At 42.8% G+C, this 72,089-nt stretch overlaps 4 protein-coding genes across 4 annotated transcripts in view; all 4 read right to left on the bottom strand.

Annotated features, from left to right (window-relative positions):
- Positions 1-8,030, bottom strand: part of LOC306699462 (uncharacterized protein) — an 8,463-nt gene extending 433 nt beyond the window's left edge. The window contains exons 1-4 of the mRNA XM_079164087.1: positions 7,684-8,030; positions 3,304-4,878; positions 1,552-1,617; positions 1-1,366 (exon numbers count right to left, since the gene is read on the bottom strand). The exon at positions 1-1,366 is cut by the window's left edge and continues 433 nt beyond it. Of these exons, the coding sequence (XP_079020213.1) occupies positions 1,556-1,617; positions 3,304-4,878; positions 7,684-7,771 (1,725 nt within the window). The 5' untranslated portion in view covers positions 7,772-8,030 and the 3' untranslated portion in view covers positions 1-1,366; positions 1,552-1,555. The remainder of the gene's footprint in view (positions 1,367-1,551; positions 1,618-3,303; positions 4,879-7,683) is intronic.
- Positions 8,031-11,165: 3,135 nt separating this feature from the next.
- On the bottom strand, positions 11,166-16,478 carry LOC306699314 (matrilin-2-like; the record flags this gene model as incomplete). The annotated part of the gene is made up of 12 exons (XM_079163893.1): positions 11,166-11,281; positions 11,547-11,629; positions 11,914-12,066; positions 12,153-12,563; positions 12,648-12,770; positions 13,409-13,531; positions 13,798-13,920; positions 14,048-14,170; positions 15,127-15,249; positions 15,398-15,520; positions 15,614-16,186; positions 16,352-16,478. The coding sequence occupies 12 exons, from the start codon at positions 16,476-16,478 to the stop codon at positions 11,267-11,269; spliced, it is 2,100 nt and encodes a 699-aa protein (XP_079020019.1). The 3' UTR covers positions 11,166-11,266.
- Positions 16,479-21,181: 4,703 nt separating this feature from the next.
- LOC306699427 (lysosomal-associated transmembrane protein 4B-like) lies at positions 21,182-31,169 on the bottom strand (the record flags this gene model as incomplete). Its single annotated transcript, XM_079164041.1, has 7 exons — positions 21,182-21,262; positions 24,044-24,139; positions 26,098-26,196; positions 26,331-26,453; positions 26,709-26,782; positions 30,144-30,255; positions 31,074-31,169. The coding sequence occupies 7 exons, from the start codon at positions 31,167-31,169 to the stop codon at positions 21,182-21,184; spliced, it is 681 nt and encodes a 226-aa protein (XP_079020167.1).
- A 2,551-nt stretch (positions 31,170-33,720) lies between these two features.
- cep162 (centrosomal protein 162) lies at positions 33,721-63,061 on the bottom strand. The gene is made up of 29 exons (XM_079164181.1): positions 62,998-63,061; positions 61,767-61,868; positions 59,902-60,019; positions 54,579-54,701; positions 53,883-54,054; positions 51,896-51,972; positions 51,726-51,787; positions 50,747-50,777; positions 50,243-50,317; positions 49,278-49,478; positions 48,320-48,401; positions 46,143-46,419; positions 45,775-46,000; positions 45,337-45,485; positions 44,648-44,782; positions 44,354-44,485; positions 43,417-43,529; positions 43,116-43,215; positions 42,704-42,830; positions 42,412-42,575; positions 40,522-40,626; positions 40,174-40,413; positions 38,822-39,028; positions 38,387-38,681; positions 37,107-37,239; positions 36,880-37,021; positions 36,710-36,808; positions 35,920-36,054; positions 33,721-34,246 (listed from the first exon to the last, which is right to left on the bottom strand). Exons 2-29 carry the CDS (start codon positions 61,824-61,826, stop codon positions 34,070-34,072), a joined length of 3,957 nt encoding a protein of 1,318 aa, XP_079020307.1. The 5' UTR covers positions 61,827-61,868; positions 62,998-63,061; the 3' UTR covers positions 33,721-34,069.
- Positions 63,062-72,089: the final 9,028 nt, after the last annotated feature.

Here is a 72,089-nt window from a genome sequence, read left to right as displayed (position 1 = left end):
ACAAATCACTCATTTTTGAGTTCCCCATAATCATTTTGTGATCTCAAGAAAAGGTTTTTCTCGTGATGAAGCGCCTCGTTATCTTGAGAAGTCTGCCTTTTGTTCTGAGAAAACGAGCTTTCTTATCTCAAGATAAGAAAAAGAATGAATTTGTGATTCATTGATAAAGACATTAAAAGCAAGCATGGCCTTTCTCGGCTTCTGTAGGTTTGATCAAATCAATCAGACACTCATTTTCGAGTTCTCCTCAATTATCACGTGATCTCGGGATAATTCATCTCATTATCATTGGAAATCGGCCTTTTCTTTTCTGAATCAACATAAATGAACCCCCACAATTACCTCTTGATCTCGAGATGAATAGCATTAAATGATAATTACAAGCACAAGAGAGAGATCTATGTAACGCACTCAAGCCAAAACCACTGTGCATATGACATCAGCGCTGCCAGGCCCCTTATGAGGCCTCTGAGCTTACAGTTGGAAACAACTTTATCTTCAGGAAGAGTTTTAATAACATGTGCAGCTGCACGAGATGGCTTCATGGAACAGCAAGATGACTTATCAGTACTTGATCATCTGCATCCTCAACCTCGCAGTGACTCCTGTTGTCATTACTAAACTTCTGCAAATGCATCTTATCATCTGCATACATTTTTTCATCCTTATGCAAAACAACATTTTTTCCAAGGTAATATCAAAAAATATTTTTGAAGGAAACATGGATTTGACTTACAGTATTGCACTGTACACACTCTGTTAGTCAACATCTAGTACGGTCACTCCTATTAATTAAATGAAGGCTGCAATTAAATAATGTGTAAAACACCAGACAAAAACCTGTATTTATGGCAGAATTTAGACTTCATAACACCTCAAAATTCAATCTGTGAAAATGTGATATAAAAAGTGAAGGTGGCAGTGTAAACATAGCCAGTGTGCCGTTCCTCCACACAGTTTGGTGTCATCACCTCAAACTCCTTGCATAATTGTATTCAGTCGGGTTTGGCTTGTATTCCTCAAAAGCAGCTGTAACAGACAAGAACTCACTTCCTTCCCCTAGTTCATCACGTTGTCATAAGAGTTCACAGAATATTACACCCATCAAGTGTTTGTAGAACATTTTCTTTGCACAGGTTTGCGTGTGTAGAGTATGTGGCCCAAAGCACTTAAGGTCTCCATCGAATAAGAAAGGTTTACAAATGTAGAAAAATGTTATTAAAGGCACAGCACATATTAATGCATGTATTGAACAGTGTGGTGAGCGCTGGTGACAATGCTGAAAAATGTAGCGTTTATTGCTTCGTCTTGTTCCCGAACAATGGTAGCTTTGGGGTTTTCTGTCATTTTGGTGCAACTCGTCTCTCTGGAAGAAGATAGTTTGATAGTTAGTGAACATTTTTTTTGTATAAGATTCACCCAGTTTACACCCCCCAAAAAGTTGTTTATGGGCACTGTACATTCAAAGGAGACTACACAGCGTACTAGGTACGGAGTTGATCCTGCAGTATGTGTATTGGGTTTCGGTGTGGATTGTGGTTGTGTTCTTACCAACTCAATCCTCCTTTTTGACTTTCTTGCTCTCCGTAACCTGAGAGGCCTCAGCTGCAGACGCCCCTGCACACATTGAGAAGAAATCAATGCCCGATACAATACGGTGCAGGTCGCATTGTAGTCTTTCATGCTGAGGGAACTTTAAGCTTGTTAAACACGTGATCTTACCATCACTCACTAAAAACACGACTACTGTAACATTGCACAACAAAGTGGAAGAGCTAGCATTCCTTTTTTTAGCCCTCTGGTTCTGCTGAACTGGTTTCCCAGTGATTCACCTGACACATAGCATAGCCTCCAGCGAGTCTCCTAAACATTATGCAATATGTCTTTCACACCAGACCAGTACTCTACATGTGCTGCCTGGAGGGGCGTCGCTGCCATAAAAGTACAGCGTGTTCTCAGAGTCAAGAGTGGGGTGCAGGAGGTGCTAAAAAAGCACAGACCACTGGAGGTACTGTGCATTTAATGAGTTTAGGATGCAGAATGCACACTTGGCGCACCGATTTTGAATTGTTTCTTTACTTTCCCAACAAAGTCTGTAACTGTTCACAGTGTATACGTTGGGTATCTCACAGGTTATAACCAGACAATCACTGTGCTTCAGTTCTGAGGGAACAAACAGCATCATTACAACATACTCTAAATGAAATCAAACCAAGAATGATGTGAAACTGAATGAGTGAGCAGAATCTGAGTAATCACAAACGCTGACTGACTAAGATTCTCTATAAAATCCGCCCTGTAAATGGTTTGAACTCATCACGTTGTGCGACGCCTGGAATGCAGTCAGGCTTGCGGAGCGTTCTTACATCGCCTTAAGTAATGGGAAGCAGCAGGCCATGATTACTCTGGAGTCAGTTCACAATGGAGGACAATGAGTGAGAGTTGCGTGACTGGATCCGTTGTGCTGACAACATGCTCCCTCCTGCTATAATCGACACGCTCGAGAAAGGAGAGCCTTCACTTCTCACTCTTGAGAGAGAGTGTGTGTGTGTCTGTGTGTGTGTGTGTGGCTGCTTTCTATTTGTCACACTGCGTCATCTGTTCGGCCCAACAATATCCTGTTCATCCTGCCAGCTCCAACCAATCACAGGAGGAGTACGGCAAGAACCTATGTGAAGGATCCTTTATTACAAGAACAGTTCACTGGGAGTTTGTTGTTGCAAACACCATGTGTGTGTTGGATACATGCTTAGTTACCAATGGCAGCCCCTTGGAGGGGGTGATGTTGTAAAACAATCTTACTGAAGACAGATTGGCCGGTGGGACTGATGAAGACCATTCATTGTTTACCTCTATGAAAACAAACTCTTATCTTAAGCCTCTCTCTCTCTCTCGGCTTGTTTGCACATGCTTAGTGCCTAACGCATGTTTGCATATAGATCTCCAAACTATTTCGCCCAGCCCTGCGATCTGTCAGTAATGGTGGATCATGCCTCATCAACAGGTACGTTAAAGCATGGCTTGACGTCTTAAAGTCAGAGCTAACACGACGGGTTTGTCAAGAAACGATTCTGTGTTTAATTCTGTAAAATCACTGAGCCAGAACTCATTCCTAACAAATGCAGCCACCTTACATTGGAATGCTGTTGTCAGGAAGGACGACACGAGTAGAATACAAATACAAATCTGATTTAAATCGCTAGCTACATAGAATCTATTCATCTCTCCATTATTGTTGTAAAAAGATGGGAGAGAAAACAGTAAAACGAGAGCCACATAGTGGTGTTAGTCAGAGCTTCATACCTTCGGGTGAGGGCTCAGGGGCTGGTGCTGAGGGTGCTGAGGGTGCTTCAGCCGGGGTGGACTCCACCACGGGAGCCTCTGTTGGGGCTGCGCTGTCTGCCGCAGACTCCGAGGTCGCAGTTGCCACTGGAGCTTCTGCCTTCTGGACCGGCTCAGCAGCAGCAGCAGCAGATTCAGCCCCTGGAGCTGGAGCAGGGGTGGCTTCTGTGGGGCAGGGTGCCGCTGCTGGTGGGGTGATCGCTGCGGGGGCGACAGGAAGTGCTGTTGGCTCCTCAGCAGCAACCTTGGGCTCAGCTTGGACCTCGACAGTGACTGGAGACAACTGAGGCATCTCTGGAATTGTTGCTGCAGCAATCTTTGCATCTATGAGAAGCTGTGCTGTCTCTACGGTGGCTGAGGACTCAGCCTCATCCGGTACTACATCTTCTCCTGCTGCTGCAGCCTCACTTGGTGCTGCAGCCTCACTTGGTGCTGGTGCCAAAGCTTCACCTGGTTCTGAGGATTCACATGGGGCTGTCAAGACAGTAGCTGGTGCAGCATTGTCAGTTGGAGCCTGTGCCTCCACAGGGGCGACAACTTCAGTGGGGGCCTCAGCCACCACAGCCGCTGCCTCTTCCACAATCGCTGGAGCCTCGACTGGCTCAGATACAACAGGTTCAGCAACAGGGGTGGCAACTTCAGGGGAGGCCTCTGCCAGCTCAGGGGTCACCTCCTCAACAACAGCAGGGGCCTCGGTCTGCACAACAGATTCAACAACAGGGGCCTCGGTCTGCACAACAGATTCAACAACAGGGGCCTCGGTCTGCACAACAGATTCAACAACAGGGGCCTCGGTCTGCACAACAGATTCAACAACAGGGGCCTCGGTCTGCACAACAGATTCAACAACAGGGGCCTCGGTCTGCACAACAGATTCAACAACAGGGGCCTCGGTCTGCACAACAGATTCAACAGCAGGGGTCTCGGTCTGCACAACAGATTCAACAACAGGGGCCTCAGTCTGCACAACAGATTCAACAACAGGGGCCTCAGTCTGCACAACAGATTCAACAGCAGGGGTCTCGGTCTGCACAACAGATTCAACAACAGGGGCCTCGGTCTGCACAACAGATTCAACAACAGGGGCCTCGGTCTGCACAACAGATTCAACAACAGGGGCCTCGGTCTGCACAACAGATTCAACAGCAGGGGCCTCGGTCTGCACAACAGATTCAACAGCAGGGGCCTCCTCTGTCGCCTCAACAAGGACTTCAACCTCAGCAGCGGCCACAACAGTTTCTACAGGGACAGCTTCCTCCACAGGCTGCAGGGCCTCCACCGCTTCAGTAGCGACTTCAGCTGGAGCGGCAGCCTCTGGAACCAGCTCTGCAGAGCTGACAGGTTCTGGCTGAGGCTCTGGAGCGGCCAGGAGGTCCTCCCCAGAGCCGAGATCCTCCTGGGCCTCCAGGGCTACCAACACGTCCTCCGCCTCATCATCGGCTCCCCGCTGGAGATCGTCCGGCAGGGCCGTCTGCACAGGCAACTGCATCTGGTCCTCAATGGTTTGTGCATCTTCCGCGATGAAGCCGTTTCTGGCTGCAGTCAACACAGGGACGACAAGAGAAGCTTGATTAGGATTTACAACTGGTGAGCAAGTGGCACTCATCTTTTGTGATGCCCTGTTAATCTGTACAATTTAAAGAACATCACTGATTTGATTGAGCTTGAAACTTCTTGGGGGGGTCCTTGAGATAATCTATGCATTGAACGGTTTCGTAAATAAATTACCAAATTTGTCATGACAACATTCTTCATCATCATTTGTAAAAATGTGTCCTGACTGCGTCATTCAACCAAAAGTCGTCTGCTATAATGCAAGGTTTTATGGATGTTCCCGTTTGTTCTCGTCTTGAATAAATAAAACGTGTTCATTTATAAACTGGTTTCAAAATGAGGATCTGCAAACACATCTAAACAATGGCTTAAGCCAACATGGAAGGCAGGGGAATCAGGAATAAAGGCAATGAGGCACACAGTCTGATCTAGAGAAAACATCCTTTCATTTCCGTAGTTGGAAATGTGATTTATTGAAGCCTGCCTTTGTCTAAAGCCCAGACGAGGGGCAAGTCTCTTTAGGAGGAAATGAAATACACGTGACGATGGCTTTGCTGCCTTTGAAGAGACACCCAACCCCAATACCCGTCAGCCCTGCATTTTAACTCAAATGTCAGGAACTGTAACGCACATCTCAGTTACAGGAAGAGCCGAACAGAAGTTTTACAGAGTGTCTCATGTAGGTTTCCCCTCAGCAGCTGTATCACAGTTAACTACTTTACAAAAACAACTGGCTGCACTTTGTTCACAAATGAGACCAAACCAGAATGGGTTGAGAGAGCGGAGTGGGTGGATAGTTTGGACGCAGCAGCTTCCTCACTTTATTTGTCTGTCATAGGTGGTAAAAGGAGCCGAGAGTGATGGGTGGAAGGGAATGCGACGGCCTGGCAAATCAAACGAGCCAGTGGGAGAACGCCGAACAAGTGTTTGTGTGAAGTGAACTATTTCTAATTAGACGGCGTTTTCAGACAGGTGGTTTTACAACATTTAAATCCTTTGACTTTCCTTTTTGAGAAACATGTTCTCCATCAGCGTGCTGTTCTTTAAGCAGAGATCCACCTCACACACCGACTCCCGCAGACAAAGCAACGCTGCTGTCTAGCACAGCGGGCCATATCCTGCTGTTGGAAAGTCTGTTTGGGTCGAGACGGGGGCGGCCTCTCCAGGCATGGATGACTCGCGTGTCAACATGATTTAGCAGCCACAGATGACAGAGATCCCAGTCAAAACAGTGCACAGAGGAAGGCGGGGGGGGGCTGGACAGGGGATGGGACCAGTGGTGTCTTTGGATGGCATACAGCTGGTTTTGTTAGACACACTGTACGCTGCATGGTTTAAAACCTCCACCCACATTTAGAGGAGTGTGTCTGGGCAAATAAGTGGTTCTCTTGTCTGGGTGATGTAAGAGCCTGGAGAGGGGCCCGAGCTTCTCCAGGTGACCGATGCTGGCCGGCTGGAGGGAGACAATGCCCCGACACAAACATCACGCGGTGACGTAGTGGGAGATGGAAAGGCTGGACACGGATACAGAGGAAGTACGCCAGGTGTAATGAGTATGTGACAGTTGAGTAGGCTTTGCTCACTTTCCTTCAAAAAAAAGGTGAAAGCTTCATCTTTTCTTCATTCAAATCAAAGTGAAAGGAACGCTTTCTGACAAGGAGAGGAACTGTCTTTTGTATGTGGGGAGATGGAGTGAGAACATACTGTGCATGCAGCTGTGCCAGGCATGACATAGCCATGTACCAGTGGGTTGAACCCATGAATTAACAATCACGGTCTGTGTCAGGCTGCTTGGTGGGCGTGTGCACAGTCTGAGAACCACAGAGTCCATGTGAGCAAAGCCACAGAGCACAACTGCACGTTTAGATGCAAAACTTCCCGTGCAGAGGAATCTCTGAGGAGCCTGGAGGCATTCAGGCATCTGCCAGCCCCTCCTCTTTCTCCTTTGCAACCAGGCATCCACTGTGTGTATGTGCGTATGTATGTAACCATGTGTATGTGAATGTAACTATGTATGTGTGTGTGTGTGTGTGTTTGTGGGAGTTGTAAATTCCTGGAGCGAATTTCAAACACTTCTTATCATGCATACCTTTGCATACAAACTTTGGAAATATGACTGAACGACATCAGATTTATCTATTTTTTTGATTGTGTGTCAAACGTATCTAGCCACAAATCAGACTACTGTACGTGGCAGAAAACAGGTTGGGTTGCAATTATTGCCTCAGGCTGCAGAAGGACCTCCAAAAACAAACATCCTCCCAGCTGGCTTTGGGAGTCTCATGCAATCCTAGATACCAGTCTAGGTTCACCTACATGCAAAATGCACTTATAGCTTTGAGGATATAAATATAGCTTTCATGTTGAATTAATTTAAACATGAACATAAAAAAACAACTCTCATTTCATCAATTAATCACGTGACGCGGTTTCTTTTTTGGTCCACACACTTTCTACGGACATCAAGCTAGAGGTGGACGATTAAAAATAAACTCCAACCATATTGTGAGCCCTGCTGAGTTAATGGGTTGACATACAGAAGTCCCTCCAGGAGGACTTCCTGTAGTACTACACAGTGGAGTGAGAAAGCACACAGTGTTCCAGAGCGGCCAGCAGACACACACACCCCCCTCTGCAAGACTCCACTGAGTGAAGGCATATTAAAAGCAACTACTGAGCATGTCTACAGTAGCGGTATAAATCATAATGCATGCACACCGGTTATAGAACTTGATATGTAAATGACAGATATACACTTTTAACCTCGACACGGGGATCACTACTCACCCAATGCATCGCCATTGCTCTCCTCTGGCTTCGTACCCGGTCTTTTCTCTTGGTCCACGGTCTGAGCGCTGGATGAGGAGCACCCCATGTTTGAAGACAAGAGTTGAGAGAAGTAAAAATTCTAAAAAACAAACAAACTTGGAACTTTTTACTCTGTAGAGCAAACAAACGTCCCGCCGCTCTCTGTTAGCAGAGACAGAACGCATAGACCGCTATTGCTCTTCGGTCTTCGGTCGCTAAGAGTAGCCGGGCACCATTATCTCCCCTGGTCTCTGTGTGTGTGTGTGTGTGTGTGTGTGCATCGCCGGCGTCCCCCCAAAAAGCAGCTATGCATGAATGTACACTGACTGTCTCATGCTCACAGGCAAACTATTCATACAGGAGGGGGGAGAGGCAAACGCGTGTGTGTCAAGTGTGTGTCCTCCCCCTTTGTGGGAGTGTCCCCTCTGGAAGAAATGCTCCACCTGGTGGTTTTTGCTGGTGCCCGATCCGTCCTGCGCATGTGCAGGAAGCGACTCGAGGGAAGACCCGCCTCTGATTGACTAAAGCAGTAATCCTCAACCGCTGTGCCGCGGCTCTCCAGTGTGCCGGTGAGAGATCACCAGGTGTGCCGTGGGAAAATGTCCAATTTCACTTAATGAGTAAAAAAAAAAAAAAAATTTAGTTGTTGCAAATACTTTGCCATTGTTGAGCGTCTGAGCTGCAATAATGGCTGGCTAAGTAATAATACTCTTCCATGCCAGTGGGTGGCAGTAGGTAGCGCAATAATGACGGTGTTAATTTAAGACAGTAGAATTAAATGACACGCGGGAGAGGTTGTGATGACAAGACGAACAGCGATGGAGAAATATTTGAAAAGGAAAAATGCAGACTCTGAACTGGGCCCTGAACAACATAACCCAGATGAAAAGCCTCGTAAGGATCAACGCATTGAGAGACTTGTCATTAAATTGTCAGCATATATCCGGCCCTCGGTACAACGGCCCGCCAGAAAATATCATTGTTCATCATAACTGGCCCGCCACACCACAGAGCTCCGGGACGAAACGTGGCGATGTGAGCTGGCTTTTTGTGCAACATAACGAAGCATCTCACTGAGCTAAACCTCCTGCTTCAGGGACGGGTGTGATGCAGTAAAAGTCTCCTCCACTGTGTTCCCGACTGCGCATTTTGCTGATAACTGGGCGCACTTGGCACGGAGTTCACTCCGCGATTTGCCGACTTTGCAGCTCAGAAATTTAAATTTGAACTGCTCAGCAATCCGTTTGCAGTTGAAGTGGAAAGAGCACCTGTGCACATCCACATGGAGCTGATAGACCTCCAGTGTAATGACACACTCAAGGCAAAGTGTGACTCTGTTGGCGCTGCAGTTTCCAAGCTTCATCCCCGAAACGATGCTTTAACTCCGCCTACTGTACATGCTGCTCAAATGCTCTGCATGTTTGGAAGCACATACCTGTGTGAGCAGCTTTTCTCTGTGATGAAGATGAACAAAAAACCCACACAGGACTCGTCTCACTGATGCACAACTTCACTCCACATTGAGGGTTTCCACAGAACCTAACCCCAGGTATTAATGAACTGGCAGCCAAGAAAAGATGCCAAACATCTGGCTCTGGTACGTATGCATAAAATAATGTAGCTACCTAAACATGTATTCTTTTTGCACTTTGTCCAATATCCCTTCTATCCTGTTTATTAAATGGTGACTCTATTTGGCCCTCAACGTAGTCCCAATTTTTTGTTTTGTCGCTCTCTGGGATTGAGTTTGACATCATGGCATATATGCTGTATTATGATAAAAGGTGTCATTTTCTAACGTTTTTGGTTGTTGGAGTGCTGCGGGATCTTTTTAATGTAAAAAGTGTGCCGCGGCTCAGAAAAGGTTGAAAAACACTGGCCTAAAGCCTGCTAAGCGCTGGCGTTAGCCTAGCTATGATGCTAACCGACCCAGACAGGCCCCGCCCCGGGGCTAGCGGCTACCCGGTCTGACCAACAGTAGGTTTTTATATTTGCAATTTTCGTATATTATCAATAAATTCACTTCTGATCATTTTCGAAGCAAGATATTATCTGTGTACATTTCAAATATTGGCATTTTTACGAAAATGTATATTATTTATAACATTATTTAAATGTTAGCCTCTCATGATTAAGAAAATGTTGGAATTTGTATTAATATTATTATTATTATTATTATTATTATTATTATTATTATTATTATTATTACTTTTACCATTCGGTCCATAAAAGCAGCCTACAGAGAATGCAACACTGGCACACCGCTATAGTTGTCAAATGGTGGTATTACAACTTCTGTCATGTGATTTATTTACACGTGAATATTGCTTATTTGAATGATTATGTCCTACATTTTTTCGGTTCGGAGGGGTAAAAGAAACGCTAGCTCAAGATCTGGGTATTTTCATATGAATTCTATACTAGGTACTCTGATGCCACTGATCATCATGGGGGGCACATGTAGAACCTACGCATTTCTTTAGAGTGGTTCTATTTTTATCGTGTCAGTGAAGGTATACTATTATACTGGTTTGCAGTAGTATTGCTGACTGAGCAGCTTTCATTTATTTTGTGAAAATTGTTAGACTTGTTAGACACAGTGATCACACAGCCTGATAAAAAAAAAAACATACACAAGAAATGTGAAGTGTAAAATGTTTACTGTACAAAGTTATTGATTTCATTTGGCATTACTTGACAAAGAACACTAAAGACAAAAATACATTGTGTTGTATACAAAGAAGTGTATAAATAGCTTCAGTAGAAAGCATCGCATTAGGCATGTTTCAGTGCGACTCGTAGAGCAGGATTAAAGGGGCCCTGTGAATGCCACGCTGCAGGTTTGGGGAGGTGAGTCTCCGCCTTTCATTTGCTTAAGACTTGATTCTCCAGTGTGTCCAGCTTCTTAGTCATGGCTTCAAGTAGGCAAGTTAAGGAAATATGCAGGAACAAAAGAAAACACAACCTACATACCAAGTGTTAGTGACTTTTCACTCTAGGTCGGCCTTATTTTAAAGATTAATTACATGTCCATAATCAAGTTTTTTTCCCCAAAAGTCATTTTCCAAACCCACAAAATGACTGTTTTATGTGTAAAGTCACATGTCCTTTCTTGCATATGTTGGGTATCACAGCGCATATTCAGGCATTTGGGACAGACTGGTGTTAGCATACTTTGGACGATAGTAATGTTTGCTAATTAAATGAATAGCTTAATCACAAAGTGTATGAACACAATGATTGGTGGAGGAATTGACTGCGATGCAAGAAGTCTGAATGTTCGTATCCTCCCTTCACTTTGGTATGATGTATAGAATGTTCCCTTGTCTCCGCTGTTGTGTTCACTGTCAATCCAGAAAGATATGTCTCCTCTCTTGTCTCTTTGTCAGTCATCTCAGTATGTTCATTGTTAATGCCCGGAGCTCCATTCATGAGCTGAACGTCAGTTAGGGAGCTATAAGAGCCTGTTGAATGTGTTCATGTTCAAAGTGAAAATGCAGGCAGATAGATTGACTCTGGTGTCCGACTTGGTCCCTCACAACATGTGTCAGAATGAAGACATTCATATACATTGTTTCTGAAATGAAAAAGAGACACATCATGGTATGTTTAACTGATCAGTTAAATACACCTGCTTGTAGTTGTCTATTTGTTTGCTGTTCGTACGTTTACATGTATACAATTTGTGATATTGGGCTATTTAAATACTATTGACACCATTCATTAGCACTTGAGGGATTGTTTGGCAGAGACACATCGACCCAAGACTACCAAAGATCCCTGTTGAATCCGAGTGTAACTGTTGAGTCCACAGTTATTTGGAAAAGGATATTATTCTGTACCAGCTTCTTCAGCTTCTCGGTGACCTGGTTTTGAAACACAATCACGTTCTCACACTGGCACATGTTGTCACCGGATGGTTTGTCTGCAGGGAAAGAATACGTGAGATGAGAATATCTCCCTGTGTGTGTGTGTGTGTGTGTGTGTGTGTGTGTGTGTGTGTGTGTGTGTGTGTGTGTGTGTGTGTGTGTGTGTGTGTGTGTGTGTGTGTGTGTGTGTGTGTGTGTGTGTGTGTGTGTGGCAAAAAAAATACTGATGAGATATGCGTTATGGTAATTGCACAGTGCTGCCTCAAATTGTATGGAGTTGCTTGATTCAGTGTGTCATCGCAGCAGCAGCAGGTGGCAGCGATGCACCACTGCTAAATACCTTTACATATCCTGGACTTGAGCTTCTTTGTAATTTCTCCCATTTTCTCAAAATCTTCAGCGTAGTAAAGGTGCTTCTCATCAGGCTCTGAAGCTATTGCTCTCAGCTCCTGTTCAATGGCCTTGCCAACACCCAGGGCGTATATCGTGACTCCTGGAAATGACAGAAAGCAGAATAATGAAAGGAAAGTCCTGCTACAAAGAGCTTGGTTAAGCACTGTGTAGTGCGTCTGAGTGTACCAGAGTTCTTTGCTTTATCAGCCCATTCGGACACGTCGTCCTGCGATCTCCCATCAGTAAACACAACACCGACACGGGGGACGTTCGGCCTGGCTCCCTCTTTGGCCGAGAAGCTGGACTCAAACATGTGGCGCAAGGCGGAGCCCGTCATGGAGCCTCTCCCCATGTACTGCATCCGGGACACGGCCTGCTTGACAGTGTGCACCGTGCTGTACTGGCCCAGGGTGAACTCCGTGCGCACCTTGGTGGAGTACTGGAGAAGGCCGACATGGGCGCCCGTCCTGGAAATGTCCAGCGAGTCCACGATGCCGTTCACAAACCGCTTCACCAGTTCAAAGTTGGCAGGGCCCAGACTCTTAGAGCCATCGATTACGAAAACCAGATCCATGATTCCATCGCCGCACTCCGGCTCTGTCAGGAACAAGGACATCGAGCACATGTTTTAGGTATGTTCACTAAGCAGAAGGTCGATATAAAAGAAAGCTGACATCATACTCTTGCAGCTCTTCCCATCTTCAGCCAACATAAATCCATCAAAACATCTGCAGATGTAGGAGTCAGCGGTGCTGACGCACTGGTGCTCACAGCCATGGCCCACTGTCTGACACACATCCAGACCTGCAACACAGCATTAGTACGATCTGGCTGTGGCACATTAAAGTGTCTAAATGATACCTTTTTATTTTATAATATATTGTGAAAGTCATTCAAATTATAATTTGTGATCACGCAAAATTGTATTCTTAATCGCATGTTCTTGTAACTGTAAGTTATCTGTCTTCTGTTAAGGAAGGAGGAGGCTATAAACACATAAACTAATAACTATCTGGGATATGAATGCTTCATGACGGGAATCATAAACACAGAATATCCCCTTAATCCGGATTAGGAGGGACCTCATGACTGGTTCCAAATTCATCCAAAAATGATGTAACATTTAAATACTGGAGGAAACGGACAAACAGTCCTGATGATGATGAGAGATTATGTTCTGCATTTTGTTCACTTTTACCTCACGCTATATCAATTCTGTCTCCTTCATACTGTCAAATGAGTCATAAAGAGAGTTAGTTAGGCTGTTAAGTGTTAACTACAGTTTGATACCAATTAAAATGAATTTATGAAAACGAATCAGAAGCCTCAAGACAGAAAATGACAGAAAAACACTTTGATGTGTGTCCCATCAAATCCCTGTTTAAATATCCTTTGGCTGCAGTTCACTTCATATTCATGACAGTGGACGAGCCTGGACTCACTCTGACATGTTTTCCCATCGGGTCGGAGTGAGAATCCGTTTCTGCATTTGCACACACATGAATCGTCAGTGCTCATGAACTCCTGTTCACAGCCGTGTTTCCCGTCAGCGCAGTGGTCCGTCTCTGCAGGGAACAGACGTGATTACTGAGAACATCTAATCGTGCTGCAGACCCATCCAAGCATTTATCAGCAGACAGTGAATGCATCACATCTGGGTTAGGTGTCCTCTTGTGCTACAGTTAATATGCTTGCAGTCCTGATGGACGGATGAAACAGTTTGGAGGACGTGTACAAAAGTTCTTAATGTCTGCAGCATTACACCGCATTGTGAAAGAAATACTTGTTGAAATAACAGCAATGACGGGAAATAAGCTATGCTCACACTTACTTTTGCATGTTTTCCCATCAGCTCTGAGTGTGTAGCCTTTCCTGCATTTACACACACAGGCGTCTTTTGTGTTGGTGAACTCCTGTTCACACCCGTGGGCGCCATCAGCACAGTGATCCACCTCTGCAGGAAACAGTCCGTTTATCAGGACCGGCAGGATTAAGGAATCCCTTCTTAGAGAACGTTGGCTACCTGTTGAGCTGCTACTTTTGAAATATCAAAATGTCAAACACAGAAAATGGACACTTACTCTTGCACGTTTTCCCATCAGCTCTGAGTGTGTAGCCTTTCCTGCATTTACACACACAGGCGTCTTCTGTGCTCATGAACTCCTGTTCACACCCGTGGGTGCCATCAGCACAGTGATCGATCTCTGGGTGACAAGAACAGAGGTTGAACAACAACAAATGACGGTACATAACCGTAGAAGACAGACAGCCTGATGTAGCCTGAAGTCGAGTCAGTATCAGCTGCAGCCATGAATCCCAAGGTCACAGTGGTCTATTCTGTTAATGCAAGAATACTTATTACTACAATACTAATACTTACAGCAATAATAAGCAGTAATTACTACTGTAGAATATTAAGTTTCTGTATGCATAAGGCCTTTCAGCTCCACACATGTATACATACAGGAACAGAAAACCATAATGCATTCATCAAAAATCCAAACCCACTCTCATAAAGGACTGGTAAAGGTGTAGACTTGTGAACCCCAGACGGGAAAGATCAAAGAACGGTTCTTGTTTTGACTCGGGGATACTATGACACCCTGGACACACCTCCACATTTCAGCTGCTGCTCGGATGATCGCAAAAGCACACTTCCTTCAGGAAATCTCCCCCACTTTGCTTTCTGTTAACGTCCCCCAGAGGACCAAAAAGGGATGCTTTCCAACAGTGGGCGGAGGGTCACTGGTGGGAAGAGAGCTGGCTCTCATTTGGATTGGAGGTCCATCTTTACACCAATGTTTTAGTTGCCAAACGTCTTCGGCTATCATGCCTTCCTCAAGGTGGTGCTTTCCCCATTAGGAGTAAATATTGTAGAAATATCGTAAAAAGATCATGCTGATTTTGGTTTGTATTCTTAGTAATATGGTGATTTAAGTCACATAACTGACTGATGGGCTGTGTGAAAAGAAACAACAGAACCCTCAGCCCATGTTATGTGTGCATTCTCAAAATGATTTATTTACATTTGAACTGGTTCAAGTGGTAAAATAACCACTCTGAAAAAGAATGGAGCTGATAAAGCTAGTGAAGGAAGAGGTTAAGGTCACTACTGATGCAGGAAGAGACGTCCCCGGTGAAGAAGGAAATGTATCATTACTGTCGCACGTCTTCAGGTCTACGTTGAGTTGATACCCTGGACGGCAGCGGCACTCGTAGCCATCTGGTAGGTTGGCACAGATGTGCTCACAGCCATGGTCCACCACAGCACACATATCCTCAGCTACAGGGTGACAGTGGAGGGAAAAACAAAGAGCTGAAAGACACCAAAACTCTGCAGAGATGACGGAGATTGTCTGTTCATAAAGAGCGAAAAAAAGACTGTTTTTAAAAGAGCAGATCAGAAGAGAGAAAAAAATGTCTTCCTCCACCTGTGCATGTCTTGCCGTCGGGGTTGAGGGTGAAGCCCCTCCTGCACTTGCACCTGTATGAGGCGGGGCTGCTCACACAGATGTGCTGGCACTGGTGGTCCACCACCTCACACATCTCTGACCCTATAACTCACCAACACCGACACTCAGATAAAAGGGATGCAAACACATGTGCATTCGTACATGAGGATGAAATAAATAAATGTGATTCGTCACCTCCGCACAGTTTGGACTGGAACACGGAGATGAGAGTTTCTATCTGGCTAAAGTTGGCCACCAGGTGCACATGCTCAGAGTGCGGCTCGCTCCCTATGGCCTTCAGCGTGTTCATGTCCACCCTGCCTACTCCGACAGCAAAGATCTGGATGCCAGCCTGCCTCGCCTGAGCCGCGATTTCCTCCACCGTGTCCTGAGGCCGTCCGTCAGTCACGACCATGGCGATCCGCGGGATGAGCAGGTCTGCCGGTCGTGCTCCCTCCTCCTCGGTGAAGGCCGTCTCCATGGTGTACTGGATGGCCAGGCCGGTCATCGTACCCGTGGCGAGGTGTTCCATGCTCCTCACCGCCTGCTCCACCTCGGCCTTGGTGGTGTAGGTGTTGAGGGAGAACTCGGGCTGGACCACGCTGCCGTACTGCAGCAGGCCGACCCGCGTGGCGTCTGGGCCGACCTTGAGGAACTGAAGCAGGTTGACGATGAAGGCCTTGACCTTCTCGTAGTCGTTGGGGCGGATGCTTCGGGAGCTGTCGATGACAAAGACGAAATCCAGCGGCATTGCTTTGCAGGGGTTCTCTGTGATCAAAGACATGGAGGTTTTTGATCAGGGAACCAAATGCTCCAAACTCAGCTCAGTTTGGGGAAATATCTAAACTCGATTCTAGAAAAATGATCAACTTTATATCTTAGATAGAAAATGCAGTTGGCAAAACACACATTGGTCACCAACTGATGACTTACCCACTGGTTTGGTTTGGACAGTGGTCTCATTGCGACCTCTGGCCGCGATGGGTCTGGGACGCCGTCTGTCCAGTCGGACTGCGTTACAGCACAACAGGCAGAAGAGGCAGAGAGCCAGGGACCTCATTCTGACAAGATGTGACAACTGCAGCGTTAAGAGAGAGCAAGAGAGAGAGAAGAGCAAGAACTGATAGAAACAATCCCACAATGCAGTGCAAGCAGAGAACAAGCCTGCATTGAACAGGAAAGACAGAAACAGAGGGAGGCAATAAGGCAAGAGGGAAAATAAGGAAATGTGTTATTTTCATCACATCATGTTCAATGTGCATCAACATAAACACAATAACACAACACTAATCAGATTAAATGGAACATTTGGCTTCTGAATCATCTACACAGTGACGGGAACAGAGACGGTTGTCATGACGTCTAAAGAACACCACAACCCTATTCGATTTTGAACAAGGATCCATTTTGCTAAATTTGATGCAAGTCATACTCATAATTGATGGCATTCAAATATATCACGTTGCTGGATCACCGCCAACATCTTACAACACATTAAAATGTGCAGGATTGTCTAAGGTTGTGCACCTGTCATCTTAATCTCATGATAATGTGAGGGCAGTCTATGCCAACTGGGCTGCACCCAGAGTTTGGCATCCAAAGGATATGGCACATCAGAAAAAGAAAATGAATAACTTCGGATGCAACTTATGGAGGAATGGCAAACAAAAATAAAATCTGTTTTGAAAAGATACAAATACAGAAATCTCTCATGTGAAATAACCCAAACTGTTCCAGCTTTGGCAGAACATGTTGCGTTAGTATAAGAAGCTGATTGAGATGCGTCTCCAGGGATCAGAAATCCATAAAAAGGTAATGGGCTTTACAAATGGCCACATGGCGGTGCTATTTACACCAAAAGTCCATAATTCCTCAATACACCAAATTTCCCTGAAATCTGTTAATTATTTCTGGAAATCTGCTTTTAACCAACAGACCAACAACCATGCAGGTCTTAAAACATAACCTCCTTGGTATAGCAAACAAATAATGCGACTTTGTATCAGTAAGGTAACTAGTGAAATGCTACATTTAAGTTAATGAGGAGGGATATAAATAGGGAGAACTTTCACCTCCTGCATGTTTGACCTCCTCAGCGTCAGATTTCACATTTTAGTGTGTATCGATGTAGCGCACACAGTATCGTTTTTCTAGAGCCACAGGAAAGAGCCCATTTCAAATGGCACAGTCTGATGAAATGCAACATATTGACATGTGTTTTGGGTTCATGTGGGCTCCACATGAGTTTTCCCATCTGCCGCCATATGAAGTCGTCAAAACGCTCCATGACTGAGCTTTTGGGTGTTTTGCTGCACATGTGGTTTAAAGGGATTTAAGAGCGGCTGAAAAGAACCACAGACTGTTTCCCTACCCGGTCCCCAGGAGAGCCGTTACCCGTCATGTTCACTGCTGTCTGAAACCTGTCTGTGATCAGTGTAGAAGGAGCCAATATGTCCACATTCAAAAGCAGAATGAGGTTGCATTGGTCATATAGGACACATCTTAATTCTAAGGCAACATGTAAGATTCAGGGTGATGACACTGAATCAGCGCTCAGTGTCTGTTTGCTCAGTGTCTGTTTGACAGTTTATGGTAGCAGCTGACCTGAGACCTGCAGGGGTCACATACCCATGTTGCATCCCACAGAGCTGTTGACACCTCTGACCTCACATCTGTTTGATATCTCTCTGCCACAGGCCTGACAGAGCTTTCTTCATCAAGTATCCATGAGTGTAACAAATGTACCATCTAATCTTTTTTGGTTCTGTTTGCATTCAGAGCCCCGAGGCTCTGGAACAAGCTGTCGGAGGAAATAAGGCTACTGGTCAGCGTCCTCCTCTATAAACATACTTTTATCTGGAAGCATATTCAAATGAGCTGAGCTGCCTGTTTATTTGATTGATTTTTTATTTCTTTTCTTACATTTTTAATTTAGCCTTTTAAACGTGTTTTTATCTGTAAAGCACTTTTTCTTTATAATAATAATAATAATTAAAGTTCCATAGACATCCATACTGTACCACAGTACCAAGCTTAAATGTGTTTCACTATCCATAAGTCAGTCCAGTATCTCTGTCATGTGTGGACAGATGATTGATTTAATATGTACATCATTTGGAAAAAGCGATTTCCAAACTTATGATTTAAAACTGATTATAAACAGATACATGAGTGGCATTGGAAACATGTAATTATCCTTTACGTTTTCTTTTAAATAGGATTTTTTTTTACAGAGATTTCACAAATTGTGTGATGAAATGTTGGGATTTCGTCACAGAGCAAACCCCTCTCATGAGTGAAAGCCAAGGCTGTGTGTTTACTACCGAACACGGAAACAGCGTGTCCCTAACAGGGTTTCATGGGACCTGGTCTCTGTTTTGCACATCCCCCGCCTTTGATGGCTTTTCACGATGCAGGTGATGGAAACTACGACGATGTGCAACCTTAAAGAGGTCCCAGCAGGTGATTCATCTTTTTGTTACCATGTGTTTTACAAAGAAAAGTTACAAGTTATCCTAAAAAATATATAAAATAACATTTTTTTCTAAGTATGCAAATAGAGCCTGCAGTGCTCAGGAAAAAAAATCAAAAACTACTTACCCTGTGATCAAATTTCTCCTCAACTCCTGCAGGTTTCTCAATAGATCCCCACAGTGAGTGAAGAGAGGAGTTCCAGCAGGAAGAATCAGTCACCAGAAGCTCCAGACAGTAAACGTGCACGCATCCCAGCCTGCACTCTGTTTCTATCTGTCCAGACACTTGCATTGCTCTGCCCCTCTGTTTCCCTGTTTACTCCCCCTCTCACTAAACCATGGAGACGCCTCTTGTTCGGCTCAGGAAAACTCTGGATACTTTCACTGACAGATAGCAGGGACTGAACCTCTTCATTCTACACATTGAAACATTTCATAATGAGATATAGGTGGGGCTAAACCTTGCTCATGCTCAGTTTGTTCTTACATTAAAGATTTAAAATGACTTGTGTGATTTAATTTGCCTTTCTCTTGTGCTTTCAGGTTAAAGAGATTTAATGGATCTTTTACATATTAAAGGTTGTGTGTGTTTAAATTCTGGTACGACTTGGGATCTTCTCTGGAGGTTTTTATATCCATTGGCTGTAGTTTGTTGTCCTCGTCAATTTCTGAGTTATTTGGTGTCAAGGCTTGAATAATTTTTTTAAAGCTAGACGTTGCACTTATTTTCCCGTGTTGTTTATTAAAAATAATCCAAATAAGCTGTCATAAAGTTGGAGTTTCAGTTTTAACATGTTTGAAGTCTCTCTAAGAGAAAATACATTTATATTCTCCTGCAGTCTAACAGGTTCACAGCGACTGTGAAAGAGGTGTTTCGTCACGTTTAATTGGTGCTTGGATGAACTCATCACATCCCCATTTGAGCAGCAGTTTATGGAAAGACCTGGTAAGTAGAGTCATCATTATTCTAACCACTCTGGGGGTACCTGCCCTCCACACAATGAGCACATTTACACTGCACACAGTCACCTCTTACCAATAGTTTCCAGGGGCACAGCTGCCCGTTAGGCAACAGAAACGTTTTTTTCTAACAAAACTTTGAGTTCACGCACAGCCTTGTACCTTGCACATTCAAAATGAAACACAACCATCTGTTGGTGAAATTAGACTTTTAATACACAAATAAATGTCACATCTTGTATTTTTCATACAGCAGCAGCGCTCGGGTTTGACTTGTGTGTCCTTGCACAACATGTTTGTGGCCAAGGAGCAGCCGGCCAATAGCTGCCTCTGGTGGAGCAGACTTTGTGTTTACACAGAACAGAAGCTCCCGTTGGTTTTAATTGAAAAAACACAACCAGGGCCCGTATTTACTGAGCTCCTGGACACAGAGAGGCCCCGATCCAGAGTCACTGCCCCGGGTTCCCTCGAGCGACTCATTCATAGCAACTTTATAGAGCAAACTGATTCCAGATCAGCGCTACTTCTGTGCTTTTAAAATAGATAAATAGCCGGGAATACATTTTCCTCGTCCATCAGTAGAAACACACGGTTACATTTAAACGTTATGAAGGTCAAGCAGCACAACTCAACACTCCTGATAACACAAGACTAATGGGTTTGTAGTTGAGTAAAACGGTAAAAGAAGGTGATATGTTCGATATACAGTCGGTTGCTTTGTGATCATGTCAGAATACAGGCAGATGCGTTTCTTTGGGACAACTTCCAGTCAAGGTGACACTTCACACATGGGTCATCCCCATAAAGGGCACCCCATCAGAGAGAAAGTTATGAATAAAGGCAATCCGACCCTGATCACGAGCAGAGACGAGTCGAACGGGAAACACGCGACCACTGTTCACTCATCACTCTGGGCAATAAGATCATTTGTGCATAAGTTAGATATGACTATCAAAGGTAGGACACAAAATACTATTACAGGTACACACAGCGTGACTAGAATTAATACAAATATATAGAATCTAACACTTTTTGCACCCAGGTTCAACTGCATTGAAATGCACATCACATCTGGAAACAGAAACAGAACGGACGCATGGAAGAGGTACGGAGAGAATACGAGCTCGCCAATAAAATAACGGAGGGATGAGAGGTCACGTGGTGGCAGGTGTGTGCATGTGCGTACGATGATTTTATATGCGTCGGTGCATGCATGGGTGTACTGGAATGTCTGTGTCGTCTGTGTACACTGGAGAGGCAGTGTGGTGCATACATCTTGCTGGGGGGGTTATATTAGCAGGGTCCAGTCAGCAGGATGCTGGGAATGTTTTCATGCTGTGGCGGTGGTGTAGGGGGGAGGAGCCTGCTTGGGAGGGACGCTGACGCTGTCATCATACGGAGGCAGCAGCACCTGGGGATGAAGGGCGAAGAGGAGGAACAAATGATTTTGGTTAGTATGAGTGAACTTTGCAAGAGAGGAAGTACAATTCAAAATGAATGGTGTTAAGTAGTGCTAAATGCTGATAACTCTGTCAATTGCTTTTTGTTAAAGCGACATGATATGACACCAGCTCTGGTGCAATACCGAACACAAGAATTAAACAGTAAAAAGGGTCCTTTGGATTAAAGGGGCACTGTGCTGGATTTGGCGACATCTAGCGGTGAGGATGCAGTTTGCAACCAACTGAAACTTCTCCCGTGAGGGAGAATGATGGTTGTCAACGCAAAAACGTGAATGTCCCCTATCCTATCTAGAGACAGTGTTTGGTTTGTCCCTTCTGGGCTACTGTAGAAACATGGCAATGATTGCCTATTAAATAGGCTAAACTACAGGATTTAAACCAAATTCCATGATATAACATGTGCAAAGTACAATACAGTATGTAAGGCAAGGCATCTATAATCATATGGCACATTTAACACGGAGAGAATTAAACTGGTGGACAGGAAGCACTTCGCCATGAAAACAACAGACTACATTACATGAATAGAATAAAATGGAAAACAACCTTTTTAATTAAGTACAATAAAAACCTTGCATGCTAGGGTGGTGTCACAAAAGATTATTATATACTTTTCTCTTTTGCCGAAGGTAGGGCTGTCCTGCTGTTGAGATAGCAGGGTCTTTGTTTCTTTGTATCTTATTTGCATTGTATATATTTTTTCTTTTATTCTTAAGATGCAACGGTTACATTTATAAAAAAGCCTTTATAAACGTCATAGATCATAAAAGGTGCATTTACCATATGCAGGGGACAACAATCATGCCTCGGTAATGGAGATTTGTTTTCCACTTCACAATAGAAACAGTAAAGAGACATTTATTTATTCTATGTCATAACGGAACACACAGCAGTGGATGTGTTCAGCTAGTGGATGAAGCATTAGTGTGCTCTTCTGTTTTGGAAATTGTCCATCAAATTCTCATGTGCTGTTTGGATTGTTCCATTAACATGGTAAGATTGAGATCTGGGCCAAAGCAAATATCAATAACCTCGGGGAGCTACAGGGCAGCGTGACTGTATATGTTTCATTCTTGGATGAGCAGACTACTGTTGATCGACTCGAGCCGAAACCATTCGTCAATACATTGATTCATTGATCCAAATAAGATCTATTGTGCAACTTTTTTTTTGATAATGATTAATAGTTTAGTTGTGTCGTAAGTAAAAGAAAACAGCCAAACGTACTGGTCTCTCAGCTCTACAGCTTCTCAAATGTAACTATTTGCTGGCTTTCTGTTAAATCTGCACCGTTTATCACTGTGAACTGCTTGTGTGCTGTGCGAGAACGGAAACATTGACTAACAGTCATTTTAGGGACGGTTGGGTGATAGTCCATACCAACCTCATGAAGAGAAATAACTCTCATTTTGTTCCATGAGGCGTTTCAAGGGTGACCTATTGCAAAATAAAGCACCTGACTGTGTGGGTGTGAGTGGCTGTTCTGTGTGTGTGAAGGAATGTGGCTCATATGGAACCCATTAGTGGACCTTTGACCTGACCGCTGCCTTACTGATGTATAGCCATACAAGCTGCCACGAACCTGCCTGTGGTCTGTGGGGAGCTCTAATTGAATATGTCAGGCTCTAATTGAAAAACCATATACCTGCTGAGGTGTTAGGAAATAAAGAGGCTGCTGTTTTTTTCTGGTTCTTTGAATCCTAAACATCACATAAAGCCACACGGTGTTTCAAGGTGTGGAATGTTACACTCAGAGCAGGCCAGGTATCGACAGCTCCTTAAGCATTCATGCTGGGAAACGCTTCTCCCGATAGTCAGAACGGGTCATTAGTGTTTCTTCAGCCTACTTTTTTTCTTCTCCTTTCTGTCAAAGTAGAAGTAGATATAATAAGTGTGTGGGCAGCGGGGTCACAGTGGTCAGGGGGCCTGAGCAACAGGACACCGACCCAGAGCTCATTTACTGTACAACCACTGTGCCTCCGCCACCGTTCTAATGGCTTTGCCAGCTTGGAGCCCGATCCGTCATTCCAAGTCTGTCCAATCAAATCACGCTAGCCTGTGAAAAACGGGCTCCTACTACAGCCCATCTTTATACTTCCTCCCTCCCCCGACATGATGACTTTACAGTCCACAGACTGGCCTGAGCAGAGGGTGAAAACGTGACGTGCGGTCTGGATTGTAACATATCGCACACGTGCACACAGTGGATGTACTTTTCACTTCTACATTTGATCAACGTGTGCTGACTTGTGAATCATTTGGTTTGATAGACAGACGTTTTAATCCATTGAGGTAATATTTCTTACAGTTAACGCTGACTAAAGTATTTGTTCAGCTGTACACTGCGTACGAGGAATGACTCATTATCTGTCCGTAGAACGCAACGCCTCATTAGAAAACACAATGAACACTCACACAGGTGGTGTGACGGGGGAAACGCTGATAGAAATGAATTAATAAATGAATCCGCCGCTGAAAACAGTCCCAGACTTCCTTTCTGTTTGATTTAAGTTGCAAAAAACTACAGGGCTCAGCAGTTTTAGGAAATGACTGAGCCTTAAAAAAAAGAAAATAAAAAGAGTTGGAGGCACACACTGTTGGTTTTGTTCTTTTAACAGGACCTGTTGACAATGACAACACTACTGGATATATCATCGCCACTCTTATCCGTCTATGAAGTCATCATGGTGATGTGGGTCTGATGGTATAAAGCAGCAGCGGTGACTTACCGCGGTGTCATTGGTCGTGACATAGAGCAGGATTTCTGAAGCACCGTGGCCGCTCACATATCTGTAGCAGTTCCACACACACGCCATCAGATAGGCCTGAAACCACACACAGAGAACACAATCGCAGATTAGAAGCTTCAACTGCATTACGGCAACACCTTATTGAGCAAAAATCTAAAATACTACTTAGGGTCATGGTACGTGATAAAGGAAAATCAATAACATTCCCATCAGCCTCAGCTTTATTCTGAGCTAATGCTAACACGCTAAGCTAAGTTGGAGAATGTGTCTTCGACTGTGAGCGTGCTATAGTTTTTAGTTTCAGGAAACCAGCTTTTCCACTTTCCTCTGTAAAATAATGAGGTCATCTCATCCCCAGAGAAGCTGTGGTGTAAGTGTAACGTTCCTGTCCTCTATATTCTGCACAGGAACACACACAGATGGCACCACGATAACATGCGCATCACGGAGGCTGTAATAAAAGTATGTTGTTCAGAGAACCTCTCAATGATAGAGATATCACAAACAACTTCCTGTTGTTCTCTGTCATCCAGGAATCTTCTGGCTCTCGGCAGAGAGCTCGCTACTGGAACTTCCCGGCCCAATCACAACACCATCTGCTGAATCCATCCGCTGGCACAAACCAAAGGCAGACAGAGCTCTCTAACTTCTATAGTAACCCAATTAAGAAGACACTTCAATGCTCACAGAGCAGCCTCCGCGGCAATCTGAGGAGGTCCATTTGCATAGAGGTCATTTAGCTCCCATTCCGCTGAGCAAACGGTGTCATAATGGTGCTGATTGTGCAAAGCAAGTTATTCCATCGGCCAGAACAGATTCTGGGGGTCACTAATGTGGAGGAGCGACATATAATCTAACAATGACTCCATCTATCACATTCCAAACCATAACTGCTGCTATGAAAATAAGCCTTTTGTCTTCTAATCTCAGGCTTGACGTTGGTTATTGCAGAATGCAAATGATGTTGGTTGTCAGCAGAGCTGCATCATAACCACAACAACATACCTGACGGCTCTACTGGATCGTCTGTAGCTACACAACACAAACCCCACACAAAGTCACAAGACACACAGTATATAGCCATGCCAGCAGCATGCTAACATGCTAATGTTTAATGCTTACTATGTTCACCATCTTAGTTTAGCGTGCTAGGCTGACGGGAATTAGTTTTGCAGGTATTTGGTCATACATCTAAGTATTGGACGAATTGAGACATTTTACCTGATGATAATGATAATAATATACATTTATTATAAAACATTTAATCATATAGCACTTTTTAAACCAGGTATTACAAAGTGCTTCACAAGACAATAAAAGCAATAAGGTAACTGTTAAGTGGAGGAAAAGTCAGAGGACCGACAAAGTCATTAGGGTTCATCCTATGGGTACCATGAGTGTCTGTACCAAATGTCATGGCAATCCATCCAGCAGCTGGTGAGATATTTCAGCCTCACCCGAGAGGTGGATCAACTGACATCCCTGGAGCCATGCCGCATGGCTGAAGAGATCCACGTGACTGACTAGTAGTCTGTCGCTGCGATATTAAATCCTTCCCCGAAGGTGGGAAACCCAACAGCGACAAAGTACGTAACAGTAGGTCCCATTCTACTTTCAGCGTATTTCACATTTGAACATGTCACAGTAGGAAATAATAACATTTATATGATGTCTGAATTCCATTTAGCCGCTTCAGGTTTGTTCAGTATTGTGTAAGCTGCTCGCTGTCATGGCTCCCTGGGACACTTGTCATCTCCATTAGTGCTTTTCTTTTTACTATTATAAGTAAAAAAAAATCTACTGTGAAAAAGGCCTACTGGACAGCCTCTGCTGTGAGATGCATGACTCTTTCCAAAAACTAAAAGAGAAAAACCTTGAAAAAAATACTTGTGTAAAGCCTCACCTGTACAAAAGGTTACATGAAATAACCAGGTGCATGTGTAACAATGTTGCATTATACATCTTTTCTGGCAGGCAATAAGTGCTGCAAATTGTATGAAGACGACGTGTAAAGGAAGGTATGAAGACTTTACCTTGAAGCCGAGAATAGAGCCGATGAAGAGCAGCACGATGAGGACCAAGCACACGTTACTGAGAGCAGCGATCTCCTCTTTGTAGGGGAAGTTATCAGGCTGCACGGGAGTCCGAAAAAACACAAGCAGCAGACCGTTCATTAGAGGTTAAAGGAGCACCAGTCGCTGGATAGTAGAGGCATCAGCAGCTGTATATCGAACTATTTCTGCCCTCAACACTTGAGGTTCCTCACCAGTTGCTGCAGGTAATCCTGTACGGTGTTCGGGTAAACCACGATGCTGACAGCCACCAGGGTGTTGAGAGCAAAGTCAAATATTTGGTAGCAGAAAAACGGGATGATCCAGGCGCCGCGCAGCTGAAACAGAGATATGTCTTTTCTTTAGGTATAGTTATGGTGATGTATTTATCTGAGAGCAGCAGAGAAACAAGCTGAGCTCTGTGGACATAAATCACAGCTTGAAGTGTGTTCACAAATAATACAAAAGGGTCGGGACGGAATTTGGATTAGTTCTATTTTCAAAGACTTCATAAATAGATGTAGTATAAGTGTTTAGAGCAGTAGCCTGGCAACATTAATATATTGTTTTAATCTTAGGAATCATTAGTTTACCTTGTATGCACCATATGTTGCCATCCCGCAGATCAGTATCATCAGCAGAGAGATGGCTGAGGCGATGCACATGTCTGAGGCAGAGAGAGCAGCGGTTACACGTCAGTGGGAGGTCACTCTGGCTCAGCCATGTGATTTGGATTTTAAAATCAAATTTGTGAAAATGTTCACAACGTCGTGTTCAGCTGAAAACTAATTCTGTGCAGAAGATAAAATGACGAGCTGCATCTGTCAACCAGACAAGGCATTAAGCTCTATGCGCCATGTCAGCCTGACCTCAGATCAAAACAACAGAACTAATCATCGTGTTGCATAAGGAGAGCGCCGGGCAAAAAACCCAAAACACAGTACATGTGGCGCTACATTTCTCCGTCCGGTGACCCGTTAGAAGGTCATGGACATCCGTTATAAACTGACAATGAACATTGTGGATGACTCACACTAGCTCATAAAAGTGTACAGAGAGGTAATATATGACATTTCTTTCTCAGAGTTTAAATGTAGCTGAGTGTCAACAGGGCAGACAGAATCAGACATCTGGAATATTCAATATCAATAGAATAAACTGTGGCCAGCTTCAGTTAGTCAGTCAAAAAGCTGAGATTGAATGAGATTTGTTTTTTTTGCCACTGACATACAGTCACGTCAGGTTGATATGGATGAGTCCAATATTCCCTCTCCTGTTGGCTGTTTGTGGTCTCCTGACAGTCTCTTCAGCTGCTAAATGCTCCGCTGGGTTCCAGTTCACTGAAAACAGTGGTCTGCTGCTGCTGAACACAACACTATGGCTACGTTCACACTGCAAGCTTCAATTTGGATTTATTCCTCAGATTGGATTTTTTGTTTTGTTTGTTCACATTATGTTTCAAATGTGTCCGTTATCATCTTCCAGTGTGAAGTGACCTGCAGCACACGGCTGTACGGAAGTAAAACATGGAGGCCAGCCACTGAAGTCAGCTTTTACGGTTAAATGATTAAGTTGATGTGCAGTGGAAGGCAGTGAGGAGATGATAATGGGAAAATGTTTAATCGTGTGTTTCTGTGGAGCAATGGCTGCTACTTCTGTACAGAGGTGTTTGTTGGGATCGTGATGTGAATGGCTTCCCGGCGCACAATTGAGTTGATCCAAATGTTGATCCAGCGTGACATAAAAGTCGCATGAATTCTGATACGATTGTTCAGATGTGATTCTGTCTGAACCCCAAAACCCGGCCGGCGGGATGTCATAACCGTCAGATTTTCCTCTTTCCAACGGCCCTTGAACACATCACGTGTGACGAACACTTCCATCACAAAAAGCAAACGAAACTAAGCTCAAAACTGTGACATTTCATCAAAATCATTTTATTCTACAAGTCTCATTTAAAGTCTCGCCACCGAATAAACCGTTTAAAGTAACCAAATATTGTAAAAAACATTAAATTCTGAGCTCCTCAGCGCAACTAGGAAGCCATGATTGATTTGAGACCAACAGTCACTTGACAAAGATTCCGTGAAACCTGGACTGAACTGCAGACTTCTGAACACAGTGCATTGAGGAGAAGCTGGAAGTAGAGGTTGTACAAATGTAAATAGTTCAACAGCACGTAGAGCCTCCATTTGTTCCAATATTGGTAATACTTGTAGCAACTCGGAAACAAGTTGTGTACATAGATTGTTTGATAATTTATTTACAAAAATTGTCAAAGAAATACAACTTGTGTTTTCTTTTTTATGATTTATGGTGATGTAACTGTGTTATACTGCACCAAATACATTTGTATCTCTAGTTCTAGCCATGGCTGTGTTTCCATAGAGGTGCAGGACTTCTATACTAATGTGAAAATCAAGGCCACAGACTTGGGGTCCAGAGGGTTAAGGACCACTAGTCTGAATTGAAAAGATCAGATTCCATATCATTTGAGATGTTCACACTGTTATGAAAAAAACAAACAAACATCTGAGTCACATATGCGAAAAGAAATGAGTGTGCCGTGGAGTGAGAAATCCTACATTTTGTCCCTTCAGTGTTCAACATCAACAACAAAATAGCAGAAGAATATGATAACACAGGAATAGCAGAGTCGTCCTGTTTATTGCCTGGTGGGCTTATCTCTCTCGTCTGTCTCACAGCTTTATGTCCTATTTTGAAATTGTGATGCTCTAACTGGCTGCTGCGTTGGCTTTGATGCTGTATTGAACTATATGTTTGAGCCAATGCCCCAAAAAGAATGACTGGGGACTCAAGAGAAGCACGGCATCAAACACACGCAGAGTTATTTTGGCTAAAAATGTGTTGACTATCCGATTTATTATTCCGCGGAATTAGTGGCATATTTCCAACCCGTATGGAGTGACAGAGGGTTCAGAGAAACATAAAAAAAAAAACAACTGTCACTACAGCTTGTTGGCTGTTAAATCTGAATATTCAACAACCCTAAAATATGTGAGCAGTATCATAGTGTTTGTCCCTACGGACGGGAGGACACTCTAATCCCTCAGAACTGGGACCGCACAGTCGTTCCCAATCAGAGGCTAACAGCAGCGTGTGCTGCGGCCCACCTCCAGTCAGACGCTCCAGTCAGACCGCTCCAGTCAGACCGCTCCAGTCAGACGCTCCAGTCAGACGCTCCAGTCAGACGCTCCAGTCAGACCGCTCCAGTCAGACGCTCCAGTCTGACCGCTCCAGTCAGACGCTCCAGTCTGACCGCTCCAGTCAGACGCTCCAGTCAGACGCTCCAGTCAGACCGCTCCAGTCAGACGCTCCAGTCAGACCGCTCCAGTCAGACGCTCCAGTCTGACCGCTCCAGTCAGACGCTCCAGTCAGACGCTCCAGTCAGACCGCTCCAGTCAGACCGCTCCAGTCAGACGCTCCAGTCAGACCGCTCCAGTCAGACGCTCCAGTCAGACCGCTCCAGTCAGACGCTCCAGTCAGACGCTCCAGTCAGACCGCTCCAGTCAGACGCTCCAGTCAGACGCTCCAGTCAGACGCTCCAGTCAGACCGCTCCAGTCAGACGCTCCAGTCAGACGCTCCAGTCAGACGCTCCAGTCAGACCGCTCCAGTCAGACCGCTCCAGTCAGACCGCTCCAGTCAGACCGCTCCAGTCTGACTGTTCAGGTGGGCCCCTGGTCCGTTAAGCATGGCTGTTCAAATGCTCTGCACAGATGGACATTGGACATGTCTGTGGCTTTGGGCGTTTGAATTAAAAAGGAGTGCTGACTGACGTGGAGATCAAGTCATCTGTCACGGTCAGGTGTAGGAGATTTAGTTTCAGGTAGAACACAAACACCGCACAGGTTTCTTACAGAATGCAAACAAGCCGCTTACCTGAGCAAATGTAATTATATGAAACGGAAACTGTTAAGATGTTAGAATGCAAAAAAAATAAGTACACAGCCGATAGTGGTATTCTGAGATACACATAGTACATTTACTGGCCCTCTGGGCTACTTACTGGCGTCATCCATGACATCCAGGTCATTAGCCAGCTCAGCGCTGGTCAGGTGGTACTGCTCAGGATCGCTGAGCGCTGTGAGCAGGATGAGCAACACCACGGCATTGATGAGCTTAGGGACAGAAGACATAGGGGTAGATTAAAGGCAACATGGACAGACACACACATATTGTTTGAAATATTTGTGTGTATTCTGACACGTAAATATTTCACAACACAGAGACTCTAAAAAACCCGAATAATGGTACCAAGACCTTCTCCTAGAGCTGTGTTAAATGACACGTCTGCAGCAACAGCTCTAAGTCCAGCCACATTCGTATGCCTTTGTATTGGTCTGGGTGGCGCAGCACATTATGCAGATGACTCACACATCCCCATTGATCAGGTGAATGCAATGGAAAATTCTCGGCAGTTAATAGGCCTGACACGAAACCTGCTACCTGAAGAGGCCAAATGCTGATTTATTCATAGGAGCGAGGCAGGATATTTCCACATGTGGTGTTTGGTTCAGGTAACATTCAGTTTAACAAAGGGATACAATGAAGAGAGGAAATACCACATTATGAGTTATTTCTAAAGGTTCCCAATCATAAGTTTAACATGTATAACATAAATAATGTAGAGAAGGATAAACCCACCTGAAATTCAGTGACTAATGCCAGTTTATATATCCAGAACCCTCCTGTATAGGCCTCTGTATACCTCTGTCACTTAAAGTATACCAGAATTATGCAGATTCGAGATTTGTTCAAAAAGAATAATAATTCAAACCTTTTCTGTGAGTAGAAATGTGTGCTTTATATTGGGAGAAGCCCGCATAATAATAATGCTGCACACATTATGAACGCTTTCTGATGAAGTCATGTCTCCTCAGGGTTTCTGGATGTCTCCGTAGCAGCACTGAGTGACATGACGACAGGCGGCGCTTACCATGTACCAGACCCCCAGGATGATGGTTCCTGTGCGGACATGGCAGCACAGACAGCAGCTTGTGGAGAACCAGCGGTCCCACGGGGAGATCATCATCTTGTCCACTTGTCTGCTCACAACCGCGCGAGCATGTAGCGACGACGTCGGCGTTTAAGGACGAAAAGAGCGCGCGCTGTCCTGTTAACGTCCGCTGAGCGTCGGTCCTCGTTAACGACGAACGGGATCTGACCGTCTCTGACCTGTCCGTTACTTATCACCGCGAGCAGCTTAACGGAACGGAGCGGCGTCAAGCCAACGGGAGGGGAAAATGCGACTTCCGCTTTCAAAATAAAACCCCGATGATAAATTTGTGTTGACATGGCTTAGTTAACGTGAAAATGTTTAGGCATCACCACATTCTATTCTCTCATTTATGATGTAAAACTAGCAATGCTATACATTCCATTATTAGCTACTTTAACTTAGATATTGAACAATGTGTGTATGTTATTTCCAATATATTGTATCACTGCAACGACTGATTTTCATTATCAATGAATCTGTAAATCATTTCCCAATTAATCGATTCATTGTTTACATCTCCAGAAATAGTTAGACATTGCCCATCAACATTTCTTAGAATCCAGGTGACATCTTCAAGTTGCTTGTTTTGTCAGATCATATGGTCCCAAGGCCAAAAATAAACTGCAGGACGGGATTATGAACATAGAAGAGTGGGCATATAAATGGGGATTTAAACTTTCAGTTGATAATTCACGAGGAAAATAAGCTAAAATGATATAATCAAGAATTTGTTAAGGCCGAAGCCACCACTGAGGCAAGGACTCAAAAGCACGACTCAAGACCTAGGGTCTCATTTCTAACCTCTGCGTATAAAAAGGGTTGGCTCTGGCTGGAACTGAACCGCACCGATGTTCTGTACAACCGTGTCATTGAACTCTGTAATCAAAGAAAGGAGGATGGACTTTGTCTTTAAGTGAACAGCAGCTTTGGTAAGTGAAGTGCTTTTGTGTTTTCACATCTGCAGTAGCGTTACTACTGTGTTCATTTGTCTATGGTGTTTTTATGATATGGTTAATATTGTTCCCTCTGATGTGAATAATATTTGAATGGCTCGTGCTCTTTAGTGTGCGGTGGAATACTGTTTTAGCGCTGCAGTGTTGCTGGATTGATGTGTCATGCTTTATTGTCATATAGATATATGTGACTGGTTCTTGTGAGTTTGTTCTTGTCATTGTGTTAATTATGTTGATTTTTGACTAAATGCATTGTCCGTTAATGACGAAGCATCCCGTCATCGCGGGGTTAGGGTCGGACATTTGATTCTCTGTGTGGGGTGTTGTTTTCTTTTACAAAGCAAGAATTATGGTCTGGAGAAGTGGTGATTGTGTGGCGATTGCTTTAGCCCTGTTTGAATTAGGAACAGCTGAACGCTGCGGGGAGAGTTTGTAGTGTGTGCTGCTGTTGGATTTCCTGCTAGGCTAGTTTAGCATAGCCTCCCAGAACACACGTGCCTCAGCATTGTACAATGTTTTTCTTCCGGGGTGGGCGTGTCAGACAGTTGCCAGGTTAAGCACAGTGGTTCCACTGAAAGAACATTATATTTCCCATAATTTAAGCTGATGATAAAAAGACTTGACATTAGCTAAAAACCTGAGCTGGAAAAGCTTTTACAACTGCAAAATTCTATTTGTCCAGTTTATTATCACCGTCCATTGTCTCACCCAGGTTTTCTGGGTCCTTTACATGTGGTTGGAGGCTACACAGGTACATGTGAGGGGCCTCGCAGGAACCACTCTGCTCAAATATCAGTACTTAAAAAAGTTTAAAGCCATCCAAGCTTTGATGTCCTTGATGAACTCTAACAATGGCTTTAAAGAGTTTCCATTGTGAAAACAGGATTGGCCCAAGAATAGAATTCTGAGGAACTCAACATGGGAGGTGTCCTGGGGGGGAGACAGAGTCCCCAAGGCTGACGGAAAAACTTCTGTCAAACAAATACGATTCAAACCACTCCAACGTGGTACCTTTATTGTCAACACAGTGCTCAAGGCGAGAGATGAGGATAGTGTGGTCAACTGCATCGAATGCAGCTGAAAGGTCTAGATACTACCAGTCAGTAGCTAATAAAAGATTGTTAAAAACCTTCATGTGCAGATTCAGTGCTGTGGTGGGCCATGTGTATCTGAGAGACGATTGCAATTTAATTTGTTCAGCTTTTTCGAAAATCTTTGTAAGAAACTGCAGTTTATGATTATAGTAGAAGAACTGACTCAAGGGCAGAGACGAGCGGACTTGAGCGCCGTGGCTCAGGGTGAGAGAGAGAGAAGGTGTTTCTGTAAGTTATTAATAACTCACTCTGAACGCTGCTCGGTCACTTTTTGAACCCGTGATATTTTACAGTAAGTTCACCCAAACCCGCCTGAGCTGTGGGTTGTGGGTCGACCCGCTCATCCCGAACGTTTAGCATCCAAAAGAATGCAAACCTGAGTCAAATAAATCCTGTGCATGAAGATTAGGATGAAGAGGATTAGATTACTTAAAAGGAGTATCACAGCTTAGACTTGAAAAAAACAAACATTTATTTTCACTTCATCATAAATAAGTTACAATAATTTAAATAAAAAATAGATAACAGCTACAAAATATACACACAAATAAGAAACAGGTACAGTATGAGTGTTCTTTTGTTTACACACTCATGGCTTTACATGTTTCTGTTTCTCACACTCTGAGTATATTGAAGCTTTATTTCTATTTGTATGTTTTAATAATAAGTAGCTGATGTGGAGCAGGACCTAGGTCTATCTCTGACTAATATTACCCTGGTTGTCAATAGAAGCTTCACGTGAACTCATTCCAACACTGAGACAGTGATTGTTGCTTATGTCGTCTATCTTTGGCTTCAATACACCATTATTAGCATTAGCTTTCACAAACTAGATGTCAGTCAAACCTTGCGTGTGCATCAACTCCTCTGGGTGAGGGGGGCTGGGTCAGGAGTGGGGGAGAACCACTCCCTGTCTTTGGAGATGTCTCAGGATGTCCAGGATGGAGTCTAGCTCCAGACGGAAAGCCTCCAGCTCTCTGCTCTTGTCCTGAGCCAGACGCTTCCAGCTCTCCACCTCTGACTGCTGACCGGCCTCTAACGTCTGTAACGAGCCCCCGATCACCTGCAGGGGGAGGGAGGGGGAGTAACTTTGTTCACTATATTCTCCAGAGTCTTCAAACGTGTTGGCTAGTGGGGGTGAAAATCATGAGCCACCTCACAATACATTGTCCATCTCTGACACTGTCTCTGTGTACGTCATCTATGTCACCGATGATGCATCAAACATACTTGTTGGGCCTTTCTCAGCACAGGAACTTTAGTGGAGCTTTTGTCTCCACTGAGCTTCTCATTTTGAACAGAGTTCATAAATATAATAAATCCAACTCTAGCTATTTTTGGGTTGGTGCAACAGCTGGTTTGCAATTAATAACGGAGGACAGAAGCGGGGCAGAACGACCAAACACTGCAAGATTCATATTCTCTTGATGAAAAAAAAAGCTCAGAAATGATTTCTTCACGGTCACTTCCTCGTCCTCTGAGTCAAGAGAGAATCAGCATGCTGCTGCTGATGATGATGATGATGATGATATGGAGCAACCTGTCCTGAAGGATTCACCCGGCTCTGGCTCCGATGGTCTAGAACTCTCTATCTGCTCTATTAATTGAATGATACTGACGTATACAGTGCCCGACAAAAGTCTTCACCTCGTTTGCTGTTTTTCCTATTTTGTTTCATTACAACCCTGAATAAAAAAAAAGATTGATATTTGGATTTTATGTAATGGACCTACACAAATTAGTCAACATCGGTGAAATGAAAATCTTTTTTTTCTTCTTCTTCTTCTTCTTCTTCTTCTTCTTCTTCTTCAAAAAAACAACAACTGAAAAGTGGTGCATACATACACTGCCTGGCCAAAAAAAAAGTCGCCACCTGGATTTAACTAAGCAAATAGGTACGAGCCTCCTATTGGATAATTACTGCATGGGCGATTATCTTTCAGCTGGCAACAAGTTATTTAACCCCAACTGGTGCAATGAGTTGCTTCTCATTTCTTAAACAACCATGTCGAAAGACACATATTCCAAGATGACAATGCCAGGATTCATCGGGCTCAAGTTGTGAAAGAGTGGTTCAGGGAGCATGAGACATCATTTTCACACATGGATTGGCCACCACAGAGTCCAGACCTGAACCCCATTGAGAATCTTTGGGATGTGCTGGAGAAGGCTTTGCGCAGCGGTCAGACTCTACCATCATCAATACAAGATCTTGGTGAGAAATTAATGCAACACTGGATGGAAATAAATCTTGTGACATTGCAGAAGCTTATTGAAACAATGCCACAGCGAATGCGTGCTGTAATCAAAGCTAAAGGCGGTCCAACGAAATATTAGTGTGACCTTTTTTTTTTGGTGGCGACTTTTTTTTGGGCCAGGCAGTGTATGTATTCACCCCCTTTGCTATGAAGCCCCTAAACAAGATCTGGCGACATCGACTACCTTCAGAAGTCTCATGATTAAATGGAAAGAATAATAAACCTGTAGAGGACCCATACTCATGGACCAGACAAGACAGTAATCAGGGAGGCACCGTAGAGACCAGAGAGAACTCCACAGAGGAGATGTTGGAGTATCTGTCCGTACGACATCATTAAGCTGTACACTCTACAGAGCTGAGGTGAACACATTTGGAGTTCACCAAGAGGCATGTGAGCGCCTTCTTATGAGTAAGCAGCTAGCCACAGTAAAAAGTCATTACAACATTCTACATAATCATTGTGCCATCATGTGTACCTGCTGCAGCTCTTTCTCTCTGTGTTGGTGTCTGAGCTCCATGTTGAGGATCTTCCTCTCCAGGCCACACAGGAGCTTCACCTCTGGGCTCTGAGCTTCTTTAGCTTCCTTCAGCTCCTTCAGAAGTCTGGTCAGCTACACACAAAACAGAGACTTTATGTTAACATGATGAGAAGAAACACGAAACAAAAGAATTCACTTTTTATCTTGGTTCTAATGAAATGTGATAATCAAGTAGGGAAACATCTTGAAATATATATTTACATATCAATGGAAGGGAGCTCTCAAAAGATATGCTGTTGGAATAAAGTCCAATCCAGAACACGTTTTGTGCCATTTCGCCATTCAATAGGGATGCCAAGCAGCAACTCAGTCACTCATTTCTGCATTTTAGAAGCCCTAAATTACTAATTGTCCCAAACTATGGATTCTCAATACTTACCAACCAGGACGAAAAGAATATTGCTAGCTAATGTTACAGCTGCTAAAAACATGCTGGTAAGCATTTCATTTTTCTTTGCCTTCATCTACTTCCTTGTAAGTATGTTGCATATAGTGGTTTCATTTTGTGAGAGCATTCCGATGAGTATCCGGCACCTTCATATATTTAAATGACGTATTTGTGCATTTAAGAGCTACTGCATGGTTTGGTCACGACTGGAGTCAAGGTGGGAAATCAAAAAGAAAAAAATCTCAAATAAAAAATAATCCAGAAGATAAACAATAAGCGAAATAGTCCTAACATTATATTCTGATAGATGAATAACAGATGACATGTTTCTAGCATCACCTGCTTCTGCAGAGCGTCCTCTCGGGTCCTGGATATTGCCAGAGCATCTTTAGCTCCCTGCACCTCTTTCAGCTGCTCTTGCAGATGTTTCACTGTTATCTGCAGGTAAAGGTGACGGTTAAAGCGACAGCGTCATTTCACGATGTTGTGACCAGTGAGTGAGCCCCTACCTCCTGAGTGTTGAGCTTATTGGCCAGCTCAGCGACCTTAGAGGACGAGTGTTCCAGGGCATGGGTGGCACGCAGCTGGTCCAGCACCCTGAGGTGCTCTGCTCTCATGGAGGACAGCTGCTCTGCAGAGTGCCCCTTCAGCCTAACGGATCACATTCACGTCAGCTGTCTGATCGCATCCGTGCTCTGCAGGAAACCTCAGCTGATGTGTTCGTACTGATACACACCTGCACAGCTCCTCCTTGGCTCGTTCAGCGTCCGACCTTAGCTCCTCCCTCTCCTGCTCGCTGTGCCACTGCAGCCGCTCCACGCGCTGCTTCAGAGCCTCGTTCTCCTGCAGAACCTCCGAGATGTGACTGCCTGTCAAAGACATGCAACCAAAATAAGATGGGAGTGTTGAAATGCTCAGCTAACTGTGAGCGTACCTGAGGCTCCCTCAGGCGTAGCATTAAACTCATGCAGCACCAGACGACTAACATTTAACTTCACATAGCATCAGAAGTAATGACTGTGATATAGCTAATAACGGTCATCTGCATTTAACATCCTATCTTTGAGAGTGCTGCTGTATGTTGTTGCACCATTATGACAAAGACAAGTCCACTTCTCGTATTACAACAACCCTCTCATGCACATACTGTACGTGCATGAGAGGGTTTCTGTTCCTTCTGTCCATACTGACCGTCTCCTAATATGATTCCAAAATCTATAGTCCTTGCTTTGTACACAAATGCATTCTTCAATTCATCTTAAATGAGTATTATTAGGCTTCAGCAGTCTTCCAGTGTTTACCCCGTGTGTTACTGCCCCTCCACCACGCCTCAGTGAGAGGGAAGACTTCAGTTCACCAACCCAGACTTCTGAAGCGTCTCAACTTTAGAGTGGATTTTGTATCTTATTTGTTTACATTGAACTCAGTGTAGGAAGGGATTTCTACATGACAGGAGGAAGCAATTCAGCTTTCAAAACATATGGGCATACATGTATTGTCTTAAGATGGACCCCAAGAAAGTGAATCTATCCTGAAGTGAAATGGTCACTTGTCAAAGACAAAAAATAAGACCATTTACTTCTATTCCCATGTGTTCTGCAACTAAAATCTGAACTCCCTGGTAGCACCAGAGGGTTTAATACCTGGAACAATCAGTACCATCCCCTAAGGTACTTATGGGATGAAAACGTTGTTCACTATTCCAGTAAATAGGACGCACCTCAGATACAACATAACATTATGCTAATAAGATTCAAAGTCAACAACACGGTACTGCTGACAGACAAACAGTAAATATAATTTGACAGTTCGACAACAAGACTAGCTCGCTATTGCTCCACACATCATTAGGTTCAGAGGTTACTCTTTGCAGCTTGTGTGTTGCAGTCGCCCCCCTGTGGTGTTCAGAGGATGAGGCACTGAAGGACTACACTCGTGACATTCAACTATGGTTTTTGTACTTCATTTAGTCAGCGCATTAATTCAGAACTGCCATCCAAACGACTACATCCATACCTGTGAAGACAGTGGGCTGGTAGGTCTTCTCACAATGAGCAGCTGGAAACGTTTCTTCTCCTCCTGCAGTGGTTTTGGCTGAGGCTGGCTGTCTCTTCGTCTCTGTAGGACGGGTTTCTGCTCGTGGGTTGGGGACAGACATCATGTTCCTCCTCTCCTTCTGCAGTCTCTCCACAGTGCGGCAGAGGTCTTGAATGGTCCGCGTCTTTGAGGCCAGGTCTTGGTTCAGACGCTCAATCCGGGCGCCAAACGCTGCCACGGCTTGGCGCTGGTGTCGGCCTGGACTGGGTTGGGCCTGTGGAAGGAAGTAAGACTAGGTTTTCATAATCATCACATTAAGACCAATATTTTACATAGTCAGCAAAGAATCTCCCATTTCTGTGAGTTGTGTTTAATCAGTGAAAGCTGAGGAAGGTGTTTTTGCGCGTTAATGACCTGGGATGCTCCTGTGCCAACCGTGTGTTTGAGCTGCTGCTGGAGACACTGGATCTGCTCCTGCAGAGACTTCTCTCTCTCCTGATGGCTTTCCTCCACACGCTGCAGCTCTTCCTCCAGTGTTCCAGCCCGAGACGTCCCGAGCTCCAGCTGCTGCTTCTGTTCCAGCCGCTGCTCCAGCTCGGAGATCTGCTGCTCGTAGCGGAGCTAAACGGTGCGCACGACATAAATCAGTTTGTAAAGTTGCTTTTGCGTGGCGTTTTGTTTATGACAATGTGTTTGTCCTTGGTGTACATCAATCTGATAACAAATAAAATCCTGTGATCCTGTCTCCTCTTACTACCTAAGAAAATCCTGGTGCTAGAGATCAACTTTAGCACTTGACTGTTAAAACCAAAGACATTTTTATTGATTAGATATATACCTTTGTATACAAGACACACTATTTATTTATACATGTTCTGAGGTAATATGTAACGTTTAGTTCAGAATAGTGTAGATTTCCAGTTTTTTGCATTTGAGCGTCTGATAGGATCCACCACTTTTCCTTTTTTATTCCTCAGACATGAAAACAAACAAAAATAAAGCTGGCATTGATTTAGATGGCAGTCTCTTCCCAGAGTATATTTAACAGGGACCATGCAGACAAACATTGTTATGTGTGGGGAGAAGCCACGAGACAGATGTAATGTATATAGGTGGTTCAGCTAAAGCTAATTGGCTGCCCATTCATCGTCTGCACTTGTCAATGTGGTTATAATGTGGTTATTATTCTATGGTATTCCTCATCTAACAGCAGCAGGAAAGTCTCAACCCTTTGTCTCCCCCCGCTGGCAGTGAGTGTACTTGCACTAAAACTGCCGACACCTTTAATCCTTCCTTTGATCGTCAAGTTTCTATATTTATCTGGAGCATCCACCCAGATACTTTTCTTGGATGCTTCTTAGGATTGTCAACCAGAGCTTGGGCCATATTCTGAGCTACTGCTCCGTCTCTAAAAGGGTCTCTCCCTCCTTCCTATCACCTTTCAAATACACGCTTCAGGTGCGCCAGCTCGGCAAAGTCGCCACAGACACCACAACTCCCTTATACTGCAAAACACAGAGAGCTTTCCTGCAGTCAATGGGCTTAATCAGCACTGTGTGGCCTTGTTCGACCTGAACATAACGGATGATTATTGTTACGTTAAAGTTCTGCTCTCCAGCTTTAGGTAGGAGTAACACAGACCTGGTGGTTAGATTGTAACTCATGGTTCCTACACCGTCACTGAGCATGTTTGCAGTGTACAATGTGCTGCTTTAACAATAATGTGACATTGAGAGGAGACTACATCATATTGCCTTTAGCAGTACCTTGATCCTGTGGAACTGTTGCTCCATGGCACGCAGGCCACGCTTGGCCTCCTCATCGTGACCCTCCAGCTCCGCCTCCAGACGCTGGATCCTGCGCTCCAGCAGGGCGCTGATCCTGTTGGGTGGAGGGGACGTCTCGGAGGCCACGTCCTCCTGACAGCCGGCCGCGGCTGCAGCGTAGATCAGAGCGGGCAGCGAGTTTGGGTTTCTGTGTTTTAGTATCTGCTCCAGCTCCTTCACCTGGTGAAGAGAGAAAGACTCTTCAGCAACAATGAAGGGACATAAACTGCAGAGGGAATGGGAAGAGGGTGTAACACGTGTGTTAGCTTCTTTGCTTGTGTGAGAGACCTGTCGCTCAAGGTCCTGCATCCTCTTAGTGTGCACTGTTTTCTCTTTGCTCTTTGTCTGCTGCTCACTGCTTCTTTTGCCCACATCCAGTTTCAGCCTCTCTACCTGAAACAGAGACGGAAAGCTGTCAGTTCCAGCCCAGTAAGCAGCATTAAACGGGCTTTCTGTCACACGTCATAGCGGATACTAGGGCTGAACCATTCAAAAATAAATACATCTAATTGCAATTATTTGACTGATGTGATAGGATTTTGGATATTTGAGGGAATCATTTTCATTAAAAACATGAAATACTCTTTACAAAATAAAGATGTTTTCTTAAGTCTGTAGAATATGATGCGTAGACCAGGAATCTCTGCTGCACCACGATATTTATGTGTCAACATGGTTGATAATAATTCAGATTCATTGTTCAGCCCTTGCTGATGCTGCAAGAACTCAAGTTGATGCCCACACAGCAGACACACTAACTATTAGTGTAGCAGGTGAGAAACACACATCGTTGTATTATATTTCCAACATACTATGATGCTGCCATCAGCTGTCAACTGATGATGAGATGAAACTCGTGGTTCTGCCTCCTCAGCTGTTTTTGGACCAACAAAAAGAAAACGCTCCCTTGCGTCTCATGAAAACTCCTGAGTTTGTGTTTAGTATTTGAATGTCTCTGCTGGATGACACTAAAATGCATCTCACCTCTTGTATAGTGTACAGCTACTACAACACGTTAATATCCAGCATTGTTACGGTTTAAAGACTCATTTCTGGTGCCGGTCGATGGTGTTCTTTAGGACAACAGTTCTTTGTCTTTTTCAAGAGATTTTTGTATTATTTTGCCCTACAGACGAAATATAATTTAAATCTGTGATGTTGCCTTACGCACCACATCCCAAAATAGAAAGCTCCACCACGCTCACTCCCCCTGGGCCATGTCCACCTATCAAGATATACACAGAGAGAAAGCCTCTCTCAGGGGTGATTAATAGAAGCGTAGGTACATACATAACTCTCGTCTGGACTAGAGAAGGAGAGTGATGGAAGGAGAAGAAATGACGGTAGGGCTGTCGTTATGTGAGAGAAACGCATGCTGTAGTGTTGCCGGTGCAGACAGCCGCATTGGTAAAAACTAAGACAGACGACACGGGGAAGTTGGAGCTGTGTTTGTGTTCTTTAAATCCATAATCTTTGTGATTAACATATCACTGTATTAATCTGTATGGAGGAGTGTGGTGAAACACCTAAACCTATGCATCTCCATACTGACAAATTATGACACAAACCAGCAAAAATCACAACTTGTCCTGAACATAATAGAACAATGATGATAAAACACCTCACAAAACAATAGAAGTCTTCTGTAGAAAAACGGCTTTTGACAAGTTTTAAAGAGGTTATTCTGCTTTTACTCTAACAAATATCAAAGATCTGAAGGAACACGTTTTAATGGCGCCCTTTGAGTCGGACTGATTAGTGGATTCTCAAGTCCCTACCTTGTTTTTAACCCTACACTGTCTTTACAAGGCCACCCAGTAACTGGGCTTCAGATGTGATCCAGACTAGCTGATGGTGGGAGGATTTGTTAAGGGCCTGGAACACTTCACAGATCATTATGTGACCAAATGAAGTGGCCTTTTGAAGTACATAAATGCTATGAATGAATGTGCTACTGTGAGGAACAGAACATAAGAGGACTTTGTATCGTCTTATCTACTATGAATAGATACGGAAGGTTAATGGGACTATAGTTTTCTAGTCTTCAGACCATTCAAAGCACTTTAACACTAAACACTGTTATTCACCCATTCACACCCATTCATACACTGAAGCAAAGCAGTTTGGAGTTAAGTGTCTTGCCCAAGGACACATGGATAAGAGGTACGTGAGCCTCGCCTGCTCTTGGAGCTGGTGTATCTCAGCTGTAGCAGCCTTCAGTCTGCCAGCATCTCTGTCCAGCAGCTCCTGGTTCTCAGCAAACCACTGCAGCTTCTTCTTCAGGGCCGCCACTTCTTCTCTGTGCTTGTCCTCCAATACGCGCATCTCCAAAGTCTTGTCACCTGACACATTCAGAATATGGAGACACGTCGTCAGTAAGACCAAAGACCACTTACGCTTTCTTAGTCTGGAAGAAACTTGGTCTTTGGATTTAAATTCTACCACTGGCTCTGTTCTGAATCCAGTTTACCTGAGGCAGACACGGCCCGAGCTTTAGCTAGGTCCCTCTCTTTCTTCATCAGCTGCAGGTCTACCTCCAGAGCCTGCTTTCCTTGCTTCAGCATGTGGAAGTCCTCAGACAGCTTGGCCTCATTCCTCTGCACACAGAAACACATTGAACTGAGGGGGCTGAACATAGGAGCTGGTTTACTGAATACTGCTCTTGAGCCCTCGGTGATGATGAATGAAGGAACCCTTGAAGGTGCTGGGTCTATGGATGTAATTGCAATCTCCACACATTGTCCGGTAAGCACAGGAAAGACAATGATGGGCCGTCTTCACTCATTTACTGTTGGCAGTTTAGAATATCTCAATGTGTATGTGTCGATGTAGTGAATTCTCAGTGTGGGCTGGAGAATAGAACAGGTGACTGTGGTACGTACCTGAAATGTATTCAGCTGAGCTAACAAGTCTGTAATGCGGTGAGTGTGATCCATTAAGCACACACTTCCCACAGTCCTTGAGGTTTTATTCAGCTGCTCCCTGGTGAAGAATACAAACATTTAACAAAACATTTTCTGAAAAAAGGAATACATACATATCAAAGGGAAATCATGTGCATTTTTAAAAGTAGGCCAAGATTTTGAACAATTCTAAATAGACATTCATACTGGGAAGACATTTACAAGCAAACACCTGTTCACAAATCAGCCCCTCTGATGGACACACCTTCACTGAACCCACCTTGTGAAAGCCAGCTCATTCAGCAGCCTCTGGTTCTCATTAAACATGGCCTCCTCGTTGGCCTTACTCGTAACCTGCTGAGCCTTCATCTGCAAACACAGCTTCTCATTCTCCTGCAAAAGAAACCTTAGTTTTACTGCACTCAAATAACAACAACTATTCAAACTACAAGAGGCAGAAAAGGAACAAAGAAAACTACACATCATGCAATTGAGACACGAGTGATGATTTTTGGTGGCAGCCTGCTTCATTTAAAGAATGAATGAAGTCAGACTACTGAGTTTTACCCCGATGGAATGTGACATTATCTCAGTTAGACTGTATGTGCAGGTGAGCATTCCAGGAGCCCAACAAGGTAACTTAGGCTGTGACCAAAATCCCTCCCTCACTCACAGATTCACTAGTCCCTGTACAACAGACATGTCATCGTTTACTCTGTAGTGAGCAGAAAATAGAACTTTCCCAGGAACCTTTGGAGGAGCTCATTGCGTTTTGAACCGCAAGGATCAGGGTCTAACTGAAGGTCCTGGGTCATTTACCCCAAACAGCCTGTGGTCAGGGATAGTACTTTCTGAAAGTACAGGAACTTTCAGGGATGACCGTCGCTGACTAGTCAGACACACACAGCGCCGCTGCTGCAACTCCTGTACCACCTCATCCATGAAACAAGGACGCACTCTATTGTCTATTTGGGACCATTTTAGAAGGAGGAGGGAGAATTTCTCTTTGTTTGATAGCATTAAATGTAGTTAGGGTGCCGGGATGCAGACAAATAGACATAACAAAGCAAGTACATTTCTGTAAACACAAATTTCAAACACAAAAGAACAACAGCATCGACAAGCTTGGAACTACAGTGTATCAGAAAAAGATTGATTAATTGCTGACAGGAATGAACAGTGAAGACGACCACGTCAAGAGATTCAGGGAGACAAACCTGCTGGTAACCTTTGATGAGCGTCTCCTGCTCTTTTATTTCTTTATCAATCTGCTGGAGCTTTCCCTCTGCAGCAGAGTCGGTGGCCTCGGTCCATCTCTTCTTCTGACTGGCTTCTTCTGCACTTCGCAGCTGAGGAGAAAAACAACATTATTTACTACTTACTGATGTATTGATGTGCAGACCCTTCTTTTTGCATGTAATCAAATAAAGGAGTGTCCAGCCATCAATAAGATTACAAGGCATGGTAGAAATGTTTGGAGCTGAAAGGCCCTGAGCTGAGTGTTTGAGCACCTTGCTTTGCAGAAGGTAGTTCTGCTGTCTGAGTGAGTGGAGCTCCTCTTCACCTTCCTTCATCATCTGCAGCTCCCTCTCTTTGTGAGCCAGCTGGACTCTCAGCTCCTCCACCAGAGAGCCGTCCTCCTCCCTCTGCAAGTCAGACATCAACACTGACATCTCATGCATCATGAACGTTATGTGCTGTTAACATGCACAGAGGTTCACACTTTGGCCAGCCATCCAGTAGGATTAACTAGCGCAGCCACACTGACATGATCCCTCACTGGCATCCCATCTGCACACACTGACAACTCGTGCTTCTCCAAACAGCGACCGCAGAGTTCCTTAGAAACAATCAATCAAGCGTTGGAATCTTCTCAGCATACCGCAGTGATACGCAAACAACTAAAAGTCTATTGTTACTCACATTTATCTGAGTAAAACAGCACTATAACAGTAACTAACTGTATCACTAACACTTCTCCTTCATTGACAGACCCTCTACATAGATCCCCGACTAGAAAGCATGCTGACTTGTTCTCTTTTCATCATTTCTATCATGTTTTCAATAGATCCAATTCTTCTGGATTGCATTCATAGTCCTGTGGATCATCAATAAGAGCTCAACTCTGTGCTGAGTTAGCATTATATGACGCATGTCATTTGAACACAAAAAGTCAGCTGGAGATGTAGTATTTCCCTACCTTATTTGGAAGACGATGTGTCAGTCTGGTGACGTCCTGTGCGTCGGTGGCGTCCTGGTGACCGCTGGTGGCGATCTGCTGTTGGAGGACAGCCACTAAGGACTGAACAGACGCCACCAGCTCACCGCTCACCCTCAGACCTGGCTCTGCTAATCAAACGAACATAGAAGGTATTCAGCTCCTTTATGTACAAACACACAACTCAAAGCACGACACATTGAGGCAAACAGCTCCACGCCATGCTCCTGCATTATGAAGACACGAAGGGACTCAGAAAGGTTCGAAAATCAATCCCAAAGACAATAAATAACATGAGGAAGATAGAAAGGTTTGAGTGGATTTATATAGACCTTTTGTAGCGAGAGACACAGCTCCTAATCCTAACTCATCTGAGCAGTTAAATGACTTGATATTTTGTGTGTGAGTGCCGTCATTAACCTGAGTCCTCTCTTTCTTGGCTCTTTGTGATTTGGGCTTTATCTCGTGGATGCTGCAGAGGACGGGAAACAGGAGGCTGGGTTTTGGCTGCAGCAGCTCTACTCAGCCCTGAGGACCTGGAAGTCCCTGCTGCTCTCCCCTCCACTCTCCTGCCTCTCACAGGGGCCACCGTGGGTTTCCTCACTGAGGATGTAGAGGAATGAGAAACGGTGGATCCGTGCGAAGCCTGGGGAAAACATTAGGCCCACTTTATTTCAGTAACAACAGACTGCTACAGCTTAGCCTTTACTCTATTGGATCTGATCTGTCCGACACTATTTCAAATCTAAGCGCTCCTGAGATGGAGAATAGTGTGAAGTGTTCCTCACCTGTTGTTTCTTAGCTTTGCCAGCTTGAGAGGATGTGGAAGAAGAGCATTTGTTCTGATCCTGCATCAGCTTCTCTACTTCCTGTCTGATGCTCCACGTCAGGTTGGCAGGGTCTGGGGAGCTGGGCGGGGGGCTGGTCAACCCCCTGGCAGCCTGTATCCCTGCTTCGGGGCTAGCCTCTTCTGCTCGCTCCAGGTGGGACTCTGGAGAGGTCACGTCTGGGAAAGTCCTTTCCAAGAAGCGGGGTGTCTTTTCTCGGTCCTCAAGTCCTACAGCACTGTAATCAGAAAATGTAAAGAGACAACCTCGCTAAACGTTTTCAAAAACAGTTTGTGTTCCTGTTTTGACTTGCTGAGAAATAAATTCAGGTTTGGAAGTCAAATAAAGAACGACGCAGATCTGTGTCTGATGTTTATGGTACAGTGTTGGATATTGCCTGGGTGAATCTCCGATTGAACAGGTGTCATCCTACAAATACCTCAGACTGTAGATGATAGATATTCTGGTTAATTGCATGTTGATTAACTCACAAATACACAGGCTTAGCCTTTGGGTGCAGAGAAAAAGCTGTTTGTTCACAGGTAGGCTTATTATTATTATTATTATTATTGTTGTTAGGTATTATTAGTATTTATCTAGGCTTATTATTATTATTATTATTATTAGTAGTAGTAGTAGTAGTAGTAGTATTTATCTAGGCTTATTATTATTGTTAGGTATTATTAGTATTTATCTAGGCTTATTATTATTAGTAGTAGTAGTATTTATCTAGGCTTATTATTATTGTTAGGTATTATTAGTATTTATCTAGGCTTATTATTATTATTATTATTATTAGTAGTAGTAGTATTTATCTAGGCTTATTATTATTATTAGGTATTATTAGTATTTATCTAGGCTTATTATTATTATTATTATTATTGTTAGGTATTATTAGTATTTATCCAGGCTTATTATTATTATTATTATTATTATTATTGTTAGGTATTATTAGTATTTATCTAGGCTTATTATTATTATTTTTATTATTATTAGTAGTAGTATTTATCTAGGCTTTTTATTATTATTATTATTATTATTGTTAGGTATTATTAGTATTTATCCAGGCTTATTATTATTATTATTATTAGGTATTATTAGTATTTATCTAGGCTTATTATTATTATTATGTATTATTAGTATTTATCTAGGCTTATTATTATTATTATTAGGTATTATTAGTATTTATCTAGGCTTATTATTATTATTATTATTATTATTATTATTATTATTAGGTATTATTAGTATTTATCTAGGCTTATTATTATTATTATTATTATTATTATTATTATTAGGTATTATTAGTATTTATCTAGGATTATTATTATTATTATTTATCATTAGGTATTTCGGTAAACTATCGACCAAAATAATCCCGTACAAATTTGGATTGGAACTTCTTCAGTCAAACAATAACAGTCATCGATCCTTTTTGTGTCCAGATCTATTAAAAAAGGACTATTTGTCAGAGCATGTGAGCGGAGTCGAGCCCGAGTGAGCAGGGAGCGTAAGGAGAGAATAAAGAGTTGGAGCGACGCCTTATCTCCCGCTTCCTGAGAATGTATCTGTGTGTTGTGCACAGCGCCTGCGTAGGATTGTTTCTCACTCTTGTTAGCCGGACATTTGCAATAACTCCAGAGTACAATCAATTCAAAAACTCACAACACGCTTTTATCTCAATAAATATTCTGCTTCATTCCATATTTGTTGGCGTTTGGCCTTTCAAAATCACTACTTTCACTTTGGTCAAACACAGTTTGCTCTCCCGATCGCCACACACAGGACGACCTGTATGAACGGGGCGGTCTTGCAGCAACGAAACGAAACTGACGACTTATATTAATTAAGAATAGTTGATTAAATAGAAAATAAAAAAAGCTCATTCAATCCGACAAATCACTTTATTCAAATTGAATCTAACTATTTGAGGATTCTTTTGTTAGGGTCTTAAAATATGACGACAGACATTCAAAGCTTCACTTGAAAGTGATGTTGGCTCAGTTGACAATCCGGTCTGAACTGGATTATATGCATGCTCTACTATCAATACTTCTGTTACTACATGCTCATAACATGTACAGAACAGTTTGGTGAAGTCTTTATTTTGATAATTGCTCGTAAGAGGTTACGGTCCTAACCTGACAGGCTGGAGGGTGAAGCCTCTGATATGGTCCTTCTCTGGCCTGATGGGTCTCAGCAACTCTTCTGCAGTGGGAAGCTCTAGATACACAAACACAACAAATATTCAACATACTTTAGTCCTGTAGTGAGCATACAGTATGGACTGCCTGAATCTTTAATTCAATACACTGGTTGTGTCTTAAAGGCAGGGTTGGCAATCTTCTACAGAAATATTTTTGATATTTTGTTAAAATTCTCACTACAAAAGAAATTATTGAATCAAATGATCTGACAAAAAAGAAAGAAAAGAAAAAACGGTATCTGTGGCTGTTGAAGGACTGTGAGAAGCTCGTCCGATCATTTCATTCAGCCAAAATGTAATGATCTTAACCGCTGTGAAAACTAACAACAGCCACGTTTATTGTTTACAATCATTATGATCATTTTGGAGGAGTGGCTTTGGAAGAACACCTGAAGGGACGGGCTGTCATTGTTGCCGACTCTGCGACTATTTTCCATTGCCCTCTCACGGTTTCACCGTCCCATAGTTCTCACCATTTCCCTCAGCCATTAGAGATGACGGGGTTCAGAGCACAATGCTTCTGTTGTCGTGTTGTGCCTTAAAGGGCCTTCAGTAAGTGAAGGACACAAGAGACAAATGGAGAGCATGTCTACGAAGAGAAAGAAATACTAAAGCAGGGGAAAATCAATGAATGAAAACTGAAGAATATTTGTTCATGCCAGAGTGACAAATTATTGGATTCTCTTTCCTGAGAATCAAAAGTAAAACTGAAAGTAATTAACATAACAATTCTGTTTCAGTGTACTTATTATTTTGTTATTTTCTTTAAAAATCACCAGAATGCAGGAAGCAAAGTCTCTGATAATGTCTTTTCTCTGGGAAAGAACCCCGAAACACCTGCTCTGGTTTTGAAATCCTCCTCATTTTCACGGTCTGGAGGTTGTTAGTCTGACCTGAGTCGTTGGTCGACGCAGGCTGAAGAGACTGTGTGGCATGTTGAGGAGGAGACGATGGAGACCTGTTGATCCTTCCCCTCTCTTCCAGAGAGGAATGATGGTGACGATGGTCATCTGAATCTTCCACCACATGGATCTGTCTGTAGGCCTCATGAAGAGCCTCCATGTCTGAGGCTCCACTCTGCACATACGACTGACCTGGAAGGAAACTCATTTAGAGAACTCTGTGACAAAAACATTACAAGAAAATATGGAATTTTCTGTCACTAGTGGTGTCTCAATCATAATAGTGGGATTATGAAAGTAAACAACACAACAAAATATACAACGCAGGTCAAGTCATTTTAGACATTTTAATAATGAAAAATGACATCTTCAAATGAACTTGTGGGGAAACGGCAAAAAATCGTGAGGTCTTGGATTTGACTAATAAGAAACAAAGGAAGCTCAATGATTTATTGTGAGAAAATATGTTTTGCCCAAACAACAGTTTGCTGTTTGTGGACCTCATCAGAACATAAGCTAAGACTACGGAATGATATTTATCTCAATATTTAATTAAAAAAATGTAAGACTTTTAGACGGGTCCTTTAAGTTATGTTTAGATATTACTCATGTGTAACAGCCAATATGTTTTGAGAAAAACTAAATGCAGCGTGGGTTATGTATCAATAAATGAAGGAAACTAGTCTGCTCATTACTACGTATCGTGTCTGGTTGCTCTAGATCTAGAATCTTCTAGAATGAGTGTGCTACATCTTTCAAAAGGATGAGATGGGCATAAATGGTCTATTGTGAACCAATCTTAATAATGTCTGGAGAAATGCATATAAAAATAAGCAAAGGGCAATAGTATTCCACCCGCTGCCTTTAAATAAAGCTGGCTCTTTGTAAATTTGGAATATTTATTGGTTGATTGCATTATATTATATAGTCTGGTACTTGTTTTGTGCTGGTGTTACCTCTGTCCAGAGACCCTGCTGTGTCCTTTCTTCCGTCCTCTCCACCTGTGTCATCCAGGGAATCATGGAGAGACACTGAGACAAAAGTTAAGTTAGGGTTTGTCTTCTATTTAAAGCTCAGATCATTATTCATGGCAACAACCTTTTCCCATTCACCCACCATAGCAGTACAGCACTGATATACTGCGTATATATTGAGTAGGCAGTCTGTCATTTCAAGTAGAACTAATGAGCACATTTAATGAGCACTGTTACAGGAAGCCCGAGATCTGAGATTTCCATTGCCAACGACTGCTTCTGTCATTGTTGAGTCACATAATAACAGAGAACTGGAAACTTGAGACATCTGAGTGAGATTACTCATCAGTATTAACATGGTTTCCACTGTAGTGCTTCTCTATTTAATGATAGAAGTGTTGTGTACGGCTTGTTTGTCTCAACATAGTCTGAACGACTGTATTCCTCCAAACACCCACCCATGACCACAGAGTCTTTTTCTCTTACCTTTGGCAAGGATTGTAGACATTTTAGACTTCTGAAAAAAAAAGAAAAAGATCATAGGATGAATTACTGAACCATGCAGCAAGATGTCAGTTTGTGATATTTCAGTATAAAGAGATAAATAGCGACTGTAATGACCCTGTTTGCAGCTCTGACACCCCTCAGCCAATATCAAGCACGTAAACAGCAGGTTAACTCTTTTGAGCTGGAGTCAGTATGGCAGCTCAGGTTTGCATAATTCCATAGCAACCTAATTATGACTTTATTATGATTATGGATTTTTCATTTAATTTGTGTGGCTTTTATTGTCGTGTATAGGATATAACCTTATCAGCCGCTCTCTGTCAGCTGTATTAGCTTCCTCTGCAATATAGTTAAGACGGATTTCTCAGTAGACTGGTCAGCCCTCCTCTGGTGGTCGGCATACTAGAACTGAGATTATTGGTGCGGTCCAAAACCCACACTATCATGTTAGTATGCCAAGAGCTCAGACAGATGAAGGTCTGATGACAGCTCATTGACAGCTATGGACTGCAGCAGACATATCGGAGAAAGGCTTAAAGTGCAATGCGCAATGTTGTGACCAAGTAGTATGTCCCAATTGAATGCATACTACATGCAATAGGTACTTTGTAAGGGCAGCTGAAGTACGTACTAAAAGTAAAATTTGAAAAAATCTTTTATACACAAGATAATTACTTATGCACACAATGTATTATCTTGTTTGCACAAGATCCATATAATTATATTAACTTTCGCGCAACGAGTTTTTATGCAGGGCTTACAAAATATATGGCCACTTGAGAAATGACTGAAGTTCCATACATAGGTCACATGATGACATCTGAGCCAATCGCTGTGTAGTCATGTAGTTGAAAGCTGAAAGGTTAGTGAGTGAACCTCAAGTTGAAATAGTTTTGTTTATTAATAAAGTCCAAATTTACCAAAGAACACATTCTGAGTTTAATCATAAACTACAAACCTCCTCCTGCAGCTCTTTTCCGCTCTCCTCTTCCTCAAAGTCCTCGCTGTAATGAGGAGATCCTGTAAAGGCCGAGAGAGAAAGGATGTGATTGAGACACTCAGATTACAGACAGAGATGAGGGACCAGAAAGAGAGGTTTAAAGGGGTTCAAAGGTGTACTAGTCCTACCTGGAGACTCTCTGACCGTCTCCGTGACTCTGGCCTTGCTTTCATCATCACTCTGCCCCACGACTTCCTCAGCTCTCCTGGAGGGACGACATTCATCCTCATTACGTTACATTCACCATGTTGATCTTCAAGGGCAGAGCAGCATCAAAGACGCGGTGTCCAAGACCCCGTAAGAACGCATGTGGTCTGTTAGTGTGCAATTCCACTGCTCAACATTAACTTTTGGCACATCTGTCATCTGCTGAGGAACCTCCAAGCCCCATTTACAGTTAATATCACAGCGGTAAGAGGGCAGTCAAATATTTAGCAGGAACCCCTGACTAAACTCATGATCCGTAACAGAATTTTATCTATCCTCAAAGTGCAGGAGTTATTTTGTACCAGAAAAGGGGATTTTCCAAAATAATATACGACCCATGTCACCAGTAAATTTAGAAGAAAATTATTTTACGACTTACTTTCACAAGCTACGTCTAGTTAACCCAAACTGCTGGTAGTGTACTGTGTACACAAAGCTGACCGGAGAAGTCAACGAGATTCCCCGGACTGGCAAAGCTGGCACACCAGTGTTTCTGGATATCCATAAATAACATGTATGAACCATATTTTCCTCTCTTTTCATTAAATATGATGACAGACATTAGAAAGATTCATTTGTCAACCTCAATCAAAGCTTCACATGTAAAAAAAAAGAAGTGACATTGGATACAGCCGTAGTGTTTTCAGCTGCTGGAGTGATTAGGACCAGGTTTAGGACCAGGTTTAGGACCAGGTTTAGGACCAGGTTTAGGACCAGGACTATGTCGACATGCTAAGTGAAGCTGACATATTTGGTAGGATCTTCTCTTGTGTTGCATCGTTACATTTAGTTGATTTTGAGCGTCTTTCTTTTAAAACTATACGTTAGCAGAGATTATTTTGACTCATGTAATCCATTATTCAATTCTACTGAATGCGTTTTATATGTCTAGGCCTCAACATCTATATAGTTTTCAGAGGCAATGCTGTCAGAGAATATGCAATACGTTGCTGTGGAAATATTATCCTATAATTTGGTATCAGCAAATTTTCTTTTTTTATATTACGATTACTCCATTGATTGACCGTTAATGTTACTAATCGTTGATACGATCTATGAAAAAGCGTGTTTACAATTTGCAACCCAACAACGTTTGCAATTCAGTAGTTGCCAAGAAACGTCTTAGACTCGTACAGCTTCCTCAGTCTTTCTACAGGTGAACGTCCCCTATCATGGAGTGTATTCTCTCATTAATCCCCATGACCACCTCACAGGTCATGAACTACTCGGATTTAAAGGGAAACCGGCTTTGTATCTTTGCACATACCACCCACTTTGCAACAATGTAACCGTTCTTTCTGTCTTAGTATGACTTTACAGTGACAAGGCGTTGACAGCTGCAGAGTTAAATATGATACATTTTTGACAAACACAGGACTTGAAGCTCCGTGGTTTGACATACCTCTTTGTATTCCTTCTGTTTCATGGCAGAACCGGTGGCCTTTTAAAGTCATTTAGAGGCGTTGATGCTAATGATCAGATTTCACAAACAACCCAAGTACATTGATTCAGTTGAAACGAGCCATTCACAGCAAGTTTGTGCCTTTTAAGAGGATTTGCTAAATCTGGTTTTGAACCCTTGAACGCAACCCTCACAGAAAAAGTAAAACGTTTATGAAAACATGAATATGAAAATGTTCTTGCATGAGGTCCAACTGTCTGCCAAAAGGAAGCCCAGTACTGTGCATTGTACAAGCAACAAGTGTAAGCAACTGGAGAACACTGATGGAGTGGAAAACAAACGTCACCTTCAAGAAGAGCAACAAGCAGGTTTAGTCTAGGAAACAAAAATGTTGTGTTGGCACCAACACATCTGGTGGTGGGACTCCTTCATGATTGATCTGTTCAGACTAATTCTGTCCTTCAGTGCTTACAGTGTGTAATATACCAGCACGGCTGCTTACATACCTGAGGTTAGTAGCAATGGCAGAACTTGTTAAGTCCAGCTCTCTGTTCAGAAAGGAGTAATCTATAGATGACAGAGCTCCTGCCTCTAGTTGGGCAAAGAACCTGGCTTTCTCCTCCTCTTCCTCTATCGTGTCCAAGCCGGTCGTGTTAGCAGCTGGTAACATCACTGAGTCTGCACACACAAAGACAGCACACACACAGAGCAGTGTGATATTTCTCAACTGAAATATTACGGGGAAGGTGGGGGGGGCGCAGATGTCCGTTTAGAATTTATTTTTAGAAAACCCCAACCATAGACAACTAGCGTTGTTCTAATTTCTATATGAAATGTGATCCAACTAACTACTAGCCAAAATGGACTTTCAAAAATAGATTGAGGTTGTATGCCTCCACCAACCATGTTGCAGTTTACAGACATCTGTCCAAAATGTCATCACTTTTGTGTGAAATTCTCATAATTAACATATGGATTCATGAGTTATGGCCAAGACACAATGACCTTTGATCCAAATTTAAGGAAATTCACTCAAGACGTTCCAGAGAAACCACGTTCAGGAGAATGGGACGGACATGAGGTCACAGTGAAAAACCTATCCGAAAACATACTGCTGCCCGCCACAGCTATCATTGACAGGGAGGCATTGAAGTATTTGTCCCCATGTCTTACCCTGCTCATCTCTATTGTCCTCGACTCACCTTCTAGCTCAATACTGTCTCTGCCGAGGTCAGCTGCTTTCAGCCCGTCTTCCTTCAAACCAGCATCTCCTGGATCCTCCTCTCGAACAGACTTCCTGAAAGTCTTCCCAGATCCCAGCAGTCCTGGAGGGAAGTGTCATAGAAAAGCACGAGTGAACCTTGTTCAGAGATTATGACTAATAGCTGTAAGTAGATAAGCTATTCATTATACTTCGAGGTATTTATTCTACAGCATTTATTCCTCTTGTGTCAACTGTATTTCAACACTGAGGACTATCAGCTGCAGGTGGGGACTGATTGAGAGTACCGGTTGATGGAACCTGGATGAACCTGTGTTTGACTCAAGCCTCGATGCTGACACAGGTCTATATAACCAAAACAGTGTGTGAATATTAAGGACATTTTCTTAGAATGAATATCCTTCCTCTCCTTTCTGTACCCACCTCTCCTCATCAGTCAGTGCAATCACAACTTACTAGACTTTTGTCTCTCTTTCCAGCTTGAGGCTTTTTTGGTCGTCCTCAATAAACCACATGCTAAATGGTGAAAAATATCACAATTTGATGTGTTCACATTTATGTTAAGATGGATGGAGGACACACACTGTGTACTACTACTATTAACCTGTACTGCCAACCACTCTCCACCACCTGTTCAGTTATTATAATCATCCAAAAATATCAATTTCTAAAGTTAAAATTGGAGACAATTTAAGTTTAAAGGAAGTTAAATGGAATTACCAGTTTATCAATATACTTTAATGAAGAACCTCCATCAGGCAGTGAACAACAATGACACAGCCAATTACATCCGATGTAACAGATATATCTAATGTATCAGTAAGCAAACTTACAAGACTATTAGTTTCATGTGGCAGGCAGAAGAACATCAACATCAAATCTAAAAACTCAAAGCTTAACAGAGACAAAGACAGAAACGTAACAGAACTAGTGGTACTACTCTACTACCAGAGGGTTTGAGGACTTGAGCTGAAGTTACCATCTTGGGAATGACTATCAGTGCTGGCTGGTGGAGCCTCATCAGAGAGGGTCTCATCAGGGCTCCTCTCTCCAGACACACACGGGACATTTTCACTGCTCACACTGTCAGCGCCATCGGACGGAGTTCTGTGTCTTTCCACGGTTCGGGAACCCCTCAAGACTGTATCTTTGTGGGTCGTGTCCAATTGAACCGGTTTATCAAAAGCTTTGCAGCGAGGTTTGGGGACCGGCCTATGAAAGGGCTCCGCGCTGACGACTTCGGATAGCAGGAAGAAACGTGTTGGTGAACTGCCAAATTAAATCTGGAATAGCTATCAGAATGAAACATGCAAACTACACCAGGCTTTGATTACATTCATCCACACACACTGGCCATCTTTTATTAAAATTCCCTGCTATGGATTGTGCTTTTGTGTTGCCCATTTTGTGTTGCCCATTTTGTGTTGCCCAAAAGCCAATTTTCAAAAGAAGATCAATCTCACTGTTGATTTCACTTCAAACAGCAAGAAGTAACTCGCTCTACCTCATGTATTGAGGGTGTAAACACAACAGGGGTAGCGATCAATTCTACATCTTCCACAGAGAACTCAGAGTTCTGGGTCAGAGAACGGCCTGCAAGACTCCAGGAGGACCCATCCATGGTAGGGCAGCACGGACCCGACACCGACCCCATTGTAAGTAAGGAGGATGGACGCTGAACGAACAGGAAGTGGTTACACATCCCTATGAGGTAAAGATGGCTGCTTGGTTTCATTTAGTAGATAAACATTAGGAGAATGGGCAAATGTACACCTTAAGCAAAAACTGAATCATAGCTTGTAAGAAGACAAGCTGAGAGGTCAATGCTGACTCAGTGAGTTTCTGTTCAGGGGGGGGGCTGCTTCCCCTCTCCTCTTTAGCACAGACCGCAGGATGGATTTGACTAATCTTATTTTACTTCAGTTTTCAGTCTTCCAACGTAATCCCAAAGAAGGTCTTTCTCTCTGTGCTTCGCTACAGAGCATGTGCGGCAGACAGTAGAACTTTCTTGCGATAGAGCGTACAGGTGCAGGAAGGCAGAGCAAGAGGGAGACTGTCTCCCTTTAACTTACATACGAGTTCCTCAGATCTTCCTCATACTGACAACTAACACAGAGGCCTACCTTCAACATAGGGCGGTCATTGTTTTTCAATGGTCTATTCCATCAGGTTCTATTCAGTGAGTGAAATCAGGTGTTTGGTATCATTCAGCAACTGAGGAAGCCCAACCATGAAATACGGGAAACTTCGATGTGACGCAAACAATATTAATGCTTTTGAAAGACAGTTTAACGGGAAATAATCAAACAGGAGAGTTGTATTAATGGTAGAGGGGGTAAGGACCGCGGGAAAGAAGACTATGAAACAAGAAGAGGGCTAAAGATCTCTCATTTTTTCTCTCCATTTCAGCACATTGAGCCGGCATCTTTCTCACCTAAAACAAACCGTCTCCACAGTGCTAGCTTGACGATTTTGTGTTAATGAAGAAGACTCAACTTTTATAAAACAACGATGTAAACCAGTCCAGTGAAGGGGGGGGGGGGGGGGGGTTAAGAAGACTTTAACTTCCTCTGTGATCATTTATTTTAACATTTATCATTTATCATTTATTTATTTTTTAATTTGAATTCAAACCCAGTGTTGGTGATCACAGAGCAGGGGACTGAACAGAGGTTTAAGCAGCTGCCTCTTGGATAACTGGCACAGAAACAACCTGAGAACACGACTGTGGATGCATGACGTTTCCACACGGACACAAACTAGCTGAATGTGGACGTGGTCTAAAAGAACTCTAAGCTCTCACCATTGTTGTTCTCATGATGAGACTTTTTGCCTTTGATAAATCTGCTTTTGGCCATCTCTGCTTGGGAAAGAGAGGAAACAGAAAGGGACAGCTTTTAAAACAGGATAGAAATATCAGACAAACACAAAGCTGTGAAATGAACACTCAGTTTCCTACAGAAGTGCATTCTGTGTTATATGTTACACAGTAGCAGTGAGGGAGATTTGCTGACTAGATGTTACTACATGTTGACTATGTTACAATGTCTCACAAAGGGCAACACTTCTCAAAGAATAATTTAGACTCTAAATGAGTCTATTATTGGTTTTATAAGAGCGTTACCGCTGATCAAAACTTTTTACAAAAATTGTATAGGTCACTGTCACAAGCCATAATCTGTTTGGCTCTATGGCTACAGTCAAATTAATAGTTTGAGCTTTTTCTCTTTAGTCTGGTTCGGTTTCACAGTGCATGAATTAAAGCAGCCCTAATTAAAAAATGATTTGCTAAGAGGCGTGTACAAAGGAGCAAATTCATCATTTTCAGCTTGAGAGCTTCTATGCAGGGTATCACGGACTTTGAAATATTGCTGTTGAATTAGTTTTTTCCACTTTGACCCTCCTCCTCCAGTTTATCTTGAATGTTCGCACCAGAGGTTGATTAAAACAGACTAAATGTTGGCTTGTGAAAGCGCCCCTAAAGATCAGCTTTAGTCTAACTCTACACACGAACATGCTGGAGATGTGCTTCACTGCTCAGTGAGCAGGACACAGGAAGAGCCAGGCAGGCAGGACAGTGTTATGAGAGGAGCAGAAAGAAAGGAAACAGTGAAACATCATGCTTGTCCTGTTGGAACTGAATAATGAGGAGGGACAAGAGTCGAGGAGAGATCAGTCAGACAGAGAGAGGAACTTCAATTTGACCAGTAGGATGGAGAGGCAAGCCTGTACAAATAAATACACTTTGCGTTCTGTTGGAAACTTCAACCTGAGCTAACGAGCCAGAATAACTTTAAACAGGACTAAGCACCCAGTGGCTATACGACGCTGTGTTCAATACCAACACATACAGTGCCTTGCATAAGTATTTACCCCCCCTTGGACTTTTCTACATTTTGTCATGGTACAACCACAGAGTAACATTTATTCCCCCCACTTCCAAATGATGGACTATTTTGTGTTGGTCCATTACATAAAATCCCAATGAAATACATGTGCAAGGCACTGTAGATATATTGAATATTCTGCAGATTATTTTCAGTTAAAAATGATCAGAAAATAGTGAAAAATGCATACAGTGATATTTTCTGTTTTGTTTTGTTCGACAAACAGTCCAAAACCCAAATATATTCAATTCACTATCAATAAAAAAAGGAAAAAGGAGAAAGCTGCAAATCCATCAATTGACTAATGTTTTCAGTTCTACGGATAACATCAACAAAAGCTTCTGGACAGTTGTCTGTAACTCTCATCCAACATTAATACAGCGAAAAATTACACTTATGCCTTCATCGATTCCAAATAATTGTTATTGTACGGCACAAGTCATTATAAATGTACGTGGTCAGTGACAATGCGCTCCTGGAGTAGGGTGCAAATCAAAGAGATTTTTCCTGCAGCTCTTTCTGCCTGTGAATGAGGAATGACTTCTACCTGAAGGGGGAGGTATCGCTCTGAAGATACTTCTTAACTCTTCGAGAGTATACCGCTGATGAGATGCAGCGCAGAGAGGGACTGCATAGAGGCCATGTTGGACAGAAGCTTGCGTGCTATGCATCCTGGTACATGTAGGCACAGCTATGTGAGCAGGAGGAATCAGCTTTCGACTGAGGAATGTATTCATCAATGGACTACATTTACCATGAACACTTACTGGAAATCACATAAAAAGTGCAGAATTTTCCCTTTAGAGCCCCTGAAATGTTTGTACTATTTCTCCATATTATTAAACACCCAAGACTGAATAAGCAACAATGACAGTCTGCTCCATCAGGACTGAACGTGTTGTTCGATCGGATTTGATTGACATTAACCGAACAACGTTGCCAGATATCAGACTAAACTGTCAACTGAGTGGAGAGGGCGGAGTCAAAGGTCTGGACGCAGGCAACACAAAAACCCTTAAGATTCAAGAGTGGCTAAATCCTGATAGGAACATGGAAGGATGTGACATCACACTTTTTCCATCTAAACCCCACCCACTTCAAACCAGTGAGGAAATGGAAATCTCTTACATGAAATGACTAAAATTGTATAACTTTTGGCAGAAAATAGGACACATCTCTCATAGTAAGAAACTGCTGGATTTCCCCAGTCACCTATATTTCTTCTTTCCACTACAGACTACTTTTATGGGCACTTGATTACTTCCAGTTGATCATTCCTGTCGTTCAGTCCTAGAACATAAACCCAAATCCTCTCTCACTTCCTCCCTGGACTGCAGAGCTTAAACACTGACACATTGTCACGCTGGCTGAAGTGCCAGGCTGTTCTTTCATGGAGAATCCTCTCCTCGGTATTACCTCTCCCCGTCCCTCCGCCGCTGTGTTCCTCATCTTGCCACCAAGGCACGGTTGCTCTCTGGGCTGATTTCTGACTGCTTTTAGCGCCGGGCTGCTTGTCAGAGTCATCTGAAACGGACTGACAGGAAATCAGGTTTACGTCAGAGAGATGCCTTCAGGATAACACTGTGTATATTACACCATGAGTCAGACACTCTTCATTCTTCTATAAGATTATAGTACCTTTAAATAAGAGAGGTACACAATCAGTAAGTCTTATAAATTCTTAGAGAATTGCAGTTGGTGTGGATTGGACGGATGGACACGTGCTTTCAGTCAGCTGCCATGTTGCTACTGGTGCGAATTCAAGGTCACTCATTTCAGTCTTGCCTCTTTTTGCTTCTGAAGATGTTATTTCGGACCTTTTAACAGGGTTTCACAGAATAGTCGACTACCAAAACCACTATTCCACACAGTGCATCGTTGTAGACTGATCGCTCATCTGTGGTTTACATGGTGCAGTTATGAAGCTTTGGCAAAGCCTCCTGCTGTCACTGCAAGAAAGCAGCCGCGTTGTTACTCAGCTCAGGCCATAAGCTGTATAAAAGAAGTGGGCGGGAGGATGGAGCCAGGTGCAACCGAACGCTGAACAAGACATTTTTTAGCCAACCAAAATGTTACAATTAACTTTCATGAAGTGAAAACACACTGTGAATGGGTTTAAAGTTGGAAGACACCAACACGGACAACACCGTGGTAGAGACCTGTCAATCACAAGGTAGCCCCGCCCTAAAGCATACTCTGCTTTATGGTCTGTTTGACTCTAAATGGACCATCATTTACTAAATGAACATCATGCTGTATTGAAGAAGACTTGAAACTAGAGATTGAGACCATAAACTCTGCTGGTTGTATTTGAGACCTGTTTGCCGAGGATTCATCATCGTTATTGGGTGAAACAGATATGATACATCTCCCGTAGCCATATGACACATTGATGGCCTATTCAACCACTTTATGGAAGTAATTGATGACTACTAAAATGTAGCCGTCGTAAAGGCCTTAGGACCTAGTGACATACATGTAACAAAAAGACCACAATGCAGAGAGATATTCAATGTTATTTTGTACAGCATTCTAAAACACTGTAAAATGTAAGTAATAAAGTTTCAAGTTATTCAATATTTATCTCTTTTGCACAAAGGAAAAACAGGAAATACTGTGGAAAGTGGCCATTTGAAATGGTTGAGGAGATTCTTCAGATCAGTCTCTCTGTGGTTGATTTAACATGTGGGCAGTAAGCACATGTGACGTAGAATTTGAACATCTAACATTTGAACAATTGACAATAAAGTTATATACTAGATATTCCATGATGCATAAATGTATGTCTGTAATGATAAGTGTCTCTACTGCTCCACAATGTCTCACTGTCTCTGTGTCCCAGGCTCTATATTTATTGTCCCAGAGACAAGATAAGATAATCCTTTATTAGTCCCGCAGCGGGACATTTACAGGATCACAGCAGCAAACAGAATAGTGCAAACAAGAGACATAGTAAAAAACAAGATCAAAACAAGTATTATAAAGAAGTAATAAAACAGTAAAGAATATTAACCAAGTAAAAAATCCACAAAAAAAACAACCGGGACATCCACTGTGTTCAGACACTGTGTTCTCTCTTTCTATAAATGTCCCGTCCTGAACTGAGCCACAACAAACATTCAAAGACATCAATGTCTAAATGAAAGACAGGCATCACTTTAACAAGCAGATGAAGCCAGCCAAGTTGCGTCTCCATGTCTTTGCGAGTGTGATTCGTGCTATCTAAATGTGCGTCATGATAATCTCTGAACAGTTCCATACTGTACATCAAGTTACAGTACCTCCTTCAAGAACAGATCAAACTGTTCATCGAGCTCCTCCTTGGTCAGTCTGTGAGACATAGTGATGCTGTCCCCCCCATCGGCCAATGGGATCCAAGACAACTGACAAAGACAAAAAGAATTTAGGGAAACAAACGTTATTACATACGTTAAGCATTAAATGGCTAAATGTGTTCTTTTCTTTGTGGAAGCCAACACTAAATACTGTCGATCAATGAGTCAGTCGGCCTTCGTGGTGCAGATATTCATTTGGGGTTAATGACTGATGTATTCAAGTGAATTGAATGGTGAACATATTCCCTCCCAACTCATCCTCAGTGAAGATGAAATACTGAATAAAGGCACCAAAATGTAGACCCAAAATATTACCACAACTTTGTGACTTTGTGAAAAGATGTAGGCTTCATTTATTAAATATTCGCCAGTTCTACTCCAGACAACAGAGAACAGAAATCCCTTCGACAGCCTTCAACAGAAGCGCTGCGAAAACAGTTCAAACACATTCAACTTCACTTATAAGTGTAACTGTTTGTTTCTATTCATTCAGGTATGAATTTGAGGAATAACTACATTTACAAAGCTTTTATTAATACCAGTTTATGACAGACATAATTGGCTTTAATTGGACAAGAGTTGCTTATAACTTATGGACGGTATGACTGTAAATATCAGGCTAAGCAAGCACTGTAATCACATCCTTTAAGTTATAATTTCCTTTGATAATAATCATGTAGTACACAGCAGAGCAGTCGCTTTGATTACAGGACTAGCATTAGAAACATACATCTTATGCCGAATCTTTCATAATAACCTGACGATTTATAAAGCGAGATACAGTGCACCACAGCATGGCCAGATCTACCAATAGTGATATGCATTTTCTAATGCATGTAAAAGCGAACGGGACGTTGTCAGCAAGGTTACCACTTCCCGTCCATCTGTCAAAATAAAGTTGTCTACTAGTTGTATAAAGAGTTAGCACCGGTACACAAATGCTAGAGCAGTGACGTAGGGGCTCTATTATTATTTTGGAGAAGGTTTGACCTTACTTCCGGTGTTTTAAAGAAAATTGATACAGCTAGCAGTAGCTAAGCAGCTCATCTCCTTATGTTAGCTAGTAACGTTAGCTGGCTAGATAAGTAAGCTAACTTTTCTCACTGCATGCGGAACACGCTCTACCAACTACCCGTTCATCAGCGGCCTGTATCAGTCTTGCATCGATAGAACTCACATTAGAGACTCGACTTTGTCAGTTCACTCCTCTCTGCTGAACACTTGTGGATTGAGACGTCCTCCGACGTGGTTTGCTAGTTTGAGTGTCTGGCAGTTCCCGCAACAGCACCCGGGTGACAAAACCAACCTGATTGGTTCAAAAGAAATCCGTCATCGGAAATGAATACCCAATGGAGTGACGGCTTAACCGAGAAAGGTTCAGTGGCGATACATAGCCACAAGTATGTGGACACGCTGTACCTCTGTGCAGGTAGAATGTGACGCACACAAAATACTTTGATCAATTCACCATTATTATGCTATTCTGATCGACTACATTTTATTTAAGATAAACTGACCACCAGAAGCCAAATTAATAACATGTAGATAGTTCCAGATATTCCAGAAAAAAGTGCCACACATAACAAATATATTTTAATGTTACATACCATATATATACTCTCCAGGAGCGCTGCCACCGGCCAACACAATGGGTCATAGGATTTGGTTTGTGTTTCTTTGTTTTTTTTTAATATACAATTATATCAGTGTCCAATACTTTTGTTTTTTACGTTTTGTCTTCATTTCCTTTGCCTAAAAGTGTTACTTAAAAATGTATATGCGTTTAATGCTGTTCTTTTAAATTACGTTTAAAGATGATATGATATTCTTCAAAGCTGAAACGATTAGTCATTTAATCTGCAAGTCGATTAAAAAATAATTGACGGGTTAATCGATAATGACAATAATTGTTAGTTGCAGCTCACATTCTTAGTGTGATCAATTGATGATTCAATGAATAGGAATATTTCCTTCACATTTAAGTTATCACTTACCCAATTTATAGATGATATGACACGTCATTACATATTTTTTATATATCGATGCGCTCACACCTTCACCTTCACTTGCTTTAGACCATTTGTGATGGAAACATTTGTCCATCATGTCCAAGTAGAAAAAATATTTAGTTACCAGCCAGCGTGTGAAGGTCTTTTTTAAAGCCTTTGTGCAGATAATAAGAGTTGCCTTTACTGTAAAATTGTTCAGTGTTGAAGTCACACCTATCATAATTGAGTTGCCCATACATTCCGAATAAAGCAGCATTTCTTCCTCTTGAAGAGTCATACTGAATCAATTATTAATTAAATCAGTGATTTGCCCAGTGAAAAATACCTCCAAGTGTTATAATTAGTTATTTAGCAGTAACTTGTTGTATTTCTTCCCACTTGGTGGCAGTATTGAGCCGAGGATCAGTCTCTGTCTTCACCGTGTCTGTAGCCTAGAAGGGCAGTCCGTCAGCAGAGATCAGTAGTAATCTAATAAACCATGCCCTGTTCGCTTTTTCTCTCTCTTTCAGAGGTCAGGACGGATCCATATAAACTCTGTTTTCACCTGCCTCCCTATATGGCTCTGTCTCTCACAACCTTGCACACATGCACGCCTTCGACGCTCACACTTCGGATGCAAGGAGGGAAAGAGTCACGGGCTGCTCTGTTTTTGCTGATCTGTGCTGCAGTCTCATTTCAGTTTATGTGCCCTTAAAAAACTACTGATGGTCACACAGCAGCCATAATGCTCTACTCACACAATTGTCTGGTTATACTGTGCTCTTTTTGGGGGGGAATGAAGCTCATAGAAGAACAATAAAGACATTTCAATCATGTGTTTGATGTTTTTTTCTGATCTGAACAAAGACAGTGCAAGCTGAATATTTTGTGGAGGAACTAGATATTAGATCCTTTTCACCTTTTGTGAAATGCATGAATGTCACATTGGACAAATTCAAGCATGCATCTCCTATCCAGCTCTGGACGAATCGCAGCTCAGACTATATATTTGTCCAACTTTGGACGTGCTGGTTGGGCCAATAGAAACACTGCTGCGCTGTGTTTGGAAATGGTTTCATTATTAGACAAAGTTATTATTCCAGCATAGCGTGTTTAATCGTTAGTACATTAGCACAGAGTCATTACGTATGATGGATGGCTATAGCTAACAGTGCAGACCTGGACCACTGCTGACAGAGTGACATCAATAATGTGGCACTCGGAAAGATTTGTATTTCTTTACATGGGATATTTGAATACATATTGGTGGTTGTACTTCTTAATGCAAACTGAAAGAAGCACTCAGTAGAGATTTTATCAATGCATTTTCATAAAGTCAGCCTCCTTTGTAGGTTTAACATCCACTGGCCATAAAATTGAGCTGAGATTAGATTTTGTGTTTTACTGGGTTCTGTAACAAATTCAAGACGTAAAGGTAGTCAACTTTAAGCTGGTCCATGACCTCACAGGCGGCCTCACAGAGCTGCTAGCATGGCTGCAGACTCATAGTAAGTAAAGAAGTTCAGTTTATTAGAGAATGAATGAAAAAGCAATAAAAGGAAGAAAAAAGTGTTTCAAATTGAAATGCGTCAGGAGATGAATCAACATGTTTTTCATTAATAGATCTATAATTTCATCAGAAAGTATATGCTTTGTGATTATAATTACTGTTGTTACAGACTGAGCCGGTCATTTCAATATCAATAGAGCCCATGGTGGTGATCTGTTCATCAAATACTCATGAATACTTTCTTTTCTTAAAAGGAGTCAGATATAAATGTCCCCTGCATTACACTTGTCTGTTTCAAACATAAATGAGTGAAGAAGTGGGAGGAATACCAGTCAGGAATTAGAGAATTAAAGGGAGCAGCTCACAATGAACACGTTCCCCCAATCATGCAAATGCAAACCTAATGTCTGGGTTGGATAGGCCCATCAGCGTGGCATCTGACTGTGTCGCTCCGTGATAACTGGTTGACTGATTTAGATGGGAATGCTGGTCATGTGCATCTCTGATGCAGACGCACCAGTTCCCCGCCCTAATGAGGGCTTCTTCCTCTCCTGTCACACTGACATTGGGATCAACGTCTCCACCATGAAAGCTGGACAGCTACCCTCATCCTCCCATGTACTGGCTCCTTATTCTGATTCATATTCATGTGCGGAAGCTTCTTATAGAAAAGTGGCTCATGAGGATGCACTTCCATCGCAGATAATTGGAGTGACCGTCAGTGAGATATAAGTGCACCTTCCTCAGCGTTCGACGTCCTGTTTTTGATTTAGGGTATTAGGATCCAGAGTGGATGCCGCGCATTTGACTTGCAGTTTGGTAGATTGCACGCTTTACCTCAGATACCCTTCAAACACTGGGTTCATTTGACGGCTTTGGATTGGATTATCCGGTCCCTTCAACTTTACATTTTTACTGTTCAATCTACTGAACCACTGAGAGTGGGAAGATGACACAGTCTACGTCCTGTTCCTACATCCCAGCGTTTCACACAATGTCTTAAAATGTGAGTAATGTAAAATGTGCAATAAGTTGGTAGTTTGAAACTGAAGTAGCACAGTTAACAACCGTGAAAAAGGGAGAACAATTATGGCCGTGAAGTTGAACCCATTGAATTTGCACGGCAGACTGAAATGCTGCTTGAGACATGCTGACCTCTGAGAGAAAATCTAATAGGGAGGAGTCTCCAAGAGAGGCAAAGTCACATTATCAACTTTTATACAACACCACTCTGGCTGAATACTAAAGCAGCAAAGAAGAGATGGCTTGCAGTAAGTCGTAAGTTCCACCCGTGATACGAGGTAAGTAGCTCAGCAGCTTGTATTGCCTTCCTTAAAGTTTGATAAGCCTGCCTTAGCACCAGAACCAGAATATTGGGCGGTTTTAAGCAGAATCCGACTTGGCCCTCATCCCTGGGGCCTCACCCTACAGAGTACACTCCCAGCATGTAAAAAAACCTCTGTCAGCTGCCTCCTGTTACCAATATCACAGGTGCGGAGCAGTTCCACTTTAAACAATGCAATGCAAAAAATCCCTCATTCAGTCAGGAACACTCTCGTCATAGATTTTAACCATTTATTGCAACAAATGGAATACAGTTAAACTTGGTGATAATGGCTCCGCTCTTTGAATGCTCCCCGGATTAGCCAGCAGCTACTGAGCTAAGACCGGGAGCACGAGCAATAACCCCCCTGGGTTTACAGGACAGAGGTACATTTTTTAAATACATTTCAAACATTTGCCAGAAGATGAACTAACAAAGAGGTGGAGGCTGGGGTGGAGGAGGCGAAGCTTCGCCAGCAGTGTGGTCTGTAGCAGCGTAGATGTAGAATGAATCAGTGAGAAGGAAGCCATATTTAAATAAACCTCCGTGAAGTGAGAGTGGGCTGTGATTGGTGCGTGGCCGATCGGAAGCTATGATTCAATCGGCCGGCTGTCAGCTGGTTACAGCTGGGGCGTATAACTTCCGTGTCCTGCATGAATTTACGCTAGCTTCATTTTAAAGAAAAAGCAAGTTCAACTGGTGATAACACTGAACACCAAAGCACTTGCTGAGATGATGGAAAGCTAGAAACACAAGCACTCACAGTCAAATAGATTGTCAAATAGCCAGCAATTTAATCCAGATTAGTTTTTACGAATCTAATCACTGAAAGCACCTGAAATGTTACAAATAATCAGTCATTGTATCATGTATCATGTATGTTTAATGGATGATAATGATGGATGTTTAAAGAGGACATGGACAGGGAAATAGGCTTGACTTTTTTTTAATTTTTCAAATACATTTAGCTGAACTAGGGTTTTGTTTGTTTCCAGCTTTTCAGTGAAGCTAAGTATGAGCTGCAAGTAGTGCTAGGACAAAACATTTGATCTCAGCAGCAGTGGTTCCTTTAAATGGCATGTACTGAGGAGTGGCACTTAAAGTAGCTATAGACCAACTAGCTGGACTGACCAGCTATATTCCTGATGTGATAAATACGTTTATTTTCATGAAAATTAAAGGGGCAATGTTTAAGAAAAAAAATTGTAGTGATGCCGTTATGTCAAAGACGTCTATGTATTGTGTAGCAAAGATATCTACTGAGCATGCTAACCAGCTAGCCCCGGCCCATCCTGTTTTGCAAGACCAATTGTACGTGTTGTGGTGATAGTGAGTCACTGCAGCCTCCAGTCTGTCCTCAGTCCAACATGAGAGGACGAAGAGAGAGAGAGCTGCCCTGAGGGCTTGCAAGTCACAGTGAAGTAGGGTCTGTGTATGTAGATAGTTAAAATAAAATAAAATAAAACGACGCCACATGTGAAGATTATATGATAGCAGTGTGTCTTTCATTAAGTCATTTAATTAAGTAATTTCATGGACCCAGTAGTAGAGGTGAAATGCTGCCCCTTAATTGTTTGGAAAGTGTCGTCACGTGCTTAGAAATGGAGATTAAAGTGATACAAACAGTGGCAACTCCAGCCACAAGTGACAAAAGAATGCTAAATGTCAAAACTGTAATAGTAGCATGAGTGGAGAGGAGTCATTAAGGCATTGAACTGACACACTGCTTCCCATGATGCAACATTGTTTATGTTAGGCGGTCGCCATGTTGAGAGCCGTGTGGAGGCAATGGATATGATCTGATCTTCATTTCATCAAATGTAAAGCAAGCATAGGTGGAGTGGCGCGTTTCAGTGTCCATGCTCTCACACTACGTAGTGTGTCTGTGATAAACGATGCACGGGTACATTATGGATGGAGATGATGCACCTAATAGGAAATGACACTTGTATCATTTTGATATCAGAGAGTGACGGACAATAATAAACAAGTAACACGTAACCCTAGAGCGGAATGTGAAGAGATCTGATCCTGTATTTCAAGTACAGCCGTTTCTTTTTAGACACCGAATACTGATCTTTGAGGGGAAGGATGAAATTAAGATGAATGATACAACCAAGAGATAAATGGGTAAAAAGAAAAGTGCCACACCGGAGAACTAACAGTCTGTCTAAACCTCATCAGCTTGAAGCTCATTCCAGTGATGGATTGGTTCTGTCCTCACTATCCGCTTTGATGGGAAAAGCTCACGTCTGGTGAATCCTCTCCGTCACTTTCTTCTCGGGCAAACCGCATAATGTCTGCTTAGAGCTAAAAGAAATAAATAAAAAAGATGATTGCAGGGAGGCAGGGACGGATCTCTCCTGTGCTCCCTGTTGCTCCTCTGGGCCGGCTGTCTGATGTGACAGCTTACCCGATGGCCACTGCTGAGGATGACGCGCCCTCAGACATCCTTGTGTGCTCATCTCAGCTCTCGTTGAGAAATCTTTCCTGATGCCGTCGCTCACAGTTCTGTGCCGTGCCCACACAGTTAAGCGTGCCACGCCAAATAGGTCAGACGTTCATTCAATTTCACTCTCACCAATCTGTGCTGCGTATCAAGCACTCTGTCTCGTTTGTGTGTGTTTTTATCCAAGAAATTACAATTTGGAATTTTATCAAAATAGATCAGATTCTCTCTCACTATCTCTCTTGCCATTTTTAATTTATATTAATGCCTGCCAATGCCATATGGGGAAGGGATTAGATTTTTTTTCCTAAGGGAAAGTTGGATGATTTAAACTGGAGGAGAAGTGGTGCCATCCGCCTCTCGTTTCCAGAAAAGTGCACTCAAAATTAGTCATGAGTCTATTATTTGATTTAATTGATTAGGGAGGCAGGAAAAAAGTGAAAACATATTCAAAGTTAAAGGCAGATATCTTTTTTTCTTTTTCAGCCTTTTAAAGTTTTTTAATATTGTGCTAGCATCCATTGGAAGACGTGTTTGTCCACTGTTCTCTCTCTATTAGCTCCGTCTCCAGCAGCACCTAAAAAAATACTTGGTTCTTTAGCTGCTCACTGCTCTGCTGTTTATACAGTCAAATGATCAGAGTTTTTCTGAGCAAAAACAACAACAACAAAAAGGTGCCCACTGTGGCTCAAAATGGGTTTGATTGAGAAAATCAAAAGAGTTGAGGGGAACTAAATAGTTGGTGATAATTACACATGAGTTATTTGATTAATTTGTCATTCATGGTCACGACAAGTTAACTTTTTAAATATTATATTTTTCCACAACCTTAACCAAGTGTTTTAGTGGCCTAATCCAAGCAGGGCTTATGTTTCTCCAAAAAGATGTGTAAATGCATCAAAAACTTATTGAAGAAGGATTGAAACCCTGTTGTTCACACCACATTATAGGAGGTGTGAGACACATTCTAGCCAGTTGTTTAAAAGGTGTAAATGCACCCTTTAAGCAGTCGGTGGAAATAGCCACACAGGGTCTGTCCTCTGTGATAATGGCAGCTAAAGGTACACTGAAAGTAGCTGGCGTCATTCTCTCTGTCTAGTTAAAGGGACACAATCATACTGAATTTTTTTTTTTTAAATTAACTCGGTTTCATTACTCTCTTTTACTCTCTTACTCTTTTAGTTTCTTTTAACTTGTCTTGTTCTGTGTTTTCTGTCTGTAATGTGTCTCTGATGCTGCTGCCTCTCTTGGCCAGGTCTCCCTTGAAAAAGAGATTTGTAATCTCAATGGGACTCTCCTGGTTAAATAAAGGTGAAATAAAAGAAATAAATAAAAAATGATCTGCTTGGAGAGAGCATTGATCTGTAAAATGATAATACAACTTTTGTCTCACCCAAACAGTTCATGAACAGCTATTGTTGTAACTTAACTGCCACCTTCTTCTGGTCTTTTGTTAGCTACCAAACAGCTCCAGGTGCAGCACCACCTCCATTTGGACTGGCCCCCAACAGAGACACACTGAGGCTCAGCATAAGTGTCTTAAACCTCATCTGGATTTCATCTGGATACAACACGCTTGAAATGACAAGTGTAACTGACCCAAGACAAAATGTCTGCTGTGAAAAAATGTGGCATAGCTACGAAGAGATAACGGAAAATAATGTGCCATAATTTGTAGATATCCCACAAACTCATTTTGTCCACATAATCATGTAAAACAAATAATTAAGACGGCAAAGTCTCTCATTGGGTGGGCAGGAGATGGAGCTGGATGGTCTACAACATACAGCGATCTTCAGGAGACCGCAGTTCGTTCCCTGTCTGAAACGAGAGGTCAACGTTGATGTTATTGTCACGTAACTTGCGTAGTTCAGTAACGGCACTTATGTAGTCATTTCAACTGAAACGACGATCTATTTCTAAACGTAACTGAGTTTCCTGTGAAAAAATAAGTTTATTTTGAAAAGACCGCATGTAACGAGACATCGACATTTGTTGCTGGATTTCATAGGAAAACGGGTTAGGATGAGGAGAAACTGTTCGTAACGTTTGTTAGACCTGTGTACTGTACTGTATTTTCTCCAAACAAGCAGCAAAATGTTGAAAAATGAAAAAATGAAGCCAACGCAGAAATGCCACAAACTACAGTTCAACGAATGTCCACTCGAGCCTGGCTCCAAAAACCATTTAATCCCCAAAGACTCATGTTAAAATGAGCAGAAGTCAACATGTTTACAGCCTGGTACATATTGCCGGTCATGACTGTATCGGGGACGAATTTTTATACAACTAACCAATTAAGTATTATATTAAGGCTTATAGTGATATATAACTAAGGGCATGGCTGCATTGACTGACAGGTGGGTGCTGTCTCATGACGCTAGCTACTAGCAATCCATCTCTTTGCTCATTTTAAGAGTTGAAGATGGTGACAGCCAGTCACTTTGAGAATCACAAAGGCTCTACAGACCTATATGGGTATCATCCCGTAGACCACGTCCATCTTCTACACAGTCTATGATTGCCCCTTTAAAATCTTTTATCCTCAATGGAACCTTTATCTGCACTAATCTCACACCACTGTTGGCAAGTTGCAGTTTTCAAATTGTTCATTTTTAGAATTAACTGGTAATTTACAGAAAATGCACGACATCCTGAAATACCAAGATGAGTCTCACTAAACTATCTATTACATGGCGACATCACTGTCACAGCCTTAAAGTCAAACCGGCTGCTCTGACCCCGCTCTCCCCTACAGGCTCGTTTTAACACTCAGTGATAAACCCCGTGCTGCAGACAGGGTGTATATTGTGTACGTGTGTCCCAGTCTGAGCGTGCGTGTGTTCCAGCTCTGAGGATCTACATATGTATGCTGTCCGTGTCATCTACTCCCCCAGTCACACGGACGGTGTCTGGATTGGTGTTTGAGAATAGTACACCCCCACTTAGCTCTGTATTTATATTAAATATTAAATCCAATTTAAATACAAAATTACCA

The sequence above is a fragment of the Pholis gunnellus genome, assembly GCF_910591455.1.
Source record: "Pholis gunnellus genome assembly, chromosome: 8".
Taxonomy (NCBI): Eukaryota; Metazoa; Chordata; class Actinopteri; order Perciformes; family Pholidae; genus Pholis; species Pholis gunnellus.
Note: the sequence above shows the minus strand (reverse complement) of the source record. Positions and strands in the feature narration are given on the sequence as shown.

Bases quoted from the DNA above. Each gene is read 5' to 3' on its own strand.
- cep162 (XM_079164181.1), bottom strand. From the start codon at position 61,826: ATGTCTCACAGACTGACCAAGGAGGAGCTCGATGAACAGTTTGATCTG. The intron at 37,240-38,386 runs GTATGGATGTAG...TGTCTTTGACAG, and splicing joins CCAGCCCACTGTCTTCACAG to GCAGTCACATCTCGGAGGTT. The intron at 34,247-35,919 runs GTACACATGATG...CTCCCCCTGCAG, and splicing joins GAGAGAAAGAGCTGCAGCAG to GTGATCGGGGGCTCGTTACA.